Below are 71,602 nucleotides of genomic sequence, written 5' to 3'. Positions count from 1 at the left end.
AATGCTTCTACACCAGGAGGTCTCAGTTTCAATTTCCAGAGAATGCGAAATTAATGGAGAAACAACTTACAAGAGATCTGCAACAAGGGACATGGATCCGATAGAGTGACTAAGGTGATGCAGTCAGACGTGAATCCGCATGTAAAATTGTTGGCTGTAGAATCGTCTTTAATATTTCTCAGAGTTTGTAATAGCATAATATATCCAACGTTAACAAATCAAAATATTTTGTTATTTCAAATATTTCCTATAATTATGGTTGAGTTTTTTTTTGTCATCAACCAAAATTTTATAGAAAAATCACTCTGGTCCGTTTAGGCAAGCTGCTTTAGTATACCTGTTAGGAGCCAAATCGTCTACAATAGCAAAACATTCAACTCGTGATCGACTGCCTTTGGTCAAAGAGTCTGCACGAAAATTTAAGTTACGGGGTTAAAAAGTAAAGACAGAATCGTGTAGTCGTGTACTAAGAAGTTTGATTTCATCCAATTCTGCTGCTAATGATGGCCACTCGATCTTATTAAGGATAACGTTTATCAGCTGTTGGCAATCTGACTCAAAGACAATTCCATCACACCCGCGGTTTAACAATTCAGACATCGACCATATAAGAGCTTATGTTTCCGTATGTAATGGTGATTTCACCTGATGGACACACTTCCGTCCCTACAAGATCACCTCCTCTGCTTCTAGTAGAATAAAGCCCATTCCCATCCATTTGTCCTTCTCTGACCAAGATCCATCAACTTGACATTTATAGCGATGTCCAATATCTACATGTATTGGAGCTGCTTGACGATGCTCTGCGCTTATGCCATCTTCTTCCTCTAATCTTTTGTCGATCTGTGCCAGTTTCCATGATTCTGCTTTTTGCGTGGCCACATTTAACGTGTCGAGGGGTGATATGTCCTTCCCATTAAAACATTTATCATTCCTCGCTTTCCATATATACCATAGTAACCATGAAAATATCGAAAAGCTCTCAGTCTGGTTCGTAGTTGATCAAGCTTGGTTCAGTAGGTGATCGAAGTTTGTAAACAGAGATGTGTTGGGGAAAGCGGGCACGAGGTGCAGCGGAATGTAACGGTCGTGATCCCCTGACCTTGTGTGAACCTGTGAGGAAAATATTTCGACGATAGCAGGATATAGTATAAGCAATAACTAAATGAGACAAGCACTTTTTACGTGGAAAACCTCCTCGATGTGAGAAGGAAAAACCACGGGACCGTAGTCCACTCAACAATCCACTATATAAATGTATGTGAGTACAACCACGTCCTCCCTGTTCAACAACCTGAACAGAACAGAGACTCAAGCTACAAAGAGCTACCTCCAACACAAGAACAACAACAACAAGAGAGCAACACAAAGCTTCAAAACCAGCAGCAACCAAACGACCTCAGATCATAAGGATTCCGGCAACCAGAGACTAATCCCACCGTAAAAATCCAAGATAAACCAGTCAACAACACCTCTGCCAAATTTCATCTCAATCAGAGAAGATCTCACCGTCGAATTTACCAAACACTCAAGACAGCACTGCTGAATAACTGTGCCGACCAGCTTCACTAAAACCCAGTCAACAGAAGATCCAACCGTTGAAATCCAAATCCCTTCGGTGAACCTTTAACCCACTGACTGAAGACGCTTCCCACAAAATATCAGCCCGATCAGGATCCGTTTGATTCTCCAAATCTGCCTTGACAAACCCAGAAGAAATTCTGCTTCCTTCCCTCTTTTCTCTCTTTTGTCTTTTTGATTCTTGTAAGTCTCTCCATAAAAATTAGGTCAAGAGACTATATATATGTGTCTCACTAACCCTAAGAACCTCCAAGTCCCAATACTAATCTCATGGATTAATACCAATGGTCAAACTTCCAAGTTTGGTTATCACCAACCAAACCCAATGGATTTCCTCCATCTAGAAGGAACCCAACAAACTCCCCCTCCGACTAGGTGGAGGAAACAGCCATTCCAGCTATCCCTCGGCATACTTCAAGCTTCCCCCTCGGCAAAGACTTTGTCATCATATCAGCTCCATTATCATCCGTATGAACTTTCTCAAGTTCCACTTCCTTAGAAGCAACCACATCTCGTATCCAATGATACCTCCTCTGAATGTGTTTTGATTTCGAATGAAATGTAGAGTTCTTCCCGAGACAGATGGCGCTTTGACTATCACAAAGCAACACATACTTTTCTTGCTTGAAACCGATCTCTTCACAGAAGTTCTTCATCCACAGCAACTCTTTATAAGCTTCAGTTGCAGCAATGAACTATGCCTCAGTGGTAGATAGTGCAACGCACTTTTGCAGCCTTGACTACCATACCACAGCTCCACCCGCAAATGTTACCAAGTAACCCGAAGTAGACTTGCTAGAATGAACATCTCCAGACATGTCAGAATCGGTGAAACTGACCAGTAAAGGCTTCTTACCCCCAAATGTAATATTCAGATCAGAAGTCCCTCTGAGATATCTCAAAATCCACTTCACAGCATTCCAATGTTCTCTTCCTGGATTGGAGATAAACCTGCTGACAACTCCAACGGCGTAAGCTAAATCCGGTCTTGTACAGATCATGGCATACATCAAACTACCCACTGCCGAAGCATATGGAACCTTCGCCATATCTTCTTTCTCCGCATATGTCTTCAGACTTTGTTGACTGCTCGTATTAAGTGTGGAGCAAGAGGAGTACTCAACACTTTAGACTTGTCCATGTGAAACCGCTTAAGTACTTTTTCAATGTACTTCTCCTGAGACAAGTGAACCAGCTTCTCACCTCTGTCTCAAACAATTCTCATACCGAGAATCTGTTTCGCTGGACCCATATCTTTCAAGGCAAATGACTCAGTGAGCTGCTCTTTCAGCTCCTTAATTCTGTCCATGTTCCTGCCCACAATCAACATATCATCGACATACAACAACAAGATGATAAAATCATCCTCACTAAACACCTTCACAAATACACAATGGTCTGAATCAGTCTCAGTATAACCATGTTCCCCCATAATAGACTTGAACTTCATGTACCACTGCCTTGGTGCTTGCTTCAATCCATAAAGGCTTTTCTTCAAGCGGCAAACCAAATTTTCTTTGCCCTTTTTCACATAGCCTTCATGTTGTTCCATGTAGATCTCTTCCTCCAAATCACCATGAAGGAAAGCAGTCTTCACATCCATTTGCTCAACCTCTAGATCAAGGCTCGCTGCCAATCCAAGCACAACCCGAATGGATGACATGTTCACAACAGGAGAAAAGATTTCATCATAATCAATTCCCTTCTTTTGGCTGTAGCCTTTCACAACCAATCTAGCCTTGTGTCGAGGTGGCAAATTGTCATCCTCATGCTTAATTCTGTACACCCGCTTATTAAGCAGAGCCTTCTTGCCTTTAGGCAATTCCACCAACTCAAAAGTATGGTTCTCCTCAAAAGAATATATCTCCTCATCCATGGCTCCAAACCACATATCCTTGTGTTCATCCTCCAAAGCTTCATCATAGCTTTCCGGCTCTCCCCCATCAGTAAGTAAAACATACTCACTAGGATCATACCTTGTCGACGGTTTAAGACCTCTTTTGGATCTTCTAACAACAATAGGTTGGTTCTCAGCAGCTGGTGTCTCACCATGATCGTCACCATGATCACCACTGCCATCTTCATGTGCGGGAGCATCTGCACTGGGTGTATCATCCTGAACCTCAACCTCAACCTCACCGTGGACCGATGTAGAAGGAGTAGCCTCTAAATCAATCAAACTCTCATAAACCTGAGCTGGAATTTTGGACTTGTCAATGTCCTTAATCGTTTGATCTTCCATGAACACAACATCTCTGCTCCTTACGAGCTTCCTTTCAACGGGATCATAAAATCTGTACCCGAACTCATCCTGACCATAACCGATGAACACACACTGCCGTGACTTCATCTCAAGCTTCGATCTCTCATCCTTGGGAATATGAACAAATGCCTTACACCCAAAGACTCTCAAGTGACTGTAAGAAACATCCTTACCAGTCCAAACCCTCTCTGGAATATCACCATCCAGTGGAGCACTCGGTGACAAATTCAGCACATGAACTACCGTGTTCAAAGCTTCTCCCCAGAAAGTCATCGATAAGCCTGACTGTGAGATCAAACATCTCATCCTCTCGACAATCGTCTTGTTCATCCTTTCAGCCAACCCATTCAACTGTGGAGTCTTAGGTGGCATGAATTGATGCCTTATTCCATGCTCTTTGCAATAAGCATCAAATGGTCCAGAATACTCTCCACCATTATCACTGCGGACACACTTCAGCTTCTTCCCCGTTTGTCTCTCAACCAATGCCACAAAATGCTTGAAATATCTCAACACCTGATCCTTCGTCTTCATAGGAAATACCCACAACTTCCTTGAATGATCATCAATGAAAGTCACAAAATATGATGTGCCCCCAAGAGATCTTGTCCTCATTGGACCACACACATCTGAATGTACCAAATCCAGTACCTCGGGTTTCCTAGAAGGCGCAGAAGACTTGAAAGACACCCTGTGTTGTTTTCCCGCAAAGCAATGCGAACACTTCTGCAGGTACAAATCAGAGATTCTTGGAATCACCTCATTCTTAGAAAACACAAACATTCTCTTCTCACTCATGTGACCGAGTCTCTTATGCCATAACTCCATGACACCATCATTCTCCACCGCATTAACAGCATCTTTGGAGACCTTAGCTTGCATCCAATAGAAGGATGAAGACTTCTCACCTTGAGCCACAATCAAAGAACCCCGAGAGAGCTTCCATTTACCACCACCGTGCAAACTGAAATAACCCTCATCATCAAGTCTTCCCGTCGATATCAGATTCATCCTAATATCAGGAACATGCTTAACATCCTTAAGCACCAACCTAGTCCCAAGACTAGTCTCCAAGCATATATCGCCAATGCCAGCAACCTGAGCCATCACATCATTTCCCATCTTCACGGAACCATAATTACCCGTAGTATAGGTAGAAAACAAATCCCGCTATGATGTTGCATGAGTAGTAGCTCCACTATCAATCACCCAACTGGTGTCTTGGCATGCAACATTAATGGCATAACCCTCAAGAAGAATGAGAAATTGATCTTCGGTGACAGGCACCCGATCCACCTTTTCTTCTTGATTACCTTGCTGCTTGTTTTTCAACTTCCAGCAATCCTTCTTCATGTGCCCTTTCTTGTGACAGAAATAGCACTCCATATTAGAAAATTTATTAGATTTGCTCCTGCTCCTGTTCTTGTCCCTCTTGGGATCTCTACTTGAACTCCTCCCCTTTGACTCAGTAACAAAGACATCTGAACGCGAACTGCTAGCATTCGACTGTCTTCTTGCTTCCTTATTAAGAACACTGTTCTTCACTGAATCCATCGAAATGACACATTCCGACGCGGAGTTACAAAGAGACATCCTGAAAACCTCCCAAGAATCCGGTAAAGTACCGAGAAGCCACAGACCGTGAATCTCATTATCAAACTTGATGCCCATATCAGACAGCTTGTTGAGCAATCCCTGAAACGCATTCAAGTGATCCGTCATCGGAGTTCCCTCCTGATACCTCAGCTCAATCAACTTCTTGATCATGTACATCTTGTTGTTTCCGGTCTTCCTAGAATACAACTGCTCCAGCTTCTTCCACAAAGAACGAGCATCCGTCTTAGTCTCAATATGATGCAACACATTATCATCTACCCACTGCCTTATCAACCCACACACTTTGCGATGCAGCAGCTTCCACTCTTCATCTGTCTTCTTCTCAGGTTTCTTTTCCTCGTAGACTGGAACATGGAATTCTTTAACAAAGAGCAGATCCTCCATCTTGCCCTTCCATAGATGATAGTTAGCACCAATCAAGCTTATCATCCTGCTCGTATTTTCCATCATTCTCACAAGCAACAATAACCCGAAGATATCAAACCCAAAGCTCTAAAACCAGAAGCTCTGATACCACTCTGTTGGGGAAAGCGGGCACGAGGCGCAGCGGAATGTAACGGTCGTGATCCTCTGACCTTGTGTGAACCTGTGAGGAAAATACTTCGACGATAGCAGGATATAGTATAAGCAATAACTAAATGAGACAAGCACTTTTTAGGTGGAAAACCTCCTCGATGTGAGAAGGAAAAACCACGGGACCGTAGTCCACTCAAAAATCCACTATATAAATGTATGTGAGTACAACCACGTCCTCCCTGTTCAACAACCTGAACAGAACATGGACTCAAGCTACAAAGAGCTACCTCCAACACAAGAACAACAACAACAAGAGAGCAACACAAAGCTTCAAAACCAGCAGCAACCAAACGACCTCAGCTCACAAGGATTCCGGCAACCAGAGACTAATCCCACCATACAAATCCAAGATAAACCAGTCAACAACACCTCTGCCAAATTTCAGCTCAATCAGAGAAGATCTTATCGTCGAATTTACCAAACACTCAAGACAGCACTGCTAAAGAACTGTGACGACCAGTTTCACTAAAACTCAGTCAACAGAAGATCCAACCGTTGAAATCAAAATTCCTTCGGTGAACCTTTAACCCACTGACTGAAGAAGCTCTGCACAAAATATCATCCCGATCAGGATCCATTTGACCCTCCAAATCTGCCTTGACAAACCCAGATGAAATTCTGCCTCCTTCCCTCTTTTCTCTCTTTTGTCTTTTTGATTCTTGTAAGTCTCTCCATAAAAATTAGGTCAAGAGACTATATATATGTGTCTCACTAACCCTAAGAACCTCCAAGGCCCAATACTAATCTCATGGACTAATACCAATGACCCAACTTCCAAGTTTGGTTATCACCAACCAAACCCAATGGGTTTCCTCCATCTAGAAGGAACCCAACAAGATGTACACGGGAAAACTCCCGGAGCTGATGAAATAGGAGACAACGCCCAGATTTGCAGGGCTGGCGGACACTCAAACAATATATGGTTGATGTTCTCAGACTCCGCTCCACATCGTTGGCATGACGAGTCAGAACCACAATATCTCTCAACTAGCTTGCATGCTGATGACACACACCCTACCAGGGCTTGTTATAGGAAGTGTTCGATTTTTCTCGCCGTCTTTAGCTTCCATACTTGTTGAGTTTTTTTATTTGACTCAGTTTATATATTTTCTAAAAAAAAATCATATTTGAATTAATGTTTTCCCAACTATTAGGGTGAAATGTCTTCCTCATGACTCATGATCCTAACATCCAAAAGTTTTTCCACTGTAGCTATGTTTTTGGGTCGTTCGCTTGCACGGTACATGGAATCCAACAACGATGGGCACACCAAAACTAAGGATAGCTGTAACGATCCGCTCCCGGAGTATTTTTTTAATTTTGAAGAAAATAGAACGCATGACGTTTTATTCTACAAATAACGTATTTTTCTAAGTGTGGAGACACTTGTATTCGTGAAGATTGGAAGACTAAATGTATGTTTAACTAAGTGCTGGATCTTCAGTGAGCTCATGGAAAATATTCAGAATGGGTGGCACTGGTAAACTGATCATGGAACGATCGGAGCATACATACGGAGAGATCAAGACCGCAAGACCAATTAAAGAATGTTTGGCTGTTGGATAATGCAGGTTCCAAGTAAAGAAATTTTGACTAGCCATAATCACGGGATAATACAAAAGGAAGGTCGGATCTGCGGTGTCAGCTAAGGAAAGAATCAAAGATGTCAAGTCAAGCCATTGATGGTGATCTTTGACCAAGTCAAGTAAGGAAACTGGCATTAAGTGCCCGAGTTGGTGAGAAAGCTTGGGAAATCCTATTTAAGGACCCCTTGAGCCTTATTTTTTCACACAATTCTTAAAACAAGATTAGAGAGAAGTTAGCGAGCTGAAACGAGTTGGTAAAGAGAGAAGTCCGAGAAGAGGGATTCATCAAGGAGGAGCTAAGGAGTTCATCGCTTGAAGACGCTAGGTAGTTCAGAGTCTTCAAATCCTTGAGATTCAGCTAAGGTGAGGATGTGATTCGTGGCAGTCCAATAAGAATTGTTTTGTCTGGTTTGATTCATTAGGATCGAATTATTTTTGAATTGAATTTATTTATGAATAGTTCATTCATCGTGTTCTTAGAAAAATGTATGATATAATTTGTTTATGGAAAGTTCGCTCATCGTGATCTTAGGAAAATGTATGATAGATTTTTTTTATAGAAAGTTCGTTCATCATGTTCTTAAGTAATGTGTGATAGTAATTGTTATGGAAAGTTCGTTCGTTGTGTTCTTAGGAAAAGCATGCTAGAATTGATGGATTGATAATTGAGTTATGCTAGGATGTTTATGTGAGAAATGAATGTTTGATCTTGATAATCTAAGTCATGAAATTATAAGGCATTTAAAGAAAGTATAATCAAATTGAGTTAATTAAGGGAACTGGTTAAGAGGATGTAATGGACCTACGGGTCGAAGGTTTCGCTACGGGCCGTAATGGACCGATGGGTCGCAGGCTTGGCTACGGCAGCATGTTTGGCTTCAGGTTTTGCTACGGCCACAGGTTTGGCTTTGGCCGGAGGTTTGACTTCGGCCGGAGGTTTGGCTTCGGCTGCATGTTTGGCTACAGCCGCAGGATTATGGGCCTACGGGTCGAACAATTAAAGAATGTTAATGTAATGAAAATGATGGAACTAGTTAAGTAAACGAATGGTAGAACCAGATGCTAGGTTGTTAGTATTGATTGAGTGCTTGATTATTGGACTGTGGTAGGCGGTATTGAGCGTCCTCACTGAGTAATTTTGTATACTCATGCCTCCTTTGCGATGCAGGCAGTGTTTTGAAACCCGATCCGGATCCGTGGTTGAACCGGTAAACCCTGTGATCCAGAAAAAAATCGGTTTGGGTTTTTCAGAAAACCCAATATTTAGAAACCCGCAAAAACCCACTAAAACCCGAACCCAATACCGGTTGAACCAATAAATAACTTTTATTTTTTAGTTTTTAATTATGTTTTATATTCTAAGTTTCCAATTAATAAGTTAGGTGCTGACAAAAAAAAAAAAGTTTGTGATTTTTAGATTTTGACGAAGATTTCACTATGCCACCTGAAGAAAATGAAGTGAACGATAGTAGAGAGACCCGAAATTAGTTGATATGATTTGGTGTTAGTTTATTTCCGTTGTTGACAATTTATTACAATGATTTTTTAATTTTAGTTTATTTTGGATTTGAAGTTTAATTTGTTATCCACATTAGACATTTAAATATTTATGAATTTTATGTTTTGTGTTTCTTAGATGTCATAACTCGTACCTTGTTACATAAAATTTTAGGGAAAATGGCATATTCCTATATAAACTAATTGTTCCAGGTTTTTTCACACACGAACTTTTAAGCCATGCCAAAAACTACATGAACAGCGGAAAAATGTTTATTCCCCTATGAACTACTTGTTCCTGGTTTTTTCACACACAAACTTTTAATTCATACCAAAAACTACATGAACAACTCTATTTTTTGAATTACATACACAAACTATCGATTTTAAACTAATTCCCCTGAAACCGTAAACAGTGTTATTTAAATGTTAACTTGATTTATGACAGGTGGAGAGCCAATTTATTCTTTTTCTTCTTTTTTAGTCAACTGCTTTTATTCTTCAGAAATCGTTTTACTCTTCATCATTGATTGGGGATAAAATTTAATATTTTGCAGAAGAATAAAACGTTTTACATGACGTATAAAGAAAGAAGAGCAGTAACTACTAGCTTACCAATTTCCATGTATTGCCACAAGAAACTATAAAATTGGTGCAGTATCTCCAATTGATGATGAAAAATAAAACGATTTATGAAGAAAATGAGCAATTGATCAAAAAAGAAAAAGAATAAAACGACGTAGTATTTTTTTTATCAACTCAAATTAAACCGGCTCTCCATCTGTCATAAACCAAGTTAACTTTTAAATAACACGTTTACGGTTTTAGGAGAATTAGTTTAAAATCGATAGTTTGTGTATGTAATTCAAAAAATAGAGTTGTTTTTAGCATGATTTAAAAGTTCATGTGCGAAAAAACCAGGAACAACTAGTTCATAAGGAAATGAGCAATTTTCTGTTGTTCATGTGGTTTTTGGCATGACTTCAAAGTTTGTGTGTGAAAAAACCGGGAACAACTAATTCATAGGGGAATAGACTATTTTTTTTTATATTTTGTATGTCAAATGAAAATGAAATCTATTAAAAGTTTTTATTAAAAACTAAAGTTAAGTATTTTCTAAAATTTTCTAAATGTTTTTGTAAACATAAAATATATACATATCCAAACTATTATTTTATGCTTTAAAAAATATTTACAAAATATTAAACTTTAGTTTCTATATTTTTATTTTTTAGCTAATATATTATTATATAATAAAAATAATTCATTTATTAACCTGCGGTTCACCTGCGGCCGATCCAGTGATCCAGCAACCCAGTAAGTCGTCCGGTTCAGTATCCGGGTCGGGTTTAAAAATATTGGATGCAGGTAAGGTTGATTGTGTGGACCAGAGCGCGAAGGTATAAGTACCATTGGGGCTAGGGTGTTTGAACTTGGGTAATGTGGAGAAGTTTTGTAAAAGATATTTTTATTGTAAACTACATGATTTTAAATATTTAGTCTCGTGTTTCATTTATAAAGTTGAAGTATTTCTCATGTTCATCTGATAAAATTTTAATTGATTTTTTACTTAGAAATTTTCATGTGTTTTCAAAGATTTCCGGTTGAGGTGTTTCAATAGCCTCCGCTACATTGTAGCTGTGTGCCCCTTCTATCGTCTACTCGTCTCTGTAACCGTCGGTTCAGTCTTCTCATCATGTGGAGATACTATGTCTTAATCAACCTTTACAAGCAATATTAAGTTTTGTTTGAACAATAAGTATAGGGCTCTCAAATAACAATTTTTATGTTTTTGTCACAAAAATAATCTTAAAAAAACCAAGATAGCCCTTTTTTTATTTTAAATGTTTTTAAATTTGAACTCATATTCTCAAAAATCAACTCCTTAACTCTAAACTATAAATTTAGATTAGTTAATCCTAAAGTTAAATGTATTTTTATCCTTTAATAAAAAATGTTTTGGTCAATTTTCTCCGTAAAAACTATTTTTGTGAAAATAAACTAAAATTGACTATCCTATGAAATTTCTCATAACGGTATATCATCATATAATTTTTATTTTTATTTTTATTATTATTATTAATGATAAACTATATGTAAGAACTTTACGCATAATATCACGATAGTTCTTCTCGGATCGACAAGCAATTTAGGATATTTTGATGGATATATTTTCTCCGCGGCAAACGACCACAACGAGCAATTCTGTCCATAGAATTTTGAAATTTTCGATAAGCTTACATCTTATAATCTTCAAAAAATTACATCATTTTTTGTTTTTTGTTTTTTTTTACGTCGAAAGGCCATTCTAGTACTCAAGCTAGATGTGGTCTGGGTAACCAAACCGGAATAGAACAACCAATAAAAAATAACTCCCTATGGAAGGATCTTGCAGTTTTTGCTAAAAAATCTGAAATTTGATTGCGCGCTCTTGGCACATGAGTGATGCTGAAGTCCGGGAAGCATATTTGAAGCGTCTCTATCCTCTCCAATTCCGTCGCAAAGCTTGGCCACGCATGAGGTTCCTTTATCATTGCGATCAGGTCCTTACAGTCTGTCCCAAAGCTCTGACATGTCGAGTGTTGAAGCATATTCTCCATTGCCCATCGCAGTGTTTCTAGTTCCGAATGCAGGGCTGATTCGCGTCGAGTGATATTTCTGGTCCCCATAAGCTGTATGTTCCCACCACTGTCCATCCAAACTCATCCACATCCACTAAAGTGAGCAGCAGATGTCCAAGATCCATCTAACAGGCAGATATTACTCAAGCTTAAGACTTGGGGTTCCTCAGTATTGTTTTCATGTATCACTGGTTGTGGCACTTCATTCGCATCAAACCAGGCTTGACATTCACTTTCTGCATATCTAACCAGCTCTAATGGGTCTCTGTCTATCCCCCTGAAGAGCTTGTCATTCCTAGCCTTCCAGATATACCAGATTATCCAGGGATAAGGATCTCTGTCTTGTTCTGGCTCAATGATGTTGTTTTTCCTCCAGAATAGGTAATCCATGTTTGTGTAGACTCTTGATACTGGGAACAAATTTGGACTTGTTGGAGTTGATGATAATGACAAGGCCTGCATAGCTGGTGGACACTCAAAAATGGCATGGGTTACTGATTCATCAGGTTCTCCGCATCTTGTGCAATAGTTATCACACCTCATATTGCGTCTTACTAAGTTCCTTGTTACTGCCACATGACCAGTTAACAATTGCCATATAAGATGACATATCTTCTTTGGCGCCTTTAGTTTCCAAGCAAAGGCTTGAAGCCTAGTGATACTTGGCTCCAAAACTTCTTTTTCATCCTCAGTCGTTAATAAATTCTGAGCCACCCAGTAACCAGATTTAACTGTGTATTTTTCATTCCTTGTGTAATTCCATCAGAATGTATCCCGACGATGAGTTGAGCTGACGGCCAAACTTCTTATAAGTGGTATATCAGTAGGATTGACATATTGTCCCAAGAGATTAACATCCTAATCCATCGATACCTGATTAATAAGATCACCGACTCTCATATTAGGATGCATAACATGCTCTATAGGAATGGCTGGTCTCGCAGGGGTCGTTGGGATCCACGGATCCTCCCATATTTTGACTTCATAGCCTGAATGGATCTTCTGCCTGATACCCAGTAGTAGCAATTTTTTTGCAGCAGAAATACTAGTCCACACATATGATGGGCTACTGGTCGATTTTACTCTCAGTGGAGAGCTCAATCAGTAATATCTTCCTCTTAAGACCCTGACCACCAAAAAATCAGGAACTTGAACTAGCCTCCATATTTGTTTTGCCAAAAGTGCCAAATTGAACTCATGAATCATACAGAAACCTATCCCACCCTCCTTTCTCGGTAAACAGACTTTCTCCCATTTTGCTCAGTGTAATCCTCTTTTTGGTGGATTCGAACTCCAATAGAATTGGACAATACATCATTTTTTGTTAAAAGGTTCAAAAATTGCATCTTTTAGAAATCAAAACCTTAAACCTAATCTAAAAATACATTTAGATCTTAACTAATAAGCCCGAGGATGTTTTCACAAATATTATTCGTTTTGTTGACTTTTGGTTGATTACATCACTATTCACTAATCCAACCGGCACGAGGTCGATCAATCATATATAAATCTTAAAAAAATTGGGATTAAAAAATCTGGTTTCGTCCGCAGATCAACACTCAGACGATCTCCTTATATCCCATTATAAATCATTCCAAGGATACTAACATGGGATATGCATCGAAAGCGGTGGTTCTCCAACCAACGTACCTATTGTAAACATTTAAAAAGAAAACCTAAAAGGGTACTCCTCGTTTCACTTATTTAAAGTGATTTTAAGAATTCTTTTTCCTTTAAATTAAGTAATATTCCAAATTTTATTTCAAAATTTTAATGTTATTTACTGTTCGTAACCGTTTGTATTATGCAGTACATGTTTTAGTTGGTTGAACTATTTGTAGTTAATTCAGTTTTTATACAAAACAAGATAAAATGAGATTTGTTTTTAATTGGTATGTAAAAGATTCAAACAACACAAGTTATAAAACAGAGAAAACATAATCATTTTCTTGCTGATATATTACAAAGAATATATATATATAAGACTATAGCTTTTGGCCGATGGTATCATGTGTAATAAATCTGAGAGCAAAACTATGTACTGGAAACAAAAAAAGCAACAACAAATTCAACTAATAATTTAGTGCGACAGATGACACTAATAACGGGACAATGATCTATAACAGACCAAAAAGACAAAAAGAAGTCTACATAGACCAATTGTGATCTATCATGGACCAAGGGCTGGTAAATTACCAATTTGCCATTAATGAAAGTGGCATGTGAACCATTGGATCAAATAATGGAAACTCTAATCTCGGTCGTCCAATTTTCTTCTTCCTTTCTCTTTCTCTCGCCTGGGTCCCACCCAAAATCCATATTAACTCCCTCACATCTTCATCTTCTTCATTACTCAACCACCCACGAAAATTCATTTCAATCACCAACCAAAGTTCTCTTCTTCAAGTTTTTATCCACAAACCTTTAATTCTGTTTCTTAGGGTTCTTCTACAGCTTTTCTCGTCCTTGAAACAGCAAATGTGCCTCGTCCTTGGTCTTGAAATCGCTTGGTAAGTGTATACTCTCTCCCTCTCCTTCTCTCTCACTCTTCTCTTCTTTTTTATTTGTTTTCTGTTTAGTTTTAGTCCCATAATATGTATGTTACCATTATGAGTCAGGTTCCATGGTTTAAGATAACGTTCTTATAGTATGAATCATGATATTGTAGATTAAATCATTTTTTACATTGGTTACACTGGTACAACAGACGTTGAGTACACCTGGTAAACCTGGTAAAACTCGTTAAGAATAACACTAGTACAACTAGTAAACCTGGTACAACTCTAAGTAACACTGAATAAGACTATGGGTAAAACTTGTATAACTCTTAGTAGTCCTTTGACAAGTCAAATACTAGTATAACTAGTATAACTTATAAACGACTGTTACATGTAAACCAGTATAACTGGTAATACTAGTATAACCCGTATTTTAGCGACTTTAGAACTCGTATAACTGATATAACTTGTAAGCTGTAATGTTGGTTTTAACTCTTTTCAGGAACTATGGATGGTACTGGAGCTGTGGTGATACATTTTGATCATGGTGGAGACAAAAATATTTATACATTAGTAATGAGAGGAAAATATGAGGAGATAACCTATTCTCGCTTGGTTGATAGAATAGGCAAGAAAATGAATATCGATGTAGCTGCGACGAAGCTTCAACTGAGCTACTATCCCCTGGTCGTGGATAATAAGAGGCCTTGTTATATTTTGGATGATGAAGATGTTTTAGGATATTTAATGGAGGTGGATAGGAAAAACCGGCGTAGTGTTTTGCATGTGGAGTTTTCCGAAAATATCTCAGAAAATCAGAGTAACGAGCAGTTTTCTATGAACGAGGAAATTCAGATTGATGCCAGAGCTAATGATGGTATGGCTGGAGTTGAGGAGTTGGCAATTGTTCCTCAAAACCAATCAGATGGGTATAATCATGAGGAGTTAGCAATTGTTCCTCCAAGACAATCAGATAGGTATGAGCATGAGGATTGCAATGAAGAGGGTGATGAAATGAATGATAGGGAGGAGTTGCCGGCTGTTACACCATCTGTAGACACAATTGTCAATGCTGAGTGGGATGATGGTATTGATATGAGTTTGTATCAAGAATTTGCGACTAAGGAAGAGCTGAGGAATTTAGTGGACGCAGGAGTGCATTCGAATTGTTTTGAGGTTGATATAATCAAGACGAATCGTACTGTTTATGTATTGAAATGTCGTGGGGTTGGATGCAGATGGTATTTACGAGCTGCAAGGCTGAAAAACTCAGCCTTTTTCAGTGTCAGAACGTATAGAAAGATGCATACGTGTACTCGGGGAGAGGGAAGTGTAACCAAGAGGGGGAAAAGAGGAACACCAAGCTTGGTCGCAGGAGTGGTGCATGAAGATTATCCAGGCCAATACAAGACTCCAGATCCAAAGTCTCTCATAAAGTTGGTGAAGAACAAACTAGGTGTCACGGTTTCATATTCTACAGCTTTGAGAGGGAAACACAAAGCTGTCAGTGATTTGCGTGGTAACCCTCAGGAGAGTTTTGCTAGACTTCCATCTTACTTGTACATGTTAGAAAGAATGAATCCTGGTACCATCACAAGATTAGTAGTGGATGAGAAGAAGCAGTTTAAGTATATGTTCTTTGCGCTTAAAGCTTGCATCGAAGGGTTTCAAGCAATGAGGAAAGTGATAATAATGGATGGAACTCACCTGAAGGGTGTGTATGGAGGAGTGCTTCTCATTGCCACTGCTCAGGATCCAGATCATCATCATTATCCCCTCGCTTTTGCGGTAGTAGATGGTGAGAAAAATGCGAGCTGGGAGTGGTTTTTGACTATACTGAAAACTTTGATACCAGATGATCCTCAGCTTGTTTTTTGTACTGATAGAAACCAATGCATCATCAAGAAGGTGCACGAGGTGTACCCAATGGCGATCCATGGATATTGCATTTTTCACTTGTCTAATAATGTTGCCGGAGCATGCAGCAAAGTTAACAAGAAAGGGGTTGCCAGAAAGTTTAGAAAAATTGCTGGTATGTACACAGAGGTCGAGTTCAGAAAAAGCTACAATGATTTCAGGAGAACGTTGCCTCAAGCCGCTGAGTATCTAGATGAGAGTGTTCATGAGACCAAATGGGCAAGATGTCAATTTCCGGGAGAAAGGTACAACATAGATACAACCAACACTGTTGAATCAATCAATGGTGTTTTAAAGGAACCAAGGAAATATGCATTGTTGCCAATGCTTGATGTGATCATTGGGAAGATGGTAGAATGGTTTAACAAATATCGTGATTTATCTTTACGCGTTCCAGAGAGACAGATACTAATTCCCTACGTGCATGGGATATTGCATCACAGTTATCCGAAGGCAAAAAAGCTCACGGTGATGGAGCTAAACAGATTTGAACGTCAGTACACTGTGATTGGCAAAGATGGTCAAGGTTATTATGTTGATTTAGGCAACGGAACATGCCAGTGCAAGTGTTTTGATATTGATCGGTATCCTTGTGTGCATGCACAGGCTGCGATCATCGCGCGTGGAGAAATGTCTGAAGACTATTGTTCTAAGTATTATTATATGGAGCAGTGGACTTTGGCATATTACAAGACAATATATCCAGTGCCTCATCATTCATTATGGGAAAGTTATGAAATTCCAGATGAAATCCTATCTCAGGTTGTCTACCCTCCGCATGTGGAAAGAAAGAAAGGAAGACTACAAGAAACTAGATTTCCATCAGCTGGGGAATATCGGAGGAAGAAAAAGAAGAAGTATCCACCATTGGTGTGTGAGAATGATGGAATTGACAGCGATGAAAGTGGAAGCGATGGAATTGATGAATGAGTCTTACTTATGTGTTATGGAACTTGCTTATGTCTTGTGAGTCTTACTTATGTGTTATGGAACTTGCTTAGTCTTGTGAGTCTTACTTATGTGTTATGAAACTTATTTATGTGTTGTAGAACTTATTTATGTAATGTGTTGTTTCTGTCAGGTACAACAGGTACAATTGGTAAAACTTCATTAAACCTAACATTCATGTTTTTGTGTTGTTATACTGGTACAACTAGTAAAACTAAAAATAAGTTATACTGGAATAACTAGTTCAACTATGTCTAGTTTACTAAAATAGGTTCTACTGGAATAACTAGTACAACTATGGAGGATCTGAAATTTAAATATTATTTTAGGTTTTTTCATATTAATAAAACATTCAAATGGTCTAATTTTAAGTGTTTGGATAGGTTTCTTTGTGTTTTGTATTGTTTTTTTTTTTTTTCTGGATTTCTACCTCCATCACAAAAGTTTGCTTGATCTACCTTATACTTTTAAGGTTTGTTAACATATTTGTCCACATATTTTTTGAAAAACATACATGACAAGTATTTTCACAATAGTGATGATTTCATTGTATCCGGGCAAACACATGTTAACATAAATGAGTGGTACAACTTAGATAATGGTATTTCTCTTTGGTACAACTAATATATTCAGGTTTCACTGCCAAAGTACAACTCTGTACAAACTAGTATAACTAATAAACTAGTACAACTTTGTGCAAGCCAGTATAACTAATAAATTAGTACAACTTTGTAGAAACCAGTACAACTAAAAAACTAAAACAACTTTGTGTGCATAATGAGTTTCAAATAAGTGGATTCCCAGATAAGTCCTACACTTTTTAATTTAACACTAGGTGTACTAGTTTTTCTAGTTATACTACTTTCATATTTTTTGGCATAGTTGATGCTGTAATGTTGTTTTACTTCCCACCTGTAATTGCAACCTGTTCAACCACCAAGTTTGGATTTAGGTTTTAAAACACACACACATACAAGTTTTAGGTTTTAAAACACACACACATACAAGTTCATCCGTTTTAGGTTTTAAAACAAACACATACAAGTTCCAAAAACAACAACATAGTTCAGCCAAATCAGTTTGGCGTAAAAGGAGACCTCAACAAATGAGAACGCTTGGGCACCCTCTTTGGCATCTCAGCAGGATCCTGTGAATCTCCAACCGAAGCTGTGTTCTCTAAAGCGTCATCAACTCTAACCTCACCTTCCTTCTCCAAAGCATCATCATCTACAACCTCATCTGTCTTGTCCACAACAGCTTTTTCCGCAGCAGCCTTCTCAAATCTCTCTGCAGTGTCTGCCATAATTTGAAGTGTAGATTGCTCATCTCCATCTTCAGTATCTACATTGAACAAAAATACATCCTGACTTAGATCATCATCATTAAAAATAAAATTTGAAGTTATATGTTATCATGACTTACCTTGCATCAACTTCTCAGCCTCTACCTCGATATGTTTCTCACCATCCTTCTCAGCCTCTGCCTCAATCTGTTTCTCACTATCCTTCTCAGCCTCATCACCCTTGTCAGCCTCTGCCTCAATCTGCTTCTCACCATCCTTCTCAGCCTCATCACCCTTGTCAGCCTCATCACCATCCTCGCCCTCCTTATCAGGCTCATCATCACCATCCTTATCAGCCTTATCACCATCCTCACCCTCCTTATCAGGCTCATCATCACCATCCTTATCAGCCTTATCACCATCCTTGTTAGTCTCATCACCATCCTTATCACCATGTATCTCACCCTCCTTATCACCATGCATCTCGCCCTCCTTATCACCAAGTATCTCAGCCTCCTTATCACCATACATCTCGCCCTCCTGGAACGACCAACTTTCTCTCTGGATTTTTTCTTCTTCCAACTCCTTTACTCTTGCTTCCAGAAGACGAATTGTTTCGTCTCTCAATGCAAATCCATCATCCATTCTTTTGTTCAACTTCAACTCTAATTCTCTTAAACTCTCACGACCTGCTTCGCCCCCTGTTTGAACTCCTGCCTCACCCCCTGCCTCGCCTCCTGCCTCGCCTCCTGCCTCTCCTCCTGCCTCGCCTCCTGCCTCGCCCCCTGCCTCGCCTCCTGCCTCCTCTTGTTGCTCTCGGGTTCTCACATCCATCTCATATAGATCCGGCCAGAAGATTTTTTTCCCTGGTTCCATTAGGATCTTGTTCCAACTGTCAACAGCTATGTCTAGCGTATCCGAATCATCTATCAGCTCCAAGTCTTCAAAAGTCCCTTCATCCATTATTTCATACAAAAGGTCTACTTCATTTCCTTTTGGTTCCAAAACACTGATAATCTCCTGAAATGACCAACAACAAATTACACATTTAATTAACTATGAACTTGAAGAAAATGACATAAACAACACTTAAAAAAATTATAAGCTTTTACCTTTGTGTTTCCTAGCGTCCGATAAATCATGTCAAGTGGAAATCCTGTTGTTCCGGTCCTCTTGAACTTCCATTTGCACATTCTTGGACAACCATCAAAACAGTTTGGAACAGGCTCTCTGAATCTTTCCCTAAGGACAGGGATACATTCAAATGCTAATATCTGCACATCATTTCACACAATCACTTTAGTTATATTATAACAAATATGCTTATGAAAAATGTTATTCATATACCTCCAAAGGGTTGATAAACCCAGGAAATACCCACTGTGCATGCTCTGGGATCCCATCACGAAAATGATCCCTTACATGAAAAATCTCCTTCATGCAATCATCAAAGGTGTAACGGCCCCATGGAAATTCGGTGCAAAACTCCAAATCTTCTACTGCTTGGAGAAGGAAATACTCAATGAAGTATCCTGCTTTGGACCTTCCTCTTAAAACTGTAGCCAGAAAGTAAAGAACCGCCATCCTCAGACGATCGCCACTACCATCAAATTTCATCTTCTGAAGTTTCTCCTTAACATCCGCTTCTGTCACTTGCAGACCCTTTTCCTTCCCATCCTTTGTCTTCTTCACTTTAAAATACTTTCTCGCAAACTTCAGTCTCCCTATGCTCTGATAGTTTTCTGGATATGAGTGGCAGTATAAACCAGAGAGGAGGCTATGTTCCCTGATAGAGTATCTAATTGGAACACCGTTTACCCCAAACCAAGCTTGTCGACCCTTCTCTGTATGCATAGTACGAAGTAGCAACATCCACAATCCCATCACTTTTCTTGTTGAGGTACAATCCATGTGGAATATATGCTTGAACTGAGGATGTTCCTGAAACCAACTCTTCTCTGAGGCATCCAACTTACCAATCGTCTTGTTCAGAAAATCGTGTTGATGGCACCTTGAGGAGAGCTTGCAACCCTTTCCATAGTTGCTCGGATTGAAGAAAAAACCAGCAGGTCTGTCAGCTTCTACGGTCATATCATCACTCTCAACCTGAAAAATACAAACAAAATACAAAGAATAAATAACTGAGTTATACAACACATAAACACTTAGTTGTACCAGTTACACTAATTAAATTAAAAATAATATTACTAGTTCTACCAGCAAGCCTAGTTATACAACAACAACACCATCTCATTAAACAGTTATACAAAATACTTCTCTAGTTATACTAGTCAGACTACGTATAAGAAGCGTAGTTGTACCAGTTATATTACTTATAAAAAAAAATTTACTAGTTATCCTGAATTTGTTTACAACATATTATTACCAGTTGCACCATTTTCACTCTTTTAGTTGTACTAGTAATTTAATACTCGGTTGTATTAGTTAGACTAATTATACTTTTCATAGTTATACCAGTTATATTAGTTATAAGAAGTGTGGTTGTACTAGTTATACTAGTTCCATTGATTCTGTTTTACAACATTTTATTACCAGTTGAACTAGTTTCATTCTTTTAGTTGTACTAGTTACACTTCTTATATAATCACTACTTATTTTTTTTTTCGACCCTATGATAAATATTTCTAGAACCATTTAAGTTGACTTGTTTACCGTTCTTGGAGCGTCGTTGTCAATGGCAGCAGATCCAATAGCAGCCTCATGTGAATTTGAATCTATGTTGTTAGATCCAATCTGCTCACGGTTCCTATTTGTTAGTCCAATTTTATCATAAAAATTCCAAAACCATTTTAATTGATTTGTTTACCGTTTGCCCGTCATTGTTAATGGCAGCCTCGGGTGAGCCTGATTCTCTGTTGGTAGAAGTTATTGGAGCTTGCAGTGGATTCTCCGCCTCATTGGGTGTTTGAGTAGGTGATTTTTGTGGCTCAATCGGAACTGATGGGCTTGGCGTACCCTCTCTATCATCCTGCGAAGGTAACTCCGTTGATAGTGGCGGATAATGATCAGGATCGGCTTGATGTTCTGGTGAAGATGCGGTCTGAGGCCGCTTGGTTGGATTGGACGAGGACTCATCGTCTACACCACTGTCTCGCTTCCTCTTCTTCTCTGCGGTTTCAATCTTCTTTTTCTCTGCATCTCTTTTTTTTTTAACGGCTTCTCTCCTCCTTTTCACCGCTGCTTGTTTTTTCTTTATCACAGAGTCTTTCTTCTTCTTTTCCGCCTCAGCTTTCTTCTTCTCCACCGCAGCTTTCTTCTTCTCCACCACTGACTCATTCTTCTTCTTCTTCTCCGGCGCACCTTCTTTGTTCGTTTGTTCGGTGAAACGAGTCTTTGGAGCCATAGTGTTTCAAAGAGTAACACGAAATAGAGAAACAAATGAGATAGAGGGAGATCGTGATGATTGTGGTAGAGTTTGATTAGTGAGATGAGATAGAGGGAAGGGGGAGAGATCGTGAATTTTTTTCTGTTGGTTATGTCGGGGAAGAGGAATTAGGGATTTAGTTTGATTTAGGGGGAAGGATCCGGGAAGGGCACGCGGGTCGGGTTAGTGGGTGGGGTAGGTTGGTTGGATATGTAAATAAGTTAAAGTTTTAGGTTTTATAGTATTTTCAGCTTAATTTCGATTTATTATTAATTCATTAAAAAAATAAAAACAGAAGTGTCCTTTTCCAGATTTTTGTGTGCCCATTTGGTCGATCTCAGCATTTGATGGCTGCTGCTAGGTAGTGAGTGTTTAAATAAATATTTCAAACTTTAATTAAAAACTTTGGACAATCATAACAATACCCAAATTTTTATAAAATATATTCTTTCTATTTCAAATAATAAATGTTTTAGATTTTTTACATATTAATCAAACATATTAAATTTTAATATTAAATACAAAATTTTGTACTTATATACTCCATCCGTTTCATAAAGTTACATATTCTAAAGAAATATTTTGATTCAAAAAGATCTATTTTATTTTATTTTTAATGCATGTTTTATTAACTAATTGCAAATTTCAAAAAACTTAATTTCACTTATTAGATTTTATTGGCTTAAAATAATCACAAAATTATACACATTTAATGTATTTTATTAAAATGTGTTAAAAATCTAAAATATGTAACATTTAGAAACGGAGAGAGTATTTCTCATATTTCTGAACCAATACATATTATTAAACGTAACTATTTTTTTAAATTTTTTACAATCAATCATTATTAGTTAATAAAAAAGTATAAAATATAAAATATATCTTTTTGACGTTTTTAAAACATGCATTTTGATAAAATGAAATATTATATTATTTCTACGTCCACCCAACAAAAAAGTCAATTTCAACCTCAAAAATTTATGTCGTGTTTTTCCTACATGAACTTTGTTACCGTACCTATTTTATTTTAAACTAACAATTATTTCAAATAAACTATATGAACTATCAAATTCAAGTCAAAATCAGTTCTCATCAAAAAAATGTTGGTCTACCCTTTCCCTAGCCCATTGGTAACAATTGAGTCTATGTTCTTTTTAACCGTTTAAGCACTACAAGAAAACACAATTATAACGACGGCGGTTTTCGTAGTTAATTCGTCGTAAAATCGGGTTTACGACGAAATAACTACGAAAGCCATTTCGTCGTTAAACGTTTGTCGTAACGTAAATTTCCTCGCTAATTCGTCGTAAATTTACGAGGAAAGATTTCGTCGTAAAGTGGCTTCAACAATTTCCTCGTAAAAGCCACGTAACTATTTCCTCGTAAAAGACACGTAAATTGTTTCCTCGTGACAGCCACGTAAACCATTTCCTCGTAAAGTACACGTAAATTATTACCTTGTAAAGTATACATAATTTGTTTCTTCGTAAAGTACACGTAATTGTTTCCTCGTAAAGTAGACGCTCACTTTCGTCGTTATTTACACGTACATTTACGACGAATCTGGGTGTCTTTCATGGTAAATTCTTCGGTAACAATTTTCAGTTTTCACGTTAATTAGACGTAAATTAGCTACAAAATTGCTTCGATTCTTTATTTTTTACAAAAACAAAAATATAATCAAATATCGAGGTTGTGGCGCAAAAGAAGATCATTCCAATACTCCCAAAATATACTCTTCTTGTGCCAGTTGTGTTGACTCCATAAAAATCAGGCATGTTACCGGGAACATGCCCAATTACCACCACATCGAACTGTTTCTTGAGCTCCGTAGTAATCGATTTGCGCTTCAATTTCTTTTCCAGTTAAATATGGAGGAGGAGTGTCTCTCACAACCCTTTTGTGCCTAAACAATTTCTTGTTTCTTCGGTACAGATGGCTAATGGGAAGAAATCGACGGTGACAATCGAACCAACTTGTCTTCCTACCATTCTTCAGTTGAAACGCATCTGTCATTACATTACAATATGGACAAGATAATCTCCCATGTATAGTCCATCCAGACAACATCCCATAGGCAGGAAAGTCACTTATGGTCCACAAAAGCATCGCTCGCATCGTAAAATTCGTCTTCGTTGAGCAATCATACGTCCTCACCCCTGTTGACCACAAATCTTTCAAGTCTTTTATCAGTGGTAGTAGAAAAACATCCAAAGACCCTTTTGGATGTTTCGGACCAGGTATTAATATGGTCAAAAATAGAAACTCCTGTTGCATGCACATCTCCAGTGGCAAGTTGTATGGCGTAAGAAAGACTGGCCACAATGAATATTGTCTCCATGACATTCCAAATGGACTAAATCTATCTGTGCATAATCCAAAATACACATTCCGGCTATTGCTAGCGAATTCTGGATGTACTTTGTTAAAATATTTCCAGGCTCTTGCATTTGATGGATGAGTCATCTCACCATTCGTCTGAGTATGCTCAGCATGCCATCTCATCTCTCCAGCAGTCTGCTCAAATTGATACAATCTTTTCAATCTGTCTGTAATTGGTAGGTACCACATTCTTTGGTACGGTACCCTATTATGTCTTCGTCCTTGCGGTTTGAATCGTGGCTTTTTGCATAATTGACATTCTTCTAACTTCTCATTATCTCCCCAATAGATCATGCAATTGTCGATGCAAACGTCTATCATCTCCGACGGCAACCCAATACTATAAACCAGTTTCTGAATCTCATAATAAGAATCAGCAGACACATTGTCTTCCGGCAAATACTCTTTAAACAGCCCATGCATCTATGCAACTTTCAAGTAGATTGTGATTAGTTTTAATATTCATCATTTTAGCACCCAACGACAATTTAGAGAGACCTTTTTTACAACCACTGTAAATTGGTTGATTTGCAGCATCTAACATTTCATTAAACTTTTTTGCATCTATGTTAGGTTCTTCAACTTCATCATGAGCTACAAATGCATCAGCTACCATATCATGAACCCTATCATAATCTACCATCTGCTCCTCCTGATGGTAACTATGTTCATTAGGCAAATGATCAACCGGTTCATCCTGAAAATTGCTATTACTACTACTAGCTTCATTCCTATAATTATAACATTCTCCATGTTGAAACCATATATAGTAATGTGGCGTGAAACCTCTATTTATTAAATGCTTCCATACATTTTCACGAGTTGCCAATTTTGAATTGTTGCATTTTCGACAAGGACAAAACATCTTACCGCTTTCATGGGCGATCGGTGTAGAATCGGCTTGATGTATAAATGTCTCCAGCCTTTCGAGATATTCTTTCGTCACGCTCCCGTTAGTATCTCTGTGCGTATACATCCACCTCCGCAACTCGAATATATTCCCACCACCCGACATTTTTTTTTCTTTCATGTTTTGAGTTTTTTTTTTTAATTTTTGGTGTGTTTCAAATGAAACACAAACGCCATATTTATAAGAAATTTTCGAAACTGGTAGGTCAAATTTACTACGTATGTACGAGGAAATATAATTAGCTAGCCGAAACAAAAAACGTGTTTAAAACTAAAAAGTTGGCGCACTCGAAATTTCGACACTAAATAGACGTTAATTATTTCGTCGTACAATCCTCGTTACAGTTACGTCTACATTACGACGAAATCTTGTTTACTCGTAAAAATTACGTTACGTTGCGTCGGTTTTACGATGAAACTTTGTTGTCGTTAATTTACGACGATATTACAGTGATTTATTTTTTCCTCGTAAATAGGATGTAAATTTACGAGGACTTTTTTTCCTCGTTATTTTTTCCTGTTAAAGTTTCGTTTTCTTGTAGTGAATATAATTTTAAATTTCACAGAAAGACAGGGAGTAAAACTTAATTTTTAATCAAATTCTTACATATATATTGTAGTAAAAATAATCAATATGCAGGTTTAGTTTTTACCCAAATCTAACAGTTTATTTATTTAAATACATATACAAATATGTTCTCTTTGCTTTACCTTAGGTTATGTTTTAAGAAATTTTTTTTTTCAAAATAAGTGATATTTTCAAGATTTATATGTAAAAGTTAATACTATTTGGTGTGCATAACTGTTGGTAATATGTAGTATGATTTAATAAATTTAATAATTCCTTAATCGGTTTGTACAAAGTTTTAAACATCACTTATATTGGAACACAATCTTGTCTTTCTTTTATATTTTTAAGATAAAGTTATAAGGATTATTAACCAAATGGAGTAAATTATAAACATAATTAGCTACACAGACAAAAAGTTATCGTTAATATTCTTTTTTTATAAAAAGAAATAAATAGAAAAAATTAATAATTATTTAATCGGTTTGTACGAACTTTTAAACATCACTTATATTGGAATACAATCCTGTCTTTCTTTTATTTATTTTTAAGATAAAGCTTAAGAGATTATTATCGTAGTGCATTAAATTATAAACACAAATATTACACAGACAAAAATTGGATAGAAGAAGAAGATTTATTATCAATTTGCCTTTTATTTATTTATTTATTTATTTCAGGCGGAATAATGTATTTTCCTTTTGTTTGTGTGTGTGTGTTTGGTCGGAGATTCCCATCCTGAATTAGAAAAGAAAGAAGACAAAAATAGCACTAAATCAAGTTTTTGTTTCCAAACTAGCACTTAAGGTCAAAAGTCACAAAAATAGCACTTAATATTTTATCAAAAGTCACAAACTTAGGGTTTAGAGTTAAAGGGTGGAGTTTATGATTTAGGGTTTAGGGTTTAGGGTTTAGAGTTTAGGGTTTAGGGTTTAGAGTTTAGGGTTTATGGTTTAGGGTTTAGAGTTTAGGGTTTAGAGTTTAGGGTTTAGGGTTTAGAGTCGAGAAATGAGATTTTGGGGATAAGATTTCAAATTTTAAAAAATTAAAAAATTAAAATTTTCAAAGGATAAACTTAAAAAAGTGCTATTTTGGTCATTTTAGTTTTTGAGTGCTATTTTTGTGATATAGACTTAGAAAGCTGCCTGAGATTTGGATTTGCCCATTTGAAAAACATATAAGGAATCAAAACCCCCATCCACCAATGACAAACCCTTGCCGATTTTTGATATATTCCTCTCATTGATCCGTGTGGCACAGTTGGATTCGAATCTGTCTGAGCTGGATTTTTGTGTAGATGAGATTGCAATTGTAGAGTAAAGCTGAGCTTTTATCAATACTCTTTGATCTGAAACAGAGTTTTTGAGTGCTTTCGTGTTTGGGAAGATTTGAGAGAATGAGCTAAGGAGGGGGAAGAAGAGATGACTGGATTGGGCGTCCGATCCAGTAGCTACGGTTCCTTGGACAAGACGGGTCTGTACGCCGTCGTTTTGCCTATCCACACGACGACGAATCGTACCAAACCATCTAAGATGCACAAGGAGAGGGAAGGCTTTGTACATTGGATCTGCAAATTCGCTGGTCGTAAGAAGGTGGGCATGTTGCTCCTCTTCTTAATCTCCGCCGTCGTCTTCCTCCGCGTCCTTTACGCCGGCAAAGGTTACTCCTTTTTGAGTTGTGGATTTTAGTTTCTGTATTGGTCTTAGACAAGTGGAGTATGCTTTGTACCAATGTAGTTTAGAATTGTAATGCTTCTTAGAGCTCTGGTGGATTTTGATTTAAGGTTTATGAACAATCATTGTAATCAGGTGAAGATGGCCAGGAAGTTCAAGTTCCTCCTAGTCTTCATTTCAATGGCACTTCTCATTCCATCTTGTTACCAACAAACCAAAATCAAAACGTCAACATTCTAGGCACAAATGTCATACTCTCCCCTCCTATACATTTTCTTGGCTATACGCTTCCTCAACGACATCCTTGTCACACTTTCACCTTACCTCCCCCACCTGCTGACAGAAAAAGAAGCGGACCTCGCCGTAAGTCTTGAGTTCTTTTTTTCTTTTCTTAGATTTTACGATCCTAGACACGTTTTATAAGCAACTTTTTGGTTTTTTTTTTTTGTTTTCAGCATGCCCGGTATGTTACCTTCCAGTACAAGAGGCGATTGCCTTGATGCCGGATGCTCCGTCCTTTTCCCCTCTTCTTAAGAACTTAACGTATATACACGAAGACCCACTCAACACAGATACAGAATTTGGAGGCTCAGATTTTGGTGGTTATCCTACTTTGAAACATAGGAATCATTCTTTTGATTTTAAAGAAACAATGAACATACATTGTGGGTAAGCTACTTATCTTTCTGCTCTTGTTTATTCCGCTTTGTCTTTTTTTATTTTGTCTCATCATCTTAGTAAATCAACGATGATCTGTCTAATCAGGTTTGTCAAAGGACCTCAACCTGGTCGGAACACAGGTTTTGACATTGACGAGGCTGATCTTCTTGAAATGCAGCAGTGCCGTGGGATTGTTGTTGCTTCTGCTGTATTTGGTACTGCTGCTTCGTGTGATACTTATCTTATTTCGTGTTGCCAGTTTTTGTGCGTTTCTGATGAAGGATCTTTCTCCTTTCCAGATGCGTTTGATGATGTAAAAGCTCCCAAAAATATCAGTAAACATTCGGAGGAAACAGTTTGCTTCTACATGTTTGTTGATGAAGGAACTGAAACAATTTTGAAGAGAGAGCGAGGCCTTAACGGCAACAAGAAAGTAGGGATATGGAGAGTTGTTGTTGTGCATAATCTCCCTTATTTAGATGGAAGGCGCAATGGAAAGGTAAATTATACACATCTCTTATCCTGTTTTGATGGACGAAAGATAAGAGAGAAAGAGAGAGAGAGAGAGATCATAAAAGGGACTTATAAGCTGATACCTTGGTCTCTTTGTAGGTGCCGAAGCTTCTTGTCCATAGGCTGTTTCCAAATGCTCGCTATTCTTTATGGATTGATGGAAAACTTGAGCTTGTCGTTGATCCATATCAAATTCTTGAAAGGTAAACCCTATCATATTTTTTTTTTATCTTTTGAGTACTTACGGTAGAAATTTGCTAGATCATACAAATGCTAGCTGTGCTTAATATTCCAGTTCCATTACCTTTAACATGTTCAGTAGTTTCAATCTTTTAGTTTAGAAGACCTTAGCTTTAGTGATTGAGAAAATGACTAGGATAACACTAAAAAAGTTTTTGTCACAAATATAGCCTCTAAAAATAAAAATGACCAAAATAGCACTTAATGTTTTATCAAAAGAGATAAATATACACTTATACCCCAATGGTAAATAAATTTAGACATTAGGGTTTAGAGTTAAGTGGTGGGGTTTAGGATTTAGGGTTTAGGATTTAGGGTTTAGGGTTTAGGGTTTAGGGTTTAGAGTTTAGGGTTTAGAGTTTAGGGGTGGGGTTTAGGGTTTAGAGTTAAGGGGTGGGGTTTAGGATTTAGGGTTTAGGGTTTAGAGTTTAGGGTTTAGGGTTTAGAGTTAAGGGGTGGGGTTTAGAGTTTAGGGTTTAGGGTTTAGAGTTTAGGTTTTAGGTTTTAGGGTTTAAAGTTGGGGAGTGGGGTTTTGGGATAAGATTTCGAATTTTGAAAAATAAAAAAAATTTAAATTTTTCAAAAAATAAAATGCTATTTTGGTCATTTTAGTTTTTGAGGGCTATTTTTGTGACATAAACTTAGAAATGTGCTATTTTGGAGATTTGCCCTTAGTGATTCAATATCCAGACCCCAGCAATCTGAGACTGACCTCTCTTTTCCATCAGGTTCTTGTGGAGAAAAAACGCTACTTTTGCAATCTCTAGACATTATAGACGGTTTGATGTCTTCGTGGAGGCTGAAGCAAATAAAGCTGCTGGTAAATATGACAACGCCTCTATCGACTTTCAGGTGGAGTTCTACAAGAAAGAAGGGTTAACCCCTTACTCGGTTGCAAAGCTCCCAATCACAAGCGGTACGTCTCCGTGGCTCATTTTTTCTTCTAACAATCTGCTTAAAAGCATCAAAAAGTTTAATGTATACACAATGTTGTGGTCGGGGCTATACAGATGTGCCTGAGGGGTGTGTCATTTTAAGAGAGCATGTCCCCATCAGCAACCTCTTCACTTGTCTTTGGTTCAACGAAGTAGACCGATTCACTTCCAGAGATCAAATCAGTTTCTCAACTGTAAGAGACAAGATTGCTGCAAAAGCAAACTGGACAGTAAGCATGTTCCTTGACTGCGAGAGACGCAACTTTGTAGTTCAGGTGATTGATCTCTTCTTTTTTCATGCTGACTTGGCACTTAAGCTAAAGTAGTAAAGAGAATCCTGACTTTATCAAGCAATGAAAATGCAGAGATATCATCGAGCAGAACAAGAGAGAATCGCAAGGCGAAAACCTCCAGTGCCTAATCTTTCTCCTCCGCCACCACCGCCGGCTCCACTGCCTGCTACACCTGTTTTAATCAGCAGCGACTTGCCTAGAAAAGTCCCAAGTGGGAGAGCGGGCGGCACGAGGCCGCCTAGAAGGCGTGGAAGAGGCAGACGGTCTAGTCCAAGAGGTAACAGGAAAGCTAATCTGCCTGTACTATGACCAGATTCACCTAAAGACTGAAAGAAAGAAAACAAAGCACTCTCATCACCAACTACACATTCAAATTTTACCACAGTAATATTCCTTCTTTTTGTTGTTTATCTATTGATTATAAGGATTCAAAAATCAATTTTTAATGTATATAATATTTACACGGACATTTTGTACTTTGATAATAAATCATAGTTTCAATTTTTTTCGAAGAAAGTTAAAAATTGTCTGAGAGACCATCCTAGTAGTGTTGTCAAAATCTTTGTTTTGTCATACTTAATGTGTGCACATCACAACGTGTTGAACACGTCTCGTTTTTATCACGATGAAAGGACCATGCATATAGCGTTTTGAAGCTGCTACGTAACAATGCTTCACCCAATTTAAACCTAAAAACAAACAAAACACATAAAAGACGCATGTAATGTCTGTGTCTTTGACCGTTTGCTTTTGAGACAAGAAAAGCTAGCAAGAAGATGAAGAACGGTCTGCTTGTCTTAATCTGCATGATCTTGGCTATAGGAACATGTGGAGGTCCTTTGCTAACTCGTCTCTACTACAACAACGGGGGAGAACGAATATGGTTCATGAGCTTTATCTCAACCGCAGGATGCCCAGTCACCTTCATCCCTCTCGTTCTCTCCTTCCTCCGCCGCAGAAACCGCAATAACTCTGAAAATATAGACAAAACAGAGATTGTCCTCATGGAAACTCCAATGTTCATGGCCTCTATCGTCATAGGGTTGCTCATAGGACTTGACAACTACTGTTTCGCATATGGGTTAGCTTATCTGCCAGTTTCCACAACATCACTCATCGTCGGGACACAGTTAGGGTTCAATGCTATCTTCTCTTTCTTCATGGTCAAGCAAACGTTCACTCCTTTTTCTATAAACGCCGTCGTTTTGTTAACGGCCGGCACGGGAATCCTGGCCTTACGTGGCGGCGACGGAGACAGGCCGGCTGACGTGAGCCACAAGGAGTATGTGGTTGGGTTCTTGGTGACTCTCACTGCAGCTGTTCTTTACGCTTTTATATTACCGTTCGTTGAGCTTACTTGCAAGAAAGTTCGACAAGAAATCACTTTCACACTTGTGTTAGAGATGCAGTTGGTCATGTGTCTCGCTGCTTCTTGCTTCTGTATCTTTGGAATGCTTGTAGAAGGCGACTTCAAGGTAAACAAAGAATCTGATCTTTATAGTATATTCAAATATCCGAATGAAACATTCTGTCTTGATTGATACATGACTTTTCAAGGGTCTAAGATCAAATCAATGTAGTATAAAAGATTGTCGAACCAATCCTAGATGATTATGATGCAAAAGGAATGCAAGACCATGCTTAATCTAAGTGCTACCAGTTTTTGAGATGATTTGAAACTAACTTACTACCTAAAATGCAATAAAGACACAAGCTTTCTTTCTTATAAGAAGTGAGAACTCATGGGCTATGGGAACTGATCTTGGGTGATCAAGATTCAACCTAAAGGTGTCAACTTTTAACCAATTTATATTTTCCTTAGGCCTAGACACAATCCTAAGCAAACTCTATCCCTAGATGAATGCTCATTTACCTAGATAACTCAAGCATCAAATTCCTTTGGTTGAATGTTACCTAAGTAATCATTAATCTCAAGTCTACTAGCCATCTTAACACCTTTAACAACAAATCCCTTTGGCAAAGGATGTTAAAAGCTTAGGAGAGTTGGTTCAGACATTTCATCAAACACCTTCCGGGTATGAAATGCCTAGAGCTCAACTTTGGAGAGGCCAACTCTAAAATTGCATTAAAAGCCCTCTACTAGCAAGGAATAAGATTGATCTATACCTAAACACCTTAGATCTAGCTTAATCACCCTTAATCTCCCTAACCCATGAATCCAAAGATGACTACTCACTACTCTCCATGATGAGCCCAAGAATCAAAGATGATTTGGTGCTAAACATGATAAGAGATCAAGAAAATCAAGCAATCACAAGAGAGAAATGATCAAGATATAATCTTTCACCTCAAAGTACTTTTGTGATTTGATAGAAAACAAGATAAGATCCTACAATTAGGTCTGAAGGACCTTTATACTAGCTTAAAGTCGAACCTGGTTTAACCCAACAAACCTGGGTTAACCAAAACACAAATTGGTAATTATCTGGTCAAACCCGGAAAATGTTGACTTTCTTGACTCGCAGCGGCCACGTGAAACCGCTCCGCCTAGCCGCTGGGACACTCGCAGCGGCTTACTTGCTTCGTCATCACACCGCTGCGACAAGTACGAACGCGGCAGGGAACGCGGTATTTTCCCAGCGGTCTCGCAACACCGCTGCCTCAGGCCGCTCCCGCACTTGGTCTCCATTTCTTGAGTCTTCATCTCTCGAGCGTCTACAGCGGCTTCGGTACACCGCTGCGACAAGTACGAACGCGGCAGGGAAGGAGGTATTTTGCCAGCGGTCTCGTCACACCGCTGCGTCAGGCCGCTCCCGCACTTGGTCTTCATTTCTTGAGTCTTCATCTCTCGAGCATCTACAGCGGCTTCGGTACACCGCTGCGTAAGGCCGCTCCCATACTTCTCCGTTTCACAGCGCTGGCAGCGGCTTCTTGAGGGGCCAAAAGGCCGCTGGGACTTCCTTATGCCGCTGGGACACTTGATCAATGCGTCTCTTTCTCGAGAATCACCCCTTTTTTGCCTCCAAACCATCTCTAAATGCTCCAAAGTCACCAATTGAAATCTCCATCACCTGATAAGGACATATGTAATGCAATGCAATCCTAAACATATCTAAATGCTATCCTAAATGGTCAGCATATGCTAGAATGAATGGTTAAAACAATGCAAATTGAGAAGATATCAACTCCCCCAAACTTGTATCTTACTTGTCCTCAAGTGACCTTGTAAGAACTCATAAGAGAGAGAGGTTTGAAGGTGGGAACTCATAGCCAAAAGTAACACTTCCTAGCACTCAACTTAACATCCTAAAGAAACATAGCAAATAGCATGAGCATTCTCCTTAATATACTCTAGCTTCTCTAGGCCTATCCATACTCTTTTTTTCTCTACTCAAGTTGCAATACTTTCTACCAACAAGTCCCTTCAATCAGCTCTCACATTGATTCACACACACACACACAAGGTGAAGTCTCACAAATGGGCACATGATCTCAATCATTTGGCTAGGTATGCAATGGTCTAATATGAATGAAGAGATGGGTTCAAATGTCTTTTATTTAAGGGTGGTTATCACTCAAAACAAGGAGCTTGATCATTATGCAAAATTTATCTAAGATTAGAAGCAACTCATGCATACATAGATTCATTCTCATCATTCTACCCCATTTTGTTATAAATGATCACAAGTTCTACCCTCTTTATCATCATCTCAAAAAAATCAATCTAAAACCCCTCACATCACTCACCCAATGTACAACTCTTTTTTTTTTTTTTTATGACCCACTCACTAGGGATTTTAATCCACTTTCCACAAGCTCTAACCCCTTTTTTCATTTCCTTCCCCAACTTCTTTTTGATCTTCTTTTTTTTTTTAGGGGGAAGGTTCTTTGTTGCATAATCAAGAGCTTCTTATTATCATTTTTTTTTTTTTTAAATATATATCCCTAGGAGCTTTATTTTCATATCTCTCATCTTTCTCACTCTCCAAACCCAAGATATTGAAATTTAAAAACACAAACCCCTCTCACCATCCCCAAATGCTAACTCATTGTGCTAGCAAGAGATGAGAATAAACCTATGTCGCCTCCAATACTCTCAAGATTTTGCACATGACAAGCTATCAAAAGAGGCCTCACTCATGCAATTCAATGTTTGGTCTCAAAGAATGGTTAGGGTTTTAGGGTAAGGAGTGCCATTTGGGTTAACAAAGATAGGTATGAAGGAATAAGATAACCCAAATGTGTATGAGATCCATGATCAAGTATGCAAATGCCCATATGCAAGAGAGATTAAGTTCATTCAAGCCAAGTTTAGATTGGAGCTGATCTTAAGAACAATGCTAACATCAAGCAAGCAAACAAGTTTCAAGATGAGTTTTCAAGGCTCGAAGCGTACAAGGTTTTCAAGAGATGCTTAAGCTACTTGATATGTTTAATTAGGGTGTCATTTTGAGTTCTAGACAAGGGTTCTTTGCAAGGCATTTTAAATCATTATCACCAATGCAAGTGAATGCAACCTATATGCTCTAGACTCAATCTTAAAAGTGCAAGTGATGCAACTACATGTTTCTTTTTGTGTTTTTCAAATTTTTATATTTTTTTGGTTTTTTCTATGCATATATGTATGTACAATGCGATGCATGAGACTCAATTCATCAAAGAAAACATGATCAAATACTTGATACCTCCCCCAAACTTTGTTCACACAGTCTCTGTGTTAGAAAGTAGGAGGAGATACCGAAAAGAGAAATAAATGCAAAGAAAAACTGATATATACAAAGGAAGGGTGATGATGAAACCTGGCTAAGCAAAGGAGGATGCTCCCTCCGTGTCGTCGTCGTCGGTAGCGACTGAAGGAGACTCGTTGGAGGAGGCTCGGGGTGGAGGAGCTGTGTTCCTGCGTCTACGACGGAGTCGGTACTCCGGGGAACGAGGAGGTCCATAGAAGACGGGGTATGGGAGAGTAGATGGACCAGCAGCTGCCAACACGTCATCCCGTTGACAACCAGAACCGATAGACACTTGAGAGAGAAGTGCAGTGACCTTTTTCATCTGTCTCTTAAGCGCTTTCACTGAGTTCTTCAGCTTGTGGATGGTGGAATCTTGCATCTTGTTCCACCGAAGCAACTTGGCATTTTGAGAGAGAGCTTGGCGCAATGAAAAGTTCGGTGTAACTCCACCATAAGGCTGAAAGTGGTATCTCTCTGTCCCATACACCGAGGCTGGTGTGGTCGGTCCTTCGTCATCAGCATCACTAGGACGAGCTGCCCGAGAAGAACTGGCCTTGGTCTTCTTTTTGCGCGCTTTGGTGATGGTCTCGAGTACACCAAAATCTGCGGGAATGAGCTCATGAGCAGCTGGACCGAAAAGTACATGCCGAGGATCAGATAGCGTCGTCAATCTCTCACAAGGTAGGAATATCTGTAGCTGCTCAGGTTCGAGATCAGTGGACCAAAAGGGGTAACCATACCGATCGCCAGATTGGCCGGTGAGGAAATGGGTTTTCTTCAAGTAAGCGAGATCAATGGAGGCTGGAGCATGATCCTGAGGTCCCAAATCTATCCCAAATGCTTCCAAGATCGGAGTAATGAAGCTCCCGATAAACAGTGTCGGTTTCTCATTCGGAGTTGTCCAAGCCCAATCTCGGTAGTACTCAAACCGCTTCATCAACAGTCCCACAAGTCCCAAATCCTCAAAATCTTCCGGATCGGTGTGGAGTAGCGTTCCTTCCTCAAGAATAGGGAGAAGTCCAAGAGCTAGAAGTTTGAGCTCATCATCGTTTGCTCTGTGTGAGTAAGGACCTTGTGGGCATATCTCACTCCCGGGTTGGAGATGTCATTGCTCTTGTCCTCTCCAGCTGTACGCGACCACCCTGTAATCATTGTCCATATGTCATCCACAATTGCCGACCTAGCAGGTAGAAACAACCCACGGTTGTCCGAGAAACCGAGAATGGAGCTTAGCTTCTTGAAACCCACCTTATAGGTTTTCTCATTGATCTTAAAACTGATGCGCCCAAACCCCTCGGTCCTATGTTCGTCGCAATGGTATTGCACGAAGAATGTAGACAAAAACTCACAAGAGGCCTCCTTGTGAATCCCGTAGCTCATGCCAAGTAGTGACTCCATGCCCATGTTCCGGAGAATCATCCTTACATCTTCATAGATCCCAAGCGCATGAAGAGCTTCAGCATCCGGAAATCTCATGGGGTTCCATTTGACATCATCATAAAGGCGCTCATAGAGTTGTGCTGAAGTCGGTTTGCTGGTTGGGGGCACTCTCTTCCGCTTCTTAGCTGGCTTGGGAGCAGGTGTTTCTTCCTCCTCATCTTCAGTATCAGCTCTAAGACCCTCTTCTATCATCTCTTCGATCTCTGCCTCTAATGTCGCTCTGTCAGCTGGCGACTTTTCTCTTTGCTGTGGAGCTCTGCGCCGGGAAACTTGAGCTGGTGGATTTGGCCTTGATCGCCTGCTCGTGGTGGGTTGGTTCTTGTCCCAGCTCGAGACGAAGTGCCTACATCCACAATGCGATCAGTTCCGGGACCGCGATCTTTCCCCATGTCCTGCTATCAACAAGCTCGAAATTGTATAAGTGACATGATCAATAAGAAACAAATTTAAGCTTGGAAAGAGTTAATGAGTTCAAAAACAGCTAATGGCATTCATACTCATCTTCTATGACTCAATAAACTCAATTTTAACATCAAACAATCACTCCATTTCAAATTTCGAAAATCCCCAATATGAACCCTAACTTTTTCAAATTCGAATTCAGGTCAATTAAACACGTTTTTCATCTACCCAACTCATCAATCAAGCTTAAAAGGACATAATTAACGAGTATTGAACAAGAAATCAACCATGCAACCACTTTTTAAAAAAATGGAAATTTTAAATCCGAAAATAAGATGACGATTTCTCTATACCTTAGCTTGTTTCAGATAAACAAGAGTAGGGAAATGAAAAGTCGAAGTGAAATCACGGAGATAGCAACTTGAATCAACGAATTTGGTGAAGAATTGAGAGATTTATGAGTTTTTATGTTGGAGAGAATGAAAGTATGGAGTTTTTGATAAGGGAGAGAGAGAGAGATACGATTGTAGAGAGGAAGAAGGAGTGTCTCGCGTCGGGTTTTGGTGATTTCGATCCGGTTCAGTTGAATTGAACCGGAAATCGACGCCGGTACGCGCAATTGAGTGTCGCAGCGGTCGCCGTAAACCGCTCCGCCAGACCGCTGCGCCTCTCACAGCGGCTTATTGCCTCAAAATCTCACAGACCGCTGCGACAAGTACGAATCGGGCAGGGGGTAGAGTATTTTCACAGCGGTTTGATGAGACCGCTCCATGATACCGCTGTGAGACTTCGAGCATATTTCTCATTTAGTCGCAGCGGTATGTGTAGACCGCTGTGGTTGGCCGCTGTGAGCGTTTTGAACCTCACCACACCTCGTTTAATGCCATAATCTCTCCTCTTGGACCTGAAGGTCTGATAGACACAGAAAAATAGCCAAAGACATACTAGAAATAGAAAAAAAAATAAAAATATGTACAAGGATAGACATGGGACTTCCTCCCAAGTGAGCTTGTTTTAAGTCTCTAGCTTGACTTCCTTTATTCTTGGCTAGGCGAGAATGGGATCGGAGAGAGGAACTGAGGTTCTCTCATCCTCTGTTGTTGCTCCCATGTAGAGCTTAACCCTCTGTCCATTGACTGTAAAGTCTCCACCATCCTTATTCCATAACACAATTGCCCCATATGGCCTAACTTCCTTGATCTTGAAAGGACCGGACCATCTTGACTTGAGCTTCCCGGGGAACAACTTCAGTCTAGAGTTGTAGAGAAGCACTTGATCTCCAGCATTGAATTCTCTCTTCAAGATCTTCTTGTCATGAAAAGCTTTGGTTTTCTCCTTGTAAATCCTTGAGTTCTCAAAAGCATCAAGTCGGATCTCCTCCAGTTCATTGAGTTGGAGAAGTCTCTTCTCCTTTGCACTCTTGATGTCAAAGTTCAGCAACTTAACAGCCCACAATGCTTTGTACTCAAGTTCAACCGGTAGATGACAAGCCTTCCCATACACAAGGTTGAAAGGCGTGGTTCCTAAAGGAGTCTTGTAAGCAGTCCTATAAGCCCATAGTGCATCATCTAGCTTGATGGACCAATCCTTCCTTGTAGTCCCCACTGTTTTCTCCAAGATAGACTTGATTTCTCTGTTGGAGATCTCAACTTGTCCACTTGTCTGAGGATGGTATGGTGTTGCAACCTTATGCTTCACACCATTCTTCTTGAGAAGACTTTCAAACAGCTTGTTGATGAAGTGAGAACCCCCATCACTGATGACAGCTCTTGGAACTCCAAACCTTGGAAAGATGGTACTTTTGAACATCTTTATCACCACCCTAGAATCATTGGTGGGACTTGCCACAGCTTCTACCCACTTGGAGACGTAGTCAACAGCTACAAGGATGTATTTGTTGCCAAAAGATGATGGGAATGGTCCCATGAAGTCAATACCCCACACATCAAACACCTCCACTTCTAGAATTGGGTTTTGAGGCATCTCATTTCTTTTGGTGATGTTTCCTCTCCTTTGGCATGAATCACACCTAGAGACAAAGTCTTGAGTGTCTTTGAACATATGAGGCCACCAAAACCCAGCTTGTAACACCTTTGAGACAGTCTTGAAAGTAGCAAAGTGCCCTCCATAGGATGATCCATGACAGTGTGTGAGGATCCCTTCAATTTCTTCATCAGCTACTGCTCTTCTATAGAGTTGATCTCTACAAAGGATGTAGAGGTAAGGTTCATCCCAATAGTATCGCTTCACATCTTTGTAGAACTTCTTCTTGGCATATCCCTCAAGATCAAGTGGCTCTCTCCCACAAGCTAAGTAGTTCACCAAATCAGCATACCAAGGCCCTTTCTCTTCAGTTGCCTTCACTTCTTCAAGTTTCTTTCCAGTTTCACAAGCTGCTACCACCGCTCCAATGGCCATGATTTGCTCTTCTGGAAGCCCTTCATCAATAGGGATCCCACTCTCAATCTTCAGTCTAGACAAGTGATCTGCTACACTATTCTCAACTCCTGGCTTGTCTCTAATCTCAAGGTCAAACTCTTGTAACAGCAAGATCCACCTCAACAGCCTTGGCTTAGCATCCTTCTTGGCCATGAGGTGTCTCAATGCAGCATGATCAGTGTAGACTATGACCTTCGACCCAACTAAGTAGCTTCTGAACTTTTCAAAGGCGTAGACAATGGCTAGCAACTCCTTCTCAGTTGTGGCATACTTCATTTGGGCTTCATCAAGAGTTTTACTCGCATAGTAGATCACATGAGTCTTCTTGTCTTTCTTTTGACCAAGAACAGCTCCCACAGCATAGTCACTAGCATCACACATGATCTCAAAGGGGAGATCCCAATCTGGTGGCTGCACAATTGGGGCGCTAACCAGCTTCTCCTTCAACTTCTTGAAGGCTTGTAGACATTCCCAATCAAAGACGAATGCAGCCTCCTTGCATAGAAGCTTAGTCATTGGCCTTGCTATCATCGAGAAGTCTTGGATGAATCTTCTATAGAATCCAGCATGACCGAGGAAGCTTCTAATGTCTTTAACCGTCTTTGGTGCAGCTAACCCAACCATCACTTCAATCTTGGCCTTGTCTACCTCAATCCCCCTCTCTGAAATCTTGTGTCCAAGCACAATCCCTTCCTTAACCATGAAGTGACACTTCTCCCAGTTCAGCACAAGGTTGGTCTCTTCACATCTCTTGAGGACCCTGCTAAGATTTGACAAACAAGCAGAAAACGAAGATCCGTAGACAGAGAAATCATCCATAAACACCTCCACAACATCCTCTATAAGATCAGAGAAAATAGACATCATGCATCTTTGGAAAGTGGCTGGAGCATTACATAGCCCAAATGGCATCCTTCGATAAGCAAAGGTGCCATAGGGGCATGTAAAAGTCGTTTTCTCTTGATCATTTGGATGTATGGGGATTTGGAAGAACCCGGAATACCCATCAAGAAAACAATAATATGGATGATTTGCAAGTCTCTCAAGCATTTGATCAATGAATGGCAATGGAAAATGATCCTTTCTAGATGCTTTGTTAAGTTTTCGATAATCTATGCACATCCTATGTCCTGTTATTGTTCTTGTTGGTATTAGTTCATCCTTATCATTTTTAACCACAGTCATTCCTCCTTTCTTTGGAACAACATGCACAGGAGACACCCATTTGCTATCCGAAATAGGATAGATGACTCCTGCATCCTTCAAGTTGGGGTTCAACCTTCTTTGATGTTCTATAGAAGTCATAGATTCATCCTCTAGATGTATCCTATGCATGCATAAAGAAGGTGATAGCCCTTTAATATCATCTAGTGAGTAGCCTATTGCCTTTCTATACTTTTTAAGTTCATTCAAAAGTTTAGACAATTCATCTTCACTAAGCTCACTACTCACTATAATAGGGTAAGTCTCATTAGGGCCAAGGAAAGCATACCTTACACCATGGGGAAGAGGTTTAAGCTCCACTTTTGGTGCTTTGAGTTCACTCCAATCATCCTCTTGGAGATTCTCTTGTTGAGAAGTTGGGGAAGCATGGTGATCCTCATATGAAATCTCCTCATTCTGTTCTTCATCACTAATCTCTCTGTGAGAGTCCAGCATCTTCACATAAGCATCACTTTCCTTGTTCTCAACCATTTGGACCTCTCTCTCAATTGTTAAGGCATGTTGTAGAGAGTCTTCAAGTGCCAACTCCTCTAGAAGTTCATCAGCTAACACCTCCATCTCCTCAATGTAGAATGCTTGGCTTTGAGTAATAGGCTTCTTCATTACCTCCTTGATGTCAAAGTGAAGAATGTTTCCCTTTCCAAGGTGAAGATCAATCTTCCCTTCCTTAACATTCACAACTGCTCCTGCTGTAGCCAAGAAAGGTCTCCCCAATATTAAAGGATCTGTTGGTTCTTCATCCATCTCTAACACCACAAAATCTGTAGGGATCTCACAATTTCCAACCATGACAGGGAGATCTTCTAGGATACCAATGGGAATCTTCACTGAGCGATCAGCTAGCACAAGAGAGAGTCTACACTTCTTGTATTGTGTAAAGCCAAGCCTTTTAGCAATGGAGAGAGGCATAAGGCTCACACTTGCTCCCAAATCGCATAGACACCTCTCAAAAGTAAATTGCCCAATGGCACAAGGTAAAGTAAAGCTTCCTGGATCTTCAAGCTTCTTAGGGATGGTTAGCCTTTGGATAATAGCACTACACTCATGAGTAAGAACCACCATGCCTTCCATCTCCTTCTTCTTCTTAGTTACAGCATCCTTGAGGAACTTGCTGTATTGAGGCACTAGCATGAAGGCATCAATTATGGGCATAGTAATCTGAACTTCACTCATTTGTTTCTCAAATAAAGCCTTGTATTGCTCCAAAAGCTGTCTCTTGAATCTACCGGGAAAAGGAAGTTTTGGTTCATAGGGAGGAGGATTGAATAGAGCTTCTTTTGATGAAGTAGCAACTTCATTCTTGTTCTCCCCCTTCTTTTCTTCTCCAATTTTACCCTTTCCTTTTGCTTCAACTATTTTCTCCAAGATCTCTTCATTGGTCTTCTCATCCATAATAACTACATCATCATCCACATTGATGACCACCTCCCCATCTTGCTTCTCATTATCCCTAATGAGAGTTCTTGGTGGTAGCTGTTTTCCACTCCTAAGGGTGATGGCTTTCATTGTCTCCTTGGGATTTTGCTCTGGCTTTCCAGGTAATGCCCCTTGTTGGCGACTTGGCTGAGAGTTCATTGAAGCAAACTGATTCTCCAAATGGCGGATCTTGTTGTTGAGCTCATTGTAACTTCCATCAATCTTGGAGTGAATTTTCGTGAACTCATAACCCATTGTCTTCTCATTCTTGGCCTGAAAATCCAAAAGTTTCTTGAACATTGCATCCACACTTGTATCTGAAGCTGGAGCCTGTGAAGAACTTCCTTGAGCTTGAGTAGACTGATTGTTGTTATTGTTGAAACCAGGAGGGGTGTTTTGCCTAGGCTGATAGCTCCCTTGCTGAGTGTTTTGCCTCTGCTGGTATCCTCCTTGCTGGTTGTTTGAGTAGGACTTTTGCTGGTAGTTGTTGTACTGAAAGTTAGGTTCCTTCCTGTACCAAGAACCATTGTTGTTGATGAAGCACAGCTCTTCTTGTCCTTCCAAACCATCAACCTCATTAATCTTGGGAGGAATCTCTTGAATAGGACCACCCACAAAGTTGACCTGCTCTTGTTTAGCTTGGTTAGAAAGAAGCAAGTCCATCTTCTCCTGCAGGGACTTGATCTCTCTCTTTGTCTGTTGATCATCATTTCTGTTGACCCTATCATGCTCCTCGCTGTAGACTGAGTCGCTCTTAGCCATGTTCTCCACCAGTTCCTCTGCTTCTTCTTCAGTTCTCCCCAAGAAGAAACCATTGCTGGCAGTATCAAGCCTGTTTCTGCACTGTGGTAAGGCTCCTCTATAGAAGGTGCTAAGCAAGCTCTCCTTGCTGAAACCATGATGAGGGCACTGAGACCAATAACCCTTGAACCTTTTCCATGCTTCACTGAAGCTCTCTAGACCTTTTTGTTGAAATCCGGAGATTTCGTTCCTGATCTTAGCTGTCCTTGAAGTAGAGAAAAACTTTTCTACGAAAGCTCTCTTGCAATCTTCCCAAGTAGTGACAGTGTCACTTGGAAGAGTCTTCTCCCATTGGTGTGCCTTGTCTCCCAAAGAGAAAGGAAATAGCTTCAGCTTGAAAGCATCTTCAGAAACACCATTTGTCTTGGACAAGCCACAGTACTGATCAAACTTGTACAAGTGATCAAAAGGGTCTTCAGCAACAAGACCATGATACTTGTTGTTCTCTATAGTGTTGAGCAGCCCTGACTTGATGTCGAAGTTGTTGTTCTCCACAGCTGGTGCTCTGATTCCCAACCTATGACCATGAATGTGAGGTTGATCATAGGCTCCAATGGCACGAGCTTGGCGTTGTGGATGTTGTGGCTGGCGCTGTGGTCTAAAATGATTAGCTCCTGGACCATTGCCTCCTTGGGCTTCACCATCTTGAGGCAGATTCTCCATATCAAACCCCAACCCTTGCAAGTGAGCCTGTTGCTCTACTTCTCTTTTTGTCTTGCTATCTCCCTCTCAAGTGCTCTAATGTCTTCAACTCTCGGAACTAGGTTTGTTGGACCTCTGCTCCTTGTGTTCATACACCTGAAATGCAAAGAGAGAAGAACAAAGAGAAGCAATAACACGATTAAATAAAAATTGACTTAGTCTCAAGCAAATGACTAAATCCCAATGTCACAATCAACTTAGAATTTGGCAACGGCGCCAATTTGATACATGACTTTTCAAGGGTCTAAGATCAAATCAATGTAGTATAAAAGATTGTCGAACCAATCCTAGGTGATTATGATGCAAAGGGAATGCAAGACCATGCTTAATCTAAGTGCTACCAGTTTTTGAGATGATTTGAAACTAACTTACTACCTAAAATGCAATAAAGGCACAAGCTTTCTTTCTTATAAGAAGTGAGAACTCATGGGCTATGGGAACTGATCTTGGGTGATCAAGATTCAACCTAAAGGTGTCAACTTTTAACCAATTTATATTTTCCTTAGGCCTAGACACAATCCTAAGCAAACTCTATCCCTAGATGAATGCTCATTTACCTAGATAACTCAAGCATCAAATTCCTTTGGTTGAATGTTACCTAAGTAATCATTAATCTCAAGTCTACTAGCCATCTTAACACCTTTAACAACAAATCCCTTTGGCAAAGGATGTTAAAAGCTTAGGAGTGTTGGTTCAGACATTTCATCAAACACCTTCCGGGTATGAAATGCCTAGAGCTCAACTTTGGAGAGGCCAACTCTAAAATTGCATTAAAAGCCCTCTACTAGCAAGGAATAAGATTGATCTATACCTAAACACCTTAGATCTAGCTTAATCACCCTTAATCTCCCTAACCCATGAATCCAAAGATGACTACTCACTACTCTCCATGATGAGCCCAAGAATCAAAGATGATTTGGTGCTAAACATGATAAGAGATCAAGAAAATCAAGCAATCACAAGAGAGAAATGATCCAGATATAATCTTTCACCTCAAAGTACTTTTGTGATTTGATAGAAAACAAGATAAGATCCTACAATTAGGTCTGAAGGACCTTTATACTAGCTTAAAGTCGAACCTGGTTTAACCCAACAAACCTGGGTTAACCAAAACACAAATTGGTAATTATCTGGTCAAACCCGGAAAATGTTGACTTTCTTGACTCGCAGCGGCCACGTGAAACCGCTCCGCCTAGCCGCTGGGACACTCGCAGCGGCTTACTTGCTTCGTCATCACACCGCTGCGACAAGTACGAACGCGGCAGGGAACGAGGTATTTTCCCAGCGGTCTCGCAACACTGCTGCCTCAGGCCGCTCCCGCACTTGGTCTCCATTTCTTGAGTCTTCATCTCTCGAGCGTCTACAGCGGCTTCGGTACACCGCTGCGACAAGTACGAACGCGGCAGGGAAGGAGGTATTTTGCCAGCGGTCTCGTCACACCGCTGCGTCAGGCCGCTCCCGCACTTGGTCTTCATTTCTTGAGTCTTCATCTCTCGAGCGTCTACAGCGGCTTCGGTACACCGCTGCGTAAGGCCGCTCCCATACTTCTCCGTTTCACAGCGCTGGCAGCGGCTTCTTGAGGGGCCAAAAGGCCGCTGGGACTTCCTTATGCCGCTGGGACACTTGATCAATGCGTCTCTTTCTCGAGAATCACCCCTTTTTTGCCTCCAAACCATCTCTAAATGCTCCAAAGTCACCAATTGAAATCTCCATCACCTGATAAGGACATATGTAATGCAATGCAATCCTAAACATATCTAAATGCTATCCTAAATGGTCAGCATATGCTAGAATGAATAGTTAAAACAATGCAAATTGAGAAGATATCATTGATCCCAAATTTTTAATAATAATTATACATAGTTGCTGTTGATAAGCTTGGAGTAGCTTAAAGATAAAGCTATCTTATTAGGAAATAGGAAAGTCCTTTGATAATTAGGAGTATCTAATTATCTTATGTTATGTGAGTTTAGGACTTTATATTTCCTATATAAACCGATGTCAATGTGTGACATTAGGTGTGGGTGATTTGAGAGCTTAAGTTTTGTGAAGTTTCTTGAGCATTAATAAGAGAGTATTCTTATTTGAAGTTTTGGTCTTTTAATTCTTGAAGTTGTGATTCTATATTTGGTATCAGAGCAAACCTCAAAATAACAACAACCATGGGAGATGACAAAGATGAAGTCGTATTGCACAAGGACAAGGGGCCTGCCTCCATAAAGTTTCCTATGTTAACATCCTCAAACTACACCGTCTGGGCTATGAGAATGAACATAGCATTAAAGGTAAGTGAAGTATGGGAAGCAATCGAGCCGGGAGTAAAAGATGAGAAGAAAAATAACATGGCGACTGCGCTTCTATTTCAATCGATACCAGAGGTGTTAACCTTACAAGTAGGTGATCTTGACACTGCGAAGTCTGTTTGGGACGCTATAAAAGCGCGTCATGTTGGAGCTGAGCGTGTGCGTGAAGCAAGGTTGCAAACCTTGATGGCCGAATTTGATAGAATCAAGATGAAAGATGGAGATACAATCGATACGTTTGTTGGAAAGCTATCAGAGATAACCTCAAAATCAGCATCATTGGGAGAAACAATTGAAGAACCAAAGCTTGTGAAAAAATTCTTAAAAAGCTTGCCAAGAAAAAAATATATACATATAGTTGCTTCTCTAGAGCAAGTTCTTGATCTCAATATTACAAGCTTCGAGGATATTGTTGGTAGATTAAAGGCATACGAAGAGAGAGTTACTGAGGAGGAAGAAGAAGACTCGCAGGGTGATTCCGGGAAGTTGATGTATGCTAATACGGATTCATCAAGTCAAGAAGGTCCTAACAGTTCAAATTACCGCGGTCGTGGTCGAGGTCGTTCTAACTGGAGAGGTCGAGGCCGTGGACGCTATGGAGGGTTTCAGCAACAACGAGAAGCTTACAGACAAGGTCGTGGAGGAGATGCTTCTCATATTACATGTTTTCGGTGTGATAAACTTGGACACTACTTTCAGGACTGTCCAGACCTGAAGTTAAAATTTCAGGAAACAATTGAAAAAAAGGAAGAAGATACGACTGAAGCCGATGCCTTAATGATGAATGAAATTGCTTTCTTGAATGAAAGGAACTTGAATCCTAACCAGTTTGAGACCGAATCAGACTCTAAAGATACATGGTATCTTGACAATGGCGCCAGCAATCACATGAGTGGCAATCGCTCATTTTTTTACGAACTTGATGATACCATTACCGGCCAAGTACGATTTGGAGATGATTCAAGGGTTAATATCTTGGAAAAAGGATCAGTTCGTTTCATAATCAAAGGAGGAGAGAAAAGGAACCTCAACAATGTGTATTATATACCTGCATTACGGAGTAATATAGTCAGTTTGGGGCAAGCAACGGAGGTAGGCTGTGAAGTAAGAATGAAAGGTGATACGTTGATGCTATTTGACAAGAGTGGTACGTTGATGATTCATACGACGCGAGCAAAGAACCGGCTTTACAAGGTCTCACTACAAGTTGACGCCTTACGATGCCTTCAGATCAAAGGCACGTCAAACTCTTCCTTGTGGCACGCAAGACTGGGTCATATCAGTCGAGATACAATAAAGATGATGGTTAAGAAGGACATAGTCGTCGGTGTATCTAATGACAATCGCATCTCAGAAACATGCGTTTCGTGCTTGAAAAGAAAGCAAACTAGGAAACCGTTTCCTCAAGCAACACCTTATAGAGCCGCTAAACCTCTTGAGCTGGTACATGCAGATCTTTGCGGACCCATCACACCTCCAATACCAACACACAAAAGGTATATCTTCGTGCTCATTGATGATCACTCACGGTACATGTGGAAAGTGCTACTAAAGGAGAAGAGCAAAACATTTGAAAAATTTAAGCGGTTCAAATTACTTGCCGAACAAGAAACTCAAACAGAGTTGAAAACTCTTCGAACAGATAGGGGAGGTGAGTTTGTCTCTCTCGAATTCCAGAGCTTCTGTGATAAACACGGCATCAAGCGACAACTCACAGCACCATACACGCCACAACAGAATGGGGTAGTGGAACGGCGTAATCAAACTTTGTTAGAGATGACAAGGAGTATGTTAAAACATATGAACATGCCAAACTTCCTGTGGGGAGAAACAATAAGACACACTACCTATCTCATAAATAGGGTAGCTACAAGGTCGTTGGAGGGAAGTACTCCATATGGAGCGTTGAAGCTGCGAAAACCGAATCTCTCGCACTTAAAAGTGTACGGATGTGTGTGTTATGCTAAAACGGACACGGTCAGTAGAAAGAAATTGGATGACAGATCACGTATCCTGGTTCACCTTGGGATCGAACCAGGGTCAAAGGCATATCGTCTCATCGACCCAGATAGCAAACGAATTATTGTAAGTCGCGACGTTGTGTTCGATGAAGAAAAGGAATGGAGATGGAATGATAAAGGGAAAGCAAAGGAGAGTGAACGTGAGGAATTCGAGATGAACTTGCGACGTCTAACCGACAGGACTATAGAAGGAGAGGCAACAATTGAAGTAAGCGAGAATGAGAGTGATGATGACGAGAATATCGAAGCCGAGAATGACTTTCATAATGAAGAAGATGATGTTCAAACGCAACCAAGGAGATCAACGAGGATCTCTGCAAAGCCATCCTATCTCGATGATTACGTTCTATTAGCCAAAGTTGAAAGCGAGCAGCTATTGATGGTCCTCAACGATGAACCGTGGGATTTTAATGAGGCCAAAGAACTAAAGGTTTGGATTGAAGCTTGTAAGGATGAAATCTGTTCTATGGAAAAGAACCAGACGTGGGATCTCGTCGAGTTACCCGCAGGAGTTAAACCTATAGGTTTAAAATGGGTTTTCAAAGTAAAACGCAATGCTGATGGAACCATTAACAAGTATAAGGCTAGATTGGTAGCTAAAGGATATGTCCAAAGACATGGTGTAGACTATGATGAAGTGTTTGCCCCGGTAGCACGTATTGAGACTATTAGGTTGATCATTGCCTTAGCAGGATCACAAGGCTGGGAAGTACACCATCTCGACGTCAAGACGGCGTTTCTTCACGGGGAACTCAAAGAAGAAGTATTCGTAAGTCAACCTGAGGGCTTTGTTGTATCCGGTGAAGAGCATAAGGTGTATAAGCTTAAAAGGGCCCTTTATGGGTTGCGTCAAGCTCCTAGAGCATGGAACATAAAACTGAATCAGATACTACGTGGTCTAAGCTTCCAGAGATGTTCCAATGAACCATCCCTTTACCGAAAGGAAACGCAGCAAGAGCTTCTCATTGTGGTGGTTTACGTAGATGATCTACTTGTTACAGGATCTTCTCTTAGAGCTATACTTGAATTCAAGCGAGAGATGGCGATGAAGTTTGAGAAGAGTGATCTTGGCAAATTAACATATTACTTGGGGATAGAAGTTCTACAACACAGTGGCGGCATCACCCTTAAACAAGATAGGTACGCCTGCAAAATCCTTGAGGAAACTGGTATGAGTTCGTGTAACTCAACTCATGTGCCTATGGAGATGAATGCACAATTCTCAAAAGCGCCAGAGGAAGGAAAGATCGATGAAAAGGCGTATCGCAGAGGCATTGGATGCCTTCGGTATTTACTTCATACTCGTCCCGACCTGTCATTTAGCGTTGGAGTGCTCAGCAGATACATGCAGGAGCCTAAGGAATCACATGGAGCGGCTTTGAAGCAAATCCTTAGGTATCTACGCGGAAATACCTCTCTCGGTTTGTGCTATTCACGCGGTGAAGAAGTGGAACTGGTAGGCTATAGTGACAGCTCGCATAACGTCGACATAGACGATGGTAAGAGCACATGTGGTCACATATTTTATCTTGGAAGGAGTCCAATCACGTGGTGCTCTACAAAACAGGAGATAGTGGCGTTGTCTTCATGCGAAGCTGAGTTTATGGCAGCAACTGAAGCAGCTAAACAAGCTATATGGCTCCAAGAACTCCTAAGTGAAACAGTCGGCAGTAAGAGCAAGCAAGTGGTTATCAAAGTTGACAACAAGTCTGCAATTGCTCTCACAAAGAATCCTGTGTTTCATGGCCGGAGTAAACATATACATAGACGGTTTCATTTTATAAGAGAATGCGTTGAAAAGGAGCAAGTGGAAGTCGAACATGTTCCGGGTAATGAACAGAAGGCGGATATTCTTACCAAGTCTCTTGGAAGAACAAAGTTTAAAGAAATGAGAGAACTCATTGGAGTTCAAGATGTGTGTGAATACAAGTTCAAGCTTAAGGGGGAGAATGTTGATAAGCTTGGAGTAGCTTAAAGATAAAGCTATCTTATTAGGAAATAGGAAAGTCCTTTGATAATTAGGAGTATCTAATTATCTTATGTTATGTGAGTTTAGGACTTTATATTTCCTATATAAACCGATGTCAATGTGTGACATTAGGTGTGGGTAATTTGAGAGCTTAAGTTTTGTGAAGTTTCTTGAGCATTAATAAGAGAGTATTCTTATTTGAAGTTTTGGTCTTTTGATTCTTGAAGTTGTGATTCTATAGTTGCAGTGTCCTCAAATTATCTAATTTTTTATTAAGATTAACCTAAAAATGTTATGGTCCCTAAATGTCATATCCGGTCCTGCAAATTAATCATTATGTAACACCTTTTTGATATATATGTTCGGTAGGTTATACCAATAGAAGCAAGAGAGTTCAAGATAGGAGGAGGCTCTGCGTTTTACTACACGCTGGTTGTGATGACAGGGATAGTATATCAAGGGTTGTTCTTAGGAGCCATAGGGGTTGTGTTCTGTGCGTCTTCTCTAGCTTCTGGTGTTCTCATAAGTGCTCTGCTTCCGGTGACGGAAGTTTTGGCTGTCGTGTGTTTCCGGGAGAAGTTTCAGGTGGAGAAAGGTGTTGCTCTCCTTCTCTCTCTGTGGGGGTTTGTCTCTTACTTCTACGGCGAGTTTAAATCCGGTAAGAGAATTATCAATAAGACTCAGTTGCAGGAGACAGAACTGCCTCCACTTCCAGTTAGTGTCTCCGCTGTTGCTTGAAGGTCGTTTACGTTTTTATTATGTATGATTAAACCAATAATTGTACAAGTAAGTATAAATGTAAAATAAATCAATACATAAAGCTTCTTTTCTTTTTTTTGAATATAATGTTAAATTTTTTTTTAAATGCTTTTGTTGTGTAACATGTTACATACATAAAGCTTCATTACTCACAGAAACCAGAACCATTGTTTCGAAGAATCAAGAAGACAAGAATGGCTAGGGCTCTTGTGATCATAAACTGCACAATTCTAGCCATACAAAACTGTAGAGGTCCTATCATCATGCGTCTTTACTTCAACAATGGTGGCAACATGATTTGGTTCTCTACTTTCCAATTATCTCTTTTCCCCTCGTCTTCTCTTTACCTTAACCGGCACATAGGGACGTTAACTACAGGGTTAGGGCATAAGCCCATCGCTATTTTAACCCGATCCTATTTTAACCCTATTATAATCAAGGTTTATGGTTGGTACCGGGGTTAGCTCATTTAATTGAAAAAAATATTTTATTTATTTTTGTTCTTAAATTTTAAAGATAAAACTAGAAAAATTAAGATATGATATGATTCTTTCCTCCAATTTGTTGAGCATCAAAATCAAAAGTTTTTCTCCCAAAATCGCAAAATCGAGTTTTTGCTCCACAACTAAGAATAAAGTTTTTCCGTAAAAAAACAAAAATTGTGTTTTTTCCGCCAAAACCTAATTTGAGTATATCCACCAAAATCACAAAATCAAGTTTTCCCGCCAAAACCGTAAAATCGAGTTTTCCCGCAAAAACCGCAAAATCGAGTTTTCCTGTCAAAACCTGCAAATCGAGTTTTCTCGCCAAAACTGTAAAATCGCGTTTTCCCGCCGAAACAGCAAAATCAAGTTTTCCGCCGAAACCGGCAAATCGAGTTTTCCCGCAAAATCTAGTTTTTCCCCTCAAAACCGCAAAATCGAGTTTTCCCGCCAAAACCGCAAAATCGAGTTTTCCCGCCAAAACCGCAAAAAACGAGTTTTCCCACCGAAACCGGCAAATCGAGTTTTCCCGCCAAAACAACAAAATCGCGTTTTTCCGCCGAAACAACAAAAACGAGTTTTCCGCCGAAACCGCAATATCGAGTTTTCCCGCCAAAACCGTGAAATTGAGTTTTACGGGTTTTCCAGAAAAACTTAATTTTACGTTTTCACGAGAAAATTCGATTTTGAGGTTTTGGCGAAAAACTCGATTTTGTTTTTTGGCGGGAAAACTCGATTTTGAAGTTTTAACGAAAAACTCGATTTTGCGTTTTTGGAGGGAAAACTCGATTTTGTTGTTTTAGTTGAAAACTCGATTTTGCGGTTTCGACGGAAAATTTCGTTGTTTAGTTTTTGGCGAAAAAACTCGACTTTAAGTTTTTTTTGGTGAAAAACATTATTAAATATCGTATAATAGTTGTGTGAATCAAAATAAAAAGGTTAGAATTTAAACCCTGATTCTATTAGGGCTAACCCTGTTTAAACCCTGTTTAAAAAATACGGGTTAGGGTTACAAATGGGTTTGCAGTGTTAGCCCTAACCCTGTTAGGTTGAGTCCATATTAACATCCCTACCGGCACATAAGTAACAATGGAAGCGAGAATACACCTTTCTTTCGCATTAGACCGCGTTGTTGATCACATAGTTTATCAGTAAGAAATAGCGTATTTAGTGTCTAAATGGTTTGGAGATTTTCGTATTGATAATCGAGTAAACAAAATAACTCTCGATTACAAGATCTAAATATGTCATCTAAACAAAGATCGTCTAAATGTTGAATGATCCTATTTGTTCTCAAACCACAAAACATAAAACGTGGGAAAAGAAGAGTAATAAGTCAAGGTACTTGTTGTTTTGGTATGAAAAAGTCTTTGTGTTTTTTCTTGTTGCAGTTGTCTGAGTATAAGTCAAAAAGTGTGGGCTATATATGAAGAGTACTCCTAAGTCCAAGTCTAAAATAAGGTATGTCATAGAAAAGATCGAGAGTGTTCTGTTTTCTCTATATATGTAGTGGCCAATGTTGTGTAATGTAAGTAAGTGAAAAAAATCAGTTTCTCGATCTACTTCACTCTAAGCTTTCCAAGTCCAAAAACGTTTTTGTATTTTTGAACAGGAACAAAAACAGAACAAAAGAAATATGAATTTCTGCAGTTTGCAATATGGTATCAGAGCTGTGATGTTTAAATGTCAACACTAAACGAGGTCTCTTTATCGGGATTTGAGGTCATCTAGAAGGGATCTCTTCTGAAGAGAATATGTTGTCTAAGGCGATCTACGTTGATGATTTATGGTGAAGATCTCTAAGTGTGTATGATCGTTTTTGTGAAGGTGCGTTTCTAGACGATTGAGTACAATGGTATAGTTCTAATTTTGGTCCTAGCTTATTCTTGGGTTTGTGCTAAGCCAATCTCCAACACCTGTGTTTTAATTATGGCGGTTATTCAGATAGGAATTCTATCTGGCTTTCATAACTTTTTTTTTTTTTTTTTGATTAACCTGGGGTATCCAAGATCTATAGAGAGGCCCAGACTAATCCCCAAGGGGAGGTGCAGCCCACGGATAGACCCTCTCTCCGGGTATTAAAATGAGCCCTAAAGCATAGGCCCATATCCGTGTTAGGTGACCAGGATAATTGTGACTTAATTTCGCGCAGCAGGTAGATCAAACCTGAAACGTGTTGGCGTCTCAGTCCCGTCTCCTTACCACTCGACCACAATCACCCGGTCTGGCTTTGATAACTACATGCATACATATAGCTTATCTCCTAGTTTCAACAGTTACACTCATCATTGTATCACATTTAGCTTTCGTAGCTATCTTCTCATATTTCATGGTTAACCACAAGTTCACTCTTTTGACCATCAATGCTGTTTTTGTTGATTGTTTGAGCTGCGGTATCGAGAATGCTTCCAAAAACTCATAATTTTTTGATCATTTGTACCTTTTTATAACAAAAACTTTAAATCACTGATAACAAAAAATTTCATTTTTCGATATTTAATAGTTGTAATAATTTATAATTATAAAAAAAATTAATACAAAATTTAAAATTTAAATATTAAGTTGTCAATATTTGTTCAAACCTTTTATCAAAAAATTGTTCAAAGCAAATTTAAAATATTTATGTATTTTTATATGGTATATAGTTTAATTTAAAATATATTAATATATACATGTATATATATTTTAATCTTAATATTTATTAAATGAAATTTCATACTTATATGATTTTGTAATCATTTGTATTTTGCCATAACAAAAAATTTAAATCATAGTTCATGTGAGACTTTTAACAGTTTTAGTAATTTATAGTCATTTTTAAAAATTCAAGATATAACATATACGGAAAAATCAAAATTTTTATTATATGATTAATGTGGTTGTTTAAATTATTTTAATAATATAAAATTGAATAAAATGAAAAAAGATACACTAATTTTTATCAAATCTTTATTATTCAAAATCATTAATTGTCATATACACTTTAACCACATTAAGAAATTCCATACTTTTTATTTATGGAAAAAATGAAGAACATTAATAATTAATTTATTGTTAGTTTAATAAATAACTTATTATATATTTAGATGGACCAACCTATTTATTTAGAAATTCTAAAAATTATTGTGGTGATGACGCATGAAAACCTCAAATATTGTAATGTTTCTCTGTTAATATATAGGGGATATATAAAAAATAATAATATGCGTAGACTTCACCATATACGATAGACCGTGAACGAAAATAGTTCTAGTACTTTATAACAAATGGAAATTATGTTCCATTAAAAATAAAAAAATGAAGTTCAATATTTTTAAAACTAGGTGTGCGGACATAATAATTTTCAAATAATTATAAGTAAATGCATTATGAATTTAAAAACTATCATAATTGTTCATTTATTCAAAATATTTATTAAAAATAATTTATACTTTGATGTATCCTCGTATTACATACATTTATGTTGTTAATATGACTTTTAAAAATTATATAATATAGAAATTATAATATAAAATTTTATGAAAGGTAACAATGACATTAACCACTTTAATTTTTATCGTGAGAGTTCGAACGAGAAAATTTACTTCGCAAATAATAGTATAGATTTTCCATTGGAAACTACTAGACATTTTAATTCATTTATTTTATGGATTTCTTTGATATTAGAACAATTAAAAAAAATACTTTTTCTTTACATAAGATTGATTTGCAGCGATCACTCTACAGAGCAACACCCAATTTAATAAAATTCATTCGTGAAAGAAAATATAAAATCCAAAGAGACAAATCTAAAAATCTGTTGTGGAATACCACAATAAATGTACAGCGATCGATTATGCATTAAAAATAAAAATCTATAAATCAATAGTTGTGACCATAGTATTTTATTAATTTATAGAATAGTTAATTTACAAAAAATATATTTTTTGATTTTACTGTATATACATTAGTTAAATTTTAGAAAATCAATTTTCTTATTACTGATTATATTATTTAGTGTATACAAAATGTGTTTCATAGATTTTAAATGTTGTTTAGATATAATTTTACTAAATATTATTAAAATATATATTCAAGTGTTAAGAAAAAGAGAGATGAATTATATTGTAAATATAAAATAAACAATATTTTTTTTATTTATATAATATATATATATATAAATTATTAATTTATGATTTTAATGTGACCATATATTTTACATATTTTCTAAATAAATATTATCTTATTATCTTATTAATTTGTATTATATTTTGAATCGGTCCAACTTGAGAGTGAAAAAATTTATTAATTTATAGTATATTAATTTTTCGAGTATTAATTTATAGAGTTTCTATTGTAGTTGAATTAATGTTCTGATCGCCGTAAGACTTCTGAATCTTGCGTGGAAACAAATATCCCTTTCAGTTTTAGTCATACATAAGTGATTCTTGTGGCTGGTTTGTTGTCTTAAAAATGTGCTAGAATCTGTTATTCTGTTTATTTAGGAATCAGCGGGAGTCTGTGAAGTCATATGATTCTCTCAACCAAATATTCAGTACCCTTCAAAGAAGGCTTCTCTAGTACCCTTGATCGAAATATAGAACCTAAGACAATTCAGAAAACACACTTTATGGCGCGTCTATAGGCTCACCAGCACAGTCCCCCATCCCCTCTTACAACGTATATGGAGAAAGCGCATATCGTATGACACCTAGCAGCCTTCCCTCATAAGAAGATTATCGTATGAGAAACAAAATTAGTTAAATTATCTGGAAACTTTATCGGAGCATTGAAGTTTTCAGATTTGACATCAAACCTCACGATAATACAATGATCATCACAAAGAACATGAGCTATACAGAATTCCCCTGAAGCATTGCCCATTGCTTCAGTCTGGCAATGCCCAATGATATCTTTGGTTATTACTCTCCATGATTCTTGATCTCCCAATGTAAGATCTACAAATAAACTTGTGATGTTGAAAAAACAGAATTCCACATGGTTATGTCTTTCTCATGTGATTATATTTTCCATGTGTTCCTAGTGAGGTCTTTTTCTAATTTTCAAAACTAAGAGTTTGGTTATTTTTAGTAGAGCACATTAGTGAGAATGAAAGAAAGATCAAACAAATATCATAAACACATAAGCTAATCAAATAGTTTTCATTAAAAAATAATTGTCAATGAAAGGGAACCAAAGGAAACATAGGAAGAGCATTGAGCGAGTGAGTGTGCTGCTTTTACAAAGACGAGAGACTCTCGATGTGATTTGGGAAATCAACCCTGTTGTAATAGTAGATATACGGGCATGATTATTGGTGGGACTAATTTCTAAGTCCTTAGATTAGTTTAATATTATTTTGATGTTAAGAGAAAAAGTTAAAGACAATACTAAAAGTTAAGATTATTGGTAGGATTTTTAGATATCTCTTAGTAAATAAATTATTTATTTTTAATAAGTAATGACATTTAAAAGATAAAATTAAAATAAAACATTTAACATTAAAATATAAAACATGAGAAAATTACAAACTTGGAAAAAAAACAAGGAAAAAAATTACGAACATTAAAAAAAGCAAACAAACATTTTATTGAATTCATAGAAACTTAAACATTGTAGATATTCGGGAAATGTCCAAATTTAGCCCATATATTTTCTATCAAATCTTTTTTTAATTGTTGATGGTCTTCTGTATCCCGAACTTCTGCTCGACGTCCCTTTGTAGTACCGAGATTTGTAGTCCCTTTGACTACAAAAGTGGGATCCACATCTTCTCCTTGTTGAAATTCTGAAGCGTTAGTGTAGGAATCTCGTTCATATTCGACAATCATATTATGGAGTATGATACATGCTCTCATAATATTTCCTATTTTGTTTTTATCCCAAAAATTAGATGGATTTCTAACAACCGCGAATCTAGCTTGCAGGACTCCGAAGGCACACTCAACATCTTTTCGCACGGCTTCTTGGTTTTTAGCAAATAAACAATGTTTTGGACCTTGTGGGAGTCGGATATATTGAATAAAAGTAGCCCATTTCGGATAAATACCATCGGCGAGATAGTAAGCCAAATGGTACTCCCTTCCGTTGACATGGAAATTGAATTCCAGAGCGTTTCCGTTAATTATTTCGTCATCCGCTGGGGTCCATTTGTGTCTCTTCCCACGCTCCACGGATATGTCTGTAGGTGGAGTTGGAGCCTCACATTGTTGAGAACTGAATTGAGGGATTTCTGAAGATCCAGAATGAAAACTCTCTCATAAGGAGAGTTTTCAGGGAGAACACTTTCATGTTGACCGTGAAGAAGGCCCATATAACCAGAGGACTGGCTATACGGATTCAATGGATTCATAGCAGTAAGAAGAGAGAAGGGACCCGAGAAGAGAAGAGAAAGAAGATGATGGAGAAAAGATTATCTCCTAGAAGCTCGGTTTAATAGATGAAATTGTAATTAACATAACCATAATGACTTAACTACCAAAGTACATCTCAGTTATTACACATTACACAACCAACTTTGCAAGTGCATTAAGTAACCGTTAATGATGACATTTACATAATAGACTTGGTCGCAATCAAACTAGCCTTTCATTTCAAACATGGCAAACTAGCAATAAAGGTATACAAACTAGCATAGTTTATTACAGAAACAAGAGTCCAAGTCTAGACGATTTGGTTGCAAACAAACTAGAGAGTTATTTCAAGAATACAAACTAGATTACTATCATGTCATTATACGAACAAGATTACTTTGAGAGCTGAAGAGAAAGTCAATTACCTTCAACTTTGGACGAAATGATTGTTCTTACTTAGAGTTGTTTCCTTTCCCGGTAATTGCAGACGAACCACACCTAACAAAAGACTCAGAATCATATGAAAAAAAAAATCAGTTTCATCAAATTAGTATTGATTTCCGAAACACATATATATCACTTTCATCAAATAAGCACACTCTCTCACACTCTCACAGACTAGAAAGCCGATTATAGATTTTTGAAATCCCTAATTCTACAAGGCGATCGAAATCCTAATACATGCAAAGACTCAATACGGAGGAGGAACACCTACCCTCTTCAACTTCGAATCGAGGAATACGCTGTTGAGTCGAGAGAGAACCGCTGTTGAGTCGAGAGAGAACCGTCGAGAGTCGAGAGAGAACCGTCGAGAGTCGAGAGGAGAACCGTCGAGAGATCGAGAAGAGAACCGTCGAGAGTCGAGAGGAGAACCGTCGAGAGATCGAGAGGAGAACCGCCGAGAGTCGAGAGAGCACCGTCGAGATATCGAGAGAATCCTCGAGAGAACCGTCGAGAGAGCACCGTCGAGAGAGCACCGTCGAGAGAGCACCGTCGAGAGAACCGTCGCGAGAGCACCGTCGAGATATCAAGATTTCGAGATAGAAGAGAGAACCGAGAGATCAGGAGAGAAGAGGAGAGATCGATAGAGAAGAGAGATCGAGAGAGAAGAGAGATCCGACGAGGAAAGTGTTTCTCGTTCCCAAATCGATTTTGCCCTACCCTTTTTTTTCGGCCATTCGCGACACGGCACGTGTCTCCTTAGGACGCCACCGAAAAACTCTTAACTAAGGCCGTCCCAGTTTTAATTGCATGTTTTTCATTTAATTAAAATCCGATTAATGCTAAGATATCTCCTTTGGGACGCCGATAATCATGGCCTAAGGTCCAAGACGGCGTCTAATCTCACCTTTAACTCCTTGAAATAAAGCTTCTCTAGTACTATTTTTCCTCGGATCGAAATATATAATATAATACGGCTCCGGAAATGTATTTGGTGCAAAAACAAGTTCACCATCATCAGTAATACCCTTGAAATATACAGGTTCCAGCCTTAGTTTGCTTTTACCAAATATGTTAAGAAAGCGTTGATGCGTCCATTCGTGTCCATCTTCATCCTTCAAAATGTAGAGATCAACAATATTTGAAAAAGAACAAAAAGCAACCATGGCTAGCCTTCCCTGTATTATATCAAGCATCAGACCCTCCGGATATTTTATCGGACTAAACTTTCAGATCTGACATCAAAGCTCATTATTATATTTTTATCATCACCAAGAAGACGAGCTTCATAATACAGAATTCCATTGAAACATCGCCCAAGTCCTCCAGTTGGGAAATGCATAGGGATACCTTTGGTAATTACTCTCCATGACTCTTGAGCTCCCAATGTAAGAACTTGCAACTCCTCGGAATATTCTTTATCTACTATGCAGAGAACTTTGTGTTTACCCTCCAATGGATCGTATCCTAAATAACACTCACAATCTTGACTCGGATGTTCACTGGGATGTGGTAAGGCTGAAAACTGCCTCAAGGTTGGGTTCCAAATTTTGAATCCGGGTAGTAAAATCAATCCCTCAACGCTCTTGGATCGAACATATCTCATATAACTACTGTTTTAATTTGGAAACTGTAGAAGGGAGGATAAGAGCCGTCAGGATTTTGGTCCTGAGGAAACGATATACCATATTTCTTATAACATGTTGAGAAGGTGACCAGAAGACGTGGTTGCCCTGAAGATGACCGAGATGCGAACAAGTTGATAAAACTCTGATGTCTGGTTAAAGTAGACCATAGCTTCGAGACACAACCAAATCTCACGATTGATTTCACAGGAAGTCTTGAGAGTATCTCCATGGTTAGATCAAGAGGGATATGTTTTGTTTGCGATTTGTCATGTCCGAATGATCTCTCTCGTCTTCTCTTGTTAATCCATCTCAACGATACTTTTTTCCTGAAAATCCTCATTCTTCTCAATGACTTGAATTGTTTCTACTTAGGGTTCAATGTATATAATTCCTTATAGGCCCGCACGATATACGATATTCGACTTGGGAAAACCGATAAAGATACCATAACCTTAAAGAATTGTAAATTAAATTGAACATAATTACAAACATATCCTTAAAGAATTGTAAATTACACATAATTGACATTACTAAGATTATTTCTTTTTCTTTTCTGCTTGATAAATTTCTAGTTAAGTTTTTAATTTTATTTCCTTTTCCTTTATATATATATAATTATATATAACAATTTTTTTTCCATATTTTATGAAACAACTTAAATAAAAAAAAGTATATATCTATAAGTTTTAAAATATATAGATTTTTAAAAATAAAATATATTTCACAAAAGAAATTGGTGAGGCAGTGGATTCAGAGTAACGCAAGATTCTCTTTAGAGAAACCAACGCAAGCTGAAGTCCATTCGTTTCCATCTGCATCTTCCAAAATATCGAGATCAACATCATCAAAGAGACACCTAGTAACAAGTAACAACTAAGGCTAGCCTTCAGTCGGGCATCAAAGCTCATAATGAACACTAGCAATGCCTAAGACTATCTTTGATTATTACTCTTCATGATTCTTCAGCTCCCAATATTGTAAGATTTACAAATAAACTTGTGATGCTTAAAAACAGAATTCCACATGGTTCTGTCGTTCTTATATGATTTATTTCCATGTGTTTCCTAGTGAGGTCCTTTTTTTTGTCATCTTTTTTTTTTGTCATCCCTAGTGAGGTCTTTTTTTCTTCTCAAAACTAAGAGTTTGGCTCCTTTTAGTAGGGTAGTTTAGTGGGAATGAAGGAATAATCAAAACAAAAATCACAAGAAAATATATGAATAGCATTGAGCAAGAGAGTGCCCTGCTTTACAAATACACGACACTCTGGATGTGATTTGGGAAAACATCCATAATGTACATATTGCTGGTAGCAATTCCACAACAGCGTCTAATCTCACCCTCAACTCCTTCAAACAAGGCTTCCCTTGTACTATTTCTACTAGGATCGAAATATAGAATACAGTACGATTCTGACAACAAATATGGTGCAAAAACAAGCTCACCATCATCAGTAATACCCTTGAAAACCACAGGAGATCTCAATTTGCTTTCACAAATCATGTTATTAAAGCTTTGATCACTACAAGAAAACAGCGGTATTCTGACAGACATTCCGACGGAAAAAGAAATCTTCGGAATATCCCGAGGAATTTCCGAGGATATTCCGAGGAAACACAAAATTTGGTTTCCTCGGAATATACCGACGGAATTCCGAGGAAATATTAATCCGTCGGAATATTCTTATGGAATACCGAGGAAAAATGTATTCCTCGGAAAAAACCGATGAATTCCGAGGATATATTATAGCCGTTAGATAGCCGTTGAGAGATTTTAAAAATTCCGAGGAAATTCCGACGAACTAGTCGTTTCCGTCGGAATTCTGTCGGAATTTCCTCGGTCTGTCGGCAGGATTTCAACTATAAATACAAGCACCCCTCTTCCTCTTCATTCACTCCATATCTTCATCATCCCTCTTACTCTCTTTACACACGAATTTGATTCATAAAAAACATGTCTTCTTCGAATTATTTTCGTTCTTCGATCGATCGACCTCATTTGGATCCGAACACGAGATTGCTTACGGAAGAATACCAACGAGGTATAACCGAATTCATGGGGTTAGTTCACCGACAACCGGAATCAAAAACAAGTATGTTAAGATATCCTTGCTCTAATTGTAAAAATAGAAAGGTTATTAAAGAGTGGGATGTTTGGACTCATCTATATTTGAGTGGGTTTACACGAAGTTACAAAATTTGGTATCATCATGGGGAAACTGATTATGAACATGGTAGTACTAGCGAACCTCAGCCAGCGGTTAGATTAGAAGAACTAATTAGAACGGATGTAGATTATGGTGTAGGTACTGAGCAGATGGTAAATGATCATTTTAGAGGGAAAGATTTACCCAATGCACAAGCTAGGAGATTTTATGATATGTTGGATGCTGGAAAGCAACCATTGTACGAAGGTTGCAGAGATGGTCATTCAGCTTTATCATCTGCGACAAGATTGATGGGCATTAAAACAGATTATAATTTGGCTGAAGACTGTGTGGATGCGATTACTGATTTTGTAAAAGGTATTCTACCCAAGGATAATGTAGCTCCTGGTTCATACTACGAGGTTCAGAAACTCGTAGCTGGTCTTGGTTTATCGTATCAGGTAATAGATGTATGCAGCGACAACTGCGTGATTTATTGGAGGGCGGATGAACAGCGGGTTACATGCAAATTTTGTGGAAAGCCTCGTTATAAAGATACGAGTGGAAGAGTTCCAGTGCCATATAAAAGGATGTGGTATTTGCCTTTGACGGAAAGGTTGCAGAGGTTGTATCTGTCTGAACGCACAGCCCAACCAATGAGATGGCATGCGGAGCACTCAACAGATGGTGGGATCAGACATCCTTCAGATGCAAAAGCGTGGAAGCATTTCCAATCAAAGTATCCCGACTTTGCGTATGAGAGAAGAAATGTCTACCTTGGATTATGTACTGATGGTTTCAGCTTGTTTGGCAAGAGTGGAAGACAATATTCTCTATTGCCAGTCATTCTTACACCATACAACCTACCCCCAAACTTGTGCTTGCGACGAGAGTTTTTGTTTCTCTCGATTCTCGTTCCCGGACCAGAGCATCCTAAGAGATCACTTGATGTGTTTCTTCAGACACTAATATATGAGTTGCAACAACTATGGGCTCAAGGTGCTGAAACATACGATGTTTCGTGTAAAGAAAACTTTCAAATGCGGGCAGTACTAATGTGGACAATAAGTGATTTTCCAGCATATGGTATGTTATCTGGATGGACAACGCATGGAAGGCTATCATATCCATATTGTCAAGATAACACTGATGCTTTCCAACTAAAAGACGGAAGGAAAACGTGTTGGTTTGACTGTCACAGGAGATTCCTACCACCTGATCATCCATATCGTAGGAGTAGGAATTTGTTTACGAAGAACAAGAGGGTGTTTGACAGTCCACCTCCGGAAATTTGTGGGAAAGATTTGAAGACACAACTAAGAGATTTTGGTGCAGAAAGGACGCCAGACGTCGGTGGACATGAGCGTTTTCCGGTAGATGCTGTTGGAGACCTACATAACTGGCACAAAAAAAGTATTTTCTGGGATCTGCCATACTGGGAGGATCATCTGCTAAGGCATAATTTGGATGTCATGCATATTGAGAAGAACTTTTTTGACAATCTCATGAACACGATCCTTAATGTTCAAGGTAAAACAAAGGATAATTTGAAGTCAAGACTGGATTTAGTCGATATATGTGCTCGTTTAGAACTTCATGTTGATGAGAATGGTAGGGCTCCTTTTCCCATATACCGACTTGATGCAGAGGGAAAATATGCGTTCTTTGATTGGATTTCAAACGATGTGGAATTTCCAGACGGTTACGTATCTAATTTGCGTAACTGTATCGACAGAAAGGAAGGAAAGTTTACTGGCTTGAAATGCCACGATTGCCATGTAATGATGCAGCGCCTCCTTCTGTTTGCCTTCAAGGAACTATTACCACGAAATGTTCATGAAGCAATTGCAGGGATAAGTGGTTTCTTCCACGATTTATGCACGAGATCAGTGACTCTTGAAGGTATTGAAAATTTGAAGACTAACATAGCCGTGATTCAGTGCAACCTTGAGAAGATATTTCCTCCCTCATTTTTTGATGTTATGGAGCATCTTGTTATTCACCTGGCAAGAGAATTGGAACTTGGTGGTCATGTGCAGTATAGATGGATGTATCTGTATGAGCGGTATATTTTCCATTTGAAGAAGATGGTGAAAAATTTAAGTAGAGTGGAAGGTTCTATAGTCACACAGATGATCAATGAAGAAACTTCAAACTTTGCCGAGTACTACTTTCCAGCAGAAGTTCAGACCAAAAACAGAAGACCTGCTCGGCATGATGATAGAGGCGAACGGGCAACATATCATGTTACGGTTCCAGACATTTTCACAGACGTTGGACGACTTAGCAGAAAACCAAAGGACCGTCGACTTACTGAGCAGGAGCGCATTAATTTGCAAACATATTTGCTCACCAACTGCGAAGATGTTCTTCAATATGAGAGGTAAATAAATTAGCTTACAAATTTTTATTTTAACAAGTTGAAATTTAAATCTTAATTAATTACATTATTGTCATCATATGTACATGATTTTCATGGCAGAAAAGCGGTTCGAATATAGATACGCCACAGAGGACGAACTAGAAGAAATGAAGCAGAGAGAATTTTCTGGATGGATGTTTACTTATGTGAGTGCTTTAAATTAATTAAAATATCATTTATCACATATTTATACTAATTCACATTTATTGATATAACATATATATATGTGCTACTAATATAGGTGTCTGCTGGTTTGGCCAGAGGTGAAACATTTGACGATTGGATACGCGAGATGGTCGTTGGACCAAAATTTGTTGTGAAGTCATATCCGAGATTTTGTACTCGAGGATATGCATTCACAACTCAGAAGAAGAGACGTTCGAGTACGAGTTATGATGCTGGCGTTTGTTCTGCACCAGGAGATGATGTATAATACGGACACATGCATGAGATTTTGAAAATCAAATATTTGGGCATGGTTGGATTGCGCTGTATAGATGCTGGCGTTTGTTATATTTTCCTTTTGACTTGAATCGTTTCTACTTAGGGTTTCAGTATAGATAAAAGTTTGTAGGCCGCACTATATAATGGACCGACTTGGAAAAACCGAAAAAGAGACCTAAAATCATTATGATACAAAAGAAATCGAACCCCTTAAAAACTCTCAAATTTATTTTAGGGCCTAAAATAATTATGATACAAAAGAAATTGAACCCTTTAGACTCTCTAATTTATTTTAGGGGTTTGTCTGAAATTGAACCCCCTTTTCCTCTTTACTTAACAAAATAAATTAAAGGGAAAAAATGTTAAGAACGATTACTCTACGGCGGGGCGACACTCAATTTAGCAAAACGGTTTCCCTATGAAAAAAACTAAAACCTAAAGAAACAAACAAATAAATAAGAAACATTGAGGCTTACAAAAATAAATGTAGAACGATCGACTTGCAGCGATCTCTGTAGGGAGATATATACATCCAATTTTAGCTAAACTAATCGTTAAGAAAAAAGACAACACAAAAAGACAAAAAAGAAACAATGTAGTTGATTATACAGCTTTTCTGATTACTGTCTGACTCTTGATCATGTTTAGAAATAACGATCTGTTTCAGTTATAAGTGATTCTTGTGGCTTGAGAGTAAATCTAAGTAACTGCACAGAAAATAACTGAATGAATCACAAAAAAAGTAACACTGAGGTGCACAATTAATGGAACACAAGAAAAGAGTAATAATTCATTGAAAAAACTAACTCTCATTGAAAGGGGAAACAAAGAACAAAGTAAAACTGAAGAGCAATGGGCTACAAAGGTGGTGGTTCTACAAAGGAAGAAGACTCCTTGATGGAGCAAGTCCACAATGGCGTCTAATCTCACCCTTGACTCCTTCAAACAAGGCTTCTCTAATTCTATTTCTCCTCGGATTGAAATATATAATACAATACGATTCTGACAATATAGATGGTGCAAAAACAAGCTCACAAACAAAAAAAAAAAAAAACTCACCATCATCAGTAATACCCTTGAAAATCACAGGATTCCTCCATAATTTGCTTTTACAAAATATGTTAATAAAGCTTTGATGCGTCCATTCGTGTCCATCTGCATCATTCAAAATGTAGAGATCAACATTACTTAAGCCAAAGCTATAAGTAACCAAGGCTAGCCTTCCCTCATAAGGTATCATATCAAACCCCAAACGAGAAAGAGCCTCCGGATATTTTTTCGGACTGAAACTTTCAGATTTGACGTCAAAGCTCATTATTATATTTTGACCTTCAACATGAGCTTCATAATACAAAACTCCACTGAAGCATCGCCCATATCCTCTTGGACTATGCATAGGAATACCTTTGGTTAATATCTCCATGATTCTTGAGCTCCCAATGTAAGAACCCGTAGCTCTTCAGAATGTAATATGCAGAGAACTTTGTGTTTACTCTCCAACGGATCGTATCCTAAATAACACTTACAATTTTGAGTCGGGATGTGTTCATTGGGATGTGAAGATGCAAGTGAAGCTTGTAGATGTCAATAGTCTTCCGTGACTAAATAGGCGACAAAGTCACTGATGCTGGATGCATTAGTCGTTACTACAAAGGCATGCAGAGTGGTGAGTTACCATGTAGATGCAAGATATGCTGAGATGGAGAAGGATAAACTGAGGGTTTATGTCTTGACGTAGTTGTTGAAGTAGTTGCTGAGGCAGTGTGTGTCAGAGAGTGAACCAGGAGGCATGCAGAGTGGTATAGACCATGTAGACACAAGTTGCTGAGCTGGCGTGGGATAAACTTGAGGAGCAAGTTTATAACGTGGAGAAAAGGCAAGGGATAAACTTGGGGAGCAAGTTTATGCCTTGAGGAATAAGTGCATTTCAAGAAAAGGAAAGTGTACTTATTGATATGGAAGTTGTCCATATCCATGTTCCTTGAAGGCTAGGGTTTCAGGAACGTGGAGATCACTATAAAAGAGCTATGGAGTCGTGTGTATTCCAGAAGACACTGGCTATTATTATAGATGAAGGGTGAAAATCCCTTAGGGGTGTTCTTGGATCGTGCTGAAGCAGTTGCTGAAGTACTGACGACAGAGAGACAAGTTTGGGTAAATTATGAATCTTTCAGTAGCAGCTGTTAGGGTGTTAACAGTTTGTGTAAAGCTGATAAGCAAGTCTTGTAATGGATTGTTTAGGCGATTTCTAATAAAGCAATAGTTGGTTGCTTGTATCTATTTTGTCTCTTGATTTATCTTCTGCATTACCTAATTGTGGTGTCATCTTTGCACTAACGAGTGGTATAAGAGCGGATCATCTAAGTTACTAGTGTGATCCTGAAGGTGAAGATGTACACGATTGTTCTATGCAGAAGACAATCATGTTGAAGGATGGTCGGTATGGTCATCGCAAGGTATGAATGAAGCTGTTGGTTCGAGGAATCAATGATGCTGTGTGGATAGCTGTGAAGACTGGGTGGGAGGAGCCTACCATATTTACAACAGAGAGGAAGAAGCCCAAGCCTAAGGAGCCAAGACAAGGAGTGGTTCGAGAGGTAGTTCAAGAAGTATTTCGGCGGATGCGTCATAGCCTGATGCAGTACGCATGAAGAAGCAGACGGGTGTGTCTGTGATGTTTATATTGACATCTAAGCATCTGTTTTAGCTTAGTATGCAATCAATCAGGGGAGAAGTGGTGACGTTCTGGTCCAAGGAGTGCATATCTCGTGGGGGGAGAAGAGCATGGTGATGGACGTCCTGAAGTAGATGGTGCTTATCTCGTGGGGGAGGAAAGTATATCTATTATAGAAGATGAAGATAGTGCAACTCTCGTGGGGGAGAATGACATATCAAGTGTGAAAGTTTCCACGTGAGGAAACATGGTTGTTGAACCAGAAGGATATTGTGCTTGATCGGCACACAAAGCTAAAAGGGGGAGATTGATGATGCAAGTGGAGCTTGTAGATGTCAATAGTCTTCTGTGACTAACTAGGCGACGAAGTCACTGATGCTGGATGCATTAGTCGTTACTACATAAGGCATGCGGAGTGGTGGGTTACCATGTGGATGCAAGATATGCTGAGATGGAGAAGGATAAACTGAGGGTTTATGTCTTGACGTAGTCGTTGAAGTAGTTGCTGGGGTAGTGTGTGTCAGAGAGTGAACCAGGAGGCATGCAGAGTGGTAGAGACCATGTGGACCCAAGATGCTGAGCTGGCGTGGGATAAACTCGAGGAGAAAGTTTATACCGTGGAGAAAAGGCAAGAGATAAACTTGGGGAGCAAGTTTATGCCTTGAGGAATAAGTGCATTTCAAGAAAAGGAAAGTGTACTCATTGATATGGAAGTTGTCCATATCCATGTTCCTTGGAGGCTAGGGTTTCAGGAACGTGGAGATCACTATAAAAGAGCTATGGAGTCGTGTGTATTCCAGAAGACACTGGCTATTATTATAGAGGAAGGGTGAAAATCCCTTAGGGGTGGTCTTGGGTCGTGCTAAAGCAGTTGCTGAAGTACTAACGACAGAGAGACAAGTTTGGGTAGATTAGGAATCTTTCAGTAGCAGTTGTTAGGGTGTTAACAGGCTTTGTAAAGCTGATAAGAAAGTCTTGTAATAGATTGTTTAGGCGATTTTTAATAAAGCAATAGTTGGTTGCTTGTATCTATTTTGTCTCTTGACTTATCTTCTGCATTACCTAATTGTAGTGTCATCTTTGCACTAACAGGATGTGGAAATAAGGAAGAAAACCGCCTCAAGGTTGGGTTCAAAATTTTGAATTCGGGTAGTTAAATCAATCCTTGAACACTCTCGGATTGAGCATAGCTCATGTCAGTTGAAATCTGAAGAACAGAGGATAAGACCTGTCAGGATTCTGGTGTTGAGGTAACAATAAACCATATTTCTTACCACCTAATGAGACGGTGAGCAGAAGACGCGGCCGCCCTGAAGGTGAATGAGCATGAACAAGTTGTTAAAACTTAGAAGTCTGGTTAAAGAGGACCATAGCTTCGAGACACATCCAAATCTCACGATTGATTTTCGCAGGAAGTCTTGAGAGTATCTCCAAGGTTAGATCAATAGGAATATGGCTTGGTTGTGATCTCTTCTCTTTGGATCGCTCATGTCTTCTCTTGTTTATCCATCTCAACGATACTCTCTTCTTGAAAACCCACATTCTTTCTACTTATTATATTCCCCTAACACTTGAATTGTTTCTACATGTGGGTGTTAATTTCAACATTTTTATAAATTGTTTAACAAATTTCTAAATACATAAGTTATTTGGATATTTTTAGGCTCCTACAAATATATCCGGATCCGGAAGGATCCCAGTCCGAACCCGTCCGAAAAATTATAATATCCGAAAAAAGTTTAACTTTAAACCCAAAAATATGATACCAAAAAAAACGATCCGTACTCGAACGGGTACCTAGATGTCCATGTCTAATTGATTATGTAAACTAATAAAAAATTATTAATTAGTTGAATTCTTGTCATGAATAAATCAAATTTCATTCAAACTTGAGAAATTATTTTGGTTAACACGTAAAAATAAATGTTGTCGAATTATTATGGTAAATATAATTAATGAAGTAATTAAAAAGAGTGAAAAAAAGAATGTAAAAATGAAGGAAGAAGATGTAAGAAATCAGTTAAAAATAGTTAAGTATTGTTTTGTACTTCAGTTTTAATAAGGGTGTCAAAATGAGGTAGCTCGCTCAACTCAGCTCAGCTCATAATGAGCTCGGATGTTTCATAAGCTAACTCAGCTCAGCTCATTTATTATTTGTAAAACCAAAAAGCTCGGATGCCGCATGAGAATCTTAGGAATATTTTATTTTTCATTTTAATTCTAAAAATATATATGATACGAGCATTGCTATCAATAATCTTTTACATTTTTATGTATATTTAAAAAAAATTGGTTTTACATTTTAACTTTAGAAGATAATATGATTAATATAGAAACTATTTTTGTTTTACAAAAGAAAAGTAGATGTCATCAATATATATATATATATATATATATATATATATATAAGTATAAAAACGACCAAGCTCATGAGTTAGCTTATGTTCATTAAAGATTGTTCATATAGTTCGTGATCTAATATAAGATCGATCATTATGCTCATTAATTGGATGAGCCTAAAAAACAGAGATCATGCTCATGAAAAAGTTCAGCTCAGTTGCGCTAACTCATGAGTTATAACTCATTTTGACACCCTTAAGTTTTAATAGAGTATTTTCCGTACTCATATAAAAATTTATAAAATAATTAAATTATAAAATAGGTAAATATTTGTTGTCACTTTTGTCTGCTTATAAATGTTAATTTATTTTGTAATTTATATGTATGATAAATAAATAAAACATTTATTACATATAATTATGTCTCTTCTTAATTAGACATATGATTTCAAATATAATATTTTGTAATAATTAAATTATTCATTTTAGTATGTTGAGTTGCATCTATTCTTTTAAATTGAACAAATATTTTTTTTGGTTTTAATAAAATTAAAATTAGGTTGTTATATTTTTAACTTCAAGTAATTCACTTCATCCTATTATATTTGTAATCTATTTTGTAAAATTTTATAGTTTGATATATATTGTTTTAGAAAAAATAAAAAATAAAATATTGAATGATAGTTTCATTAATATTCATAAGTTTTAATATTTTGAAAATTCATGTACATATATTAATGTGTATATATATATACATAATAGCTAAATTATATAATAATTGGTTGATTGATTGTTCATATTTTGATTGGTTCGCAATCTTTGGATATTCATATTTTGGTATAATGGATTGTATCAATTCTTTTAGAATGAATCACAATTTATTTGGTTATAATTAGACTAAAAGAAGAACAATCTTGTTAGTTAGATTTTTTTTTTTAGTTTGCTCTTAGGTTGATAAATATAATTTATAAGATAATGTACAATTTGATATATGTTGTTTTTAACAAAATATCAAAATCCTATAGTTTTAAAAGTTATAGATATATCTTTTTGCTTATGTTTTTGGAAAAATATAAAGAAAAACAAAAATAAAACTCGTATATATAGGGTTTTTTCAAATATGACTTAAAATTTCAAGTCAAACACAAAAATAACCCATATTTTTTTTTTGAAACTTTTTTTTTCATATTCACCCTAGAAGTTCTAGTTATTCACGAAAATGCCATTACTTTTTTTTTCGAAAATGAGTCTTTTACCTTATCATCCTCATCTTCACCAAGTATTTACAATATTGCCACTACCATCAATACACTAACCACCATGAACAACCAATTCGAAGCTCTTAATGCACCAAAGTTTCGATTTTTACTCTTCATATCTCATTACTTATGCACACAAACCAAATCTCTTTCACTCTCTCTTCAAATTCATCCAAAAAACCAAGATTTTGATTCCAAACTTTGTAAGGTTCATAGAGACATTGAATCTCATGATCCGTGGTCATTAACGACTTGGTAGCTTTTGTAGTGAAGTTTTGGGTGCTTGAAGAAGCTAAGCAAGTCATCTCACGGGTACAAGGTATGAAATCGTTTTTTTTTCTCAGATCTGTTCGTGAAGACTTTCAGATAACTTAGGAGAGACTTTCAAAAGACTTTGCTAGATGTGTTCTCCATCAAGAATTCTAACTTTCATTTATTAAAAAAAAACAGAAAAATCTCAGATAAGACTTCTCGAGAAGTCTTCTCGGATAAACAATTTATTTTTGCAATTGACCGAAGTTTGATTGTAATTTGACTTTTTATAGAAGACTTCTCGGGAAGTCTTCTCTGGGAAAACTTCTATAGAAGTCTTCTGAAAGTTTTCCCGAAGTATTTTCATTGTCGCATGAAGTCTGTGTGGATTATTTTTGCAATTGAAAAGTAATAGTAAAACACTTAATATTAATGAGAAGTCTTCTCACTGTTGCAAGAAGTCTTCTCAAATTTTATTCAGGGTTTTAGAAAAGTATTCTCTAGAAAATTCAAATATATTCAATTGCAAAAGTATCTCAGGTAGATTTCTTGCGACATTAGAAAGACTTCTATATAAGTCTTCAATAAAAAGTTAAATTTCTGACAAACTTTTTTCAATTGCAAAACTAACTTGTTTATCCGAAAAGACTCGAGAAGTCTTCCCTGGAATTTTCGAGAATTTTCAAATTCAAAAGTAAGCAAATATTTACAAAGGAAAGCTTCTAAAGATGGCTTCTGTAGAGTAGACTTCCTAAGAAGTCTTCCTTCGTTAATTTGCAATTGGAAAAATGACTTAAATAGAATACTTCCTAGGAAGTCTTTTACGTCAATGCTTAATAAACTTTCATTTTCTCTTCAATTAAAATGAATTTTTAATATTTTCTTATAAATTCATGTGTATTAGTCAATATTGGGGCTCCTAGATGAAATTCATAACTTATTTGGTGATAATTATGAGATTTAAAATATTTATGTTTACTAATGTTTCTAGTCTTCTACGTTAAATTTTGAAGAGTGTTAAGTAACTTCAAAGTATGTTTTTAACTTTCAAAAGTGTTAAGTAACTTCAAGAATG

At 38.2% G+C, this 71,602-nt stretch overlaps 5 protein-coding genes, 1 non-coding gene and 1 pseudogene across 6 annotated transcripts; 4 read left to right on the top strand and 3 right to left on the bottom strand.

Moving 5' to 3' along the window:
* Positions 1–11,822: 11,822 nt before the first annotated feature.
* LOC125587138 lies at positions 11,823–12,284 on the bottom strand. The gene has a single exon (XM_048757301.1). It carries the CDS (start codon positions 12,282–12,284, stop codon positions 11,823–11,825), a length of 462 nt encoding a protein of 153 aa, XP_048613258.1.
* A 1,570-nt stretch (positions 12,285–13,854) lies between these two features.
* On the top strand, positions 13,855–17,236 carry LOC106438780. Its single transcript, XM_013880060.3, has 2 exons — positions 13,855–14,251; positions 14,742–17,236. The coding sequence occupies exon 2, from the start codon at positions 14,747–14,749 to the stop codon at positions 17,084–17,086; it is 2,340 nt and encodes a 779-aa protein (XP_013735514.1). The 5' UTR covers positions 13,855–14,251; positions 14,742–14,746; the 3' UTR covers positions 17,087–17,236.
* Positions 17,237–18,075: 839 nt separating this feature from the next.
* LOC125586941 (uncharacterized protein At3g43530-like) lies at positions 18,076–22,091 on the bottom strand. Its single transcript, XM_048756860.1, has 6 exons — positions 21,214–22,091; positions 21,060–21,140; positions 19,734–20,492; positions 19,499–19,660; positions 18,527–19,406; positions 18,076–18,445 (listed from the first exon to the last, which is right to left on the bottom strand). The coding sequence occupies exons 1-6, from the start codon at positions 21,748–21,750 to the stop codon at positions 18,180–18,182; spliced, it is 2,685 nt and encodes an 894-aa protein (XP_048612817.1). The 5' UTR covers positions 21,751–22,091; the 3' UTR covers positions 18,076–18,179.
* A 4,694-nt stretch (positions 22,092–26,785) lies between these two features.
* Positions 26,786–30,460, top strand: LOC106382172 (probable hexosyltransferase MUCI70). Its single transcript, XM_013822142.3, has 9 exons — positions 26,786–27,289; positions 27,439–27,666; positions 27,759–27,972; positions 28,069–28,178; positions 28,263–28,462; positions 28,576–28,679; positions 29,445–29,632; positions 29,727–29,926; positions 30,017–30,460. The coding sequence occupies exons 1-9, from the start codon at positions 27,052–27,054 to the stop codon at positions 30,251–30,253; spliced, it is 1,719 nt and encodes a 572-aa protein (XP_013677596.1). The 5' UTR covers positions 26,786–27,051; the 3' UTR covers positions 30,254–30,460.
* Positions 30,461–30,619: 159 nt separating this feature from the next.
* On the top strand, positions 30,620–50,214 carry LOC106378723 (purine permease 1-like). Its single transcript, XM_048756946.1, has 2 exons — positions 30,620–31,419; positions 49,722–50,214. The coding sequence occupies exons 1-2, from the start codon at positions 30,721–30,723 to the stop codon at positions 50,088–50,090; spliced, it is 1,068 nt and encodes a 355-aa protein (XP_048612903.1). The 5' UTR covers positions 30,620–30,720; the 3' UTR covers positions 50,091–50,214.
* LOC125588244 lies at positions 42,449–42,555 on the top strand. Its single transcript, XR_007324632.1, has one exon. It is a non-coding gene; the product is annotated as a small nucleolar RNA R71 (small nucleolar RNA).
* A 7,799-nt stretch (positions 50,215–58,013) lies between the features above and the next one.
* On the bottom strand, positions 58,014–60,687 carry LOC106412998 (annotated as a pseudogene).
* Between the last annotated feature and the right edge of the window lie 10,915 nt (positions 60,688–71,602).

This window comes from Brassica napus, chromosome C5 (genome assembly GCF_020379485.1).
Source record: "Brassica napus cultivar Da-Ae chromosome C5, Da-Ae, whole genome shotgun sequence".
NCBI classification, from domain to species: Eukaryota; Viridiplantae; Streptophyta; class Magnoliopsida; order Brassicales; family Brassicaceae; genus Brassica; species Brassica napus.
The sequence above is the reverse complement of the archived record's forward strand: the minus strand, read 5'-3'. Positions and strand labels throughout refer to the sequence as shown.

What these genes read in the sequence shown, in the direction of transcription:
- LOC125587138 (XM_048757301.1), bottom strand. Translation starts at nt 12,284, where the DNA reads ATGAGGTGTGATAACTATTGCACAAGATGCGGAGAACCTGATGAATCA.
- LOC106438780 (XM_013880060.3), top strand. Translation starts at nt 14,747, where the DNA reads ATGGATGGTACTGGAGCTGTGGTGATACATTTTGATCATGGTGGAGAC.
- LOC125586941 (XM_048756860.1), bottom strand. Translation starts at nt 21,750, where the DNA reads ATGGCTCCAAAGACTCGTTTCACCGAACAAACGAACAAAGAAGGTGCG. An exon ending in ACAACGACGCTCCAAGAACG is followed by an intron (nt 20,493 to 21,059) that starts GTAAACAAGTCA and finishes TGTATTTTTCAG; the next exon opens with GTTGAGAGTGATGATATGAC. An exon ending in GGTTTATCAACCCTTTGGAG is followed by an intron (nt 19,661 to 19,733) that starts GTATATGAATAA and finishes AATGATGTGCAG; the next exon opens with ATATTAGCATTTGAATGTAT.
- LOC106382172 (XM_013822142.3), top strand. Translation starts at nt 27,052, where the DNA reads ATGACTGGATTGGGCGTCCGATCCAGTAGCTACGGTTCCTTGGACAAG. An exon ending in TGTTGCTTCTGCTGTATTTG is followed by an intron (nt 28,179 to 28,262) that starts GTACTGCTGCTT and finishes TCTCCTTTCCAG; the next exon opens with ATGCGTTTGATGATGTAAAA. An exon ending in AAAGCTCCCAATCACAAGCG is followed by an intron (nt 29,633 to 29,726) that starts GTACGTCTCCGT and finishes GGGGCTATACAG; the next exon opens with ATGTGCCTGAGGGGTGTGTC.
- LOC106378723 (XM_048756946.1), top strand. Translation starts at nt 30,721, where the DNA reads ATGAAGAACGGTCTGCTTGTCTTAATCTGCATGATCTTGGCTATAGGA. An exon ending in TTGTAGAAGGCGACTTCAAG is followed by an intron (nt 31,420 to 49,721) that starts GTAAACAAAGAA and finishes TATGTTCGGTAG; the next exon opens with GTTATACCAATAGAAGCAAG.